The sequence below is a fragment of the Ruditapes philippinarum genome, unplaced genomic scaffold, assembly GCF_026571515.1.
Source record: "Ruditapes philippinarum isolate M1 unplaced genomic scaffold, ASM2657151v2 ctg941_1_1_1_1, whole genome shotgun sequence".
Lineage (NCBI taxonomy): Eukaryota > Metazoa > Mollusca > Bivalvia > Venerida > Veneridae > Ruditapes > Ruditapes philippinarum.
In genome coordinates, this window is record NW_026862330.1 from 453,554 (window position 1) to 525,642 (window position 72,089).

A 72,089-nucleotide genomic window follows, 5' to 3' on the forward strand; every position below is an offset into this window, starting at 1 on the left:
TAAGTTTTTTCTTCGTTAGCAGAATACATTTAGCATTTGTACTGCTATCATTATTAAGTATATTTTCTGCAATGATAAAACCTTATGTCATATGTCCTTCAAATATTCAGACACAAATCTCATTATCACCAGTTAAGCAATAGAACATTATTCATTTCCGGTCATTTCACCTATAAAGACATTATGTTCTGTATGTAAGGATTCGATTTATGTCAATCACAATTTGATACAATGACTAAATGACATTATACCTAAAAAGCTTTCAGACAGTCTTTGCAATGCCGTAATTTATTTCGGTTATGTTGCGTTGTTTTTGGATACTGTATAAAACACTAGAATGTACTTTTTGTCTCTAGCAAACGTATAATTTTACTACTTAAAGTACTAGCAGATTTCGAATGTTACTAGTTTAATGATGATGGCCTAGGAAAGTATCATCTATCGTATAGTTTATATAAAAAGAAAAATATCACCCTAAATATGCAATTACAACAACAAATTAGATGAAATTCTACATTATGTTACTGTCCGACGTAGTTCGGCATCAGACTGCAGGCATGCAAATGACTGTTTGACAGAAAGTTTGGCATCCGACAGCAAATAAGCAAATGACATTTTTTTTATCTGACAGTGTGGGAAATATTCAGTTTTGGTTTAAGTCTTTCGTGTTGATTTGGGCTTTATATTGTACAAAGAAGACCCTCCAAACGCATTGGAATCCAACTAATGGTGTTAAAACGGTTTGCTCCAGAAAGTGGTGTATTTTCCGAAAATTTGTACAATTTATATACAGAAAGATCAAATCGCCGGTCCCAAAAATGACCATGACTTGCGGAAATCTCCTGGACATATTTCTTGGGTTAGGGCTTTATATTGCGAAAAAAGACCCTTCAAACTTGTACAAAATCGAATCCACATTGGAATCATACAAATGGTGTTTTAACGGTTGGTTCAAGAAAATGGTTATTTTATGAACATTTATACAACTTATATGCACCGGTCCAAACAGTGACAATTTTACTGGGACTTTTTGCTTTTACTTTTTTTGCAGAATAGCTCTTAGCCTTATACTTCTGTGAAGAAGATCATCTAAACTGATTTAATCAACTTGATAATTAAATTTATTTATTTATTTATTTATTATTATTATTATTATTATTTTATTATTATTATTATTATTATTATTATTATATATTGGCCGTGTGTGCAATATTCAGTCTTGGTTGAGGTCTTTCGTTGAACCATCAGAAATTAAATTATATCAGAGAATAATGGTTATGAAAATTAAAATTGCGACATTAAAACTCTCTTTATAATAACACTATTTTCTATTACTGTCATATTTGACATTTTCGGTCAAGTTCATTCAAAGATCAAGGTCACATTAGAATTAACCAGCATGTCAGTTTTGTCATAAGTGTTCTTTTGTCCAAATATGCATCAACTCCATAATTGAATTAGTTGTGACAATTAAAGCGAAATCAAAATATTGCCCTTGAAGTCAATGTCAATTTTAGTTAGTCATATCAGAAAAATTTAATGTCGGTTTTGTCAATGTGTCCTTTTGTCCAAATATAGATAACATCTGTAAATAGATAACTAAGTTTTGAGCATTTAAGCAACTTTCAATCATTGTCACGTAAAGATCAAAGTCAAACTATTTTGATATGTCGATTTTGTCATTCGGGCTTTAAAAACAAAAACAAAAAATATAATTAAATTACAAAGTTATGGCAATATTTGACGTTAAAGGTCATGTATCTAATAGGTCAAGGTCAAATTTGAATAACTTAACATTTCAGGTTACTTATTTATGTGTTCCTTTGTCCGTGCATAAACTCAAACCATAAATAAACAAAAATGGTACGGCCAGTTGAAGCAAAATTCACTAATTTGACCTTTGCGCCAAGTTAAATTAATTGTTCTTCTTTTTGTCCCATGGAAAGTTGTGCCGAAGTATAATGACAATCCATACAAGCAGCACAAAAAACGATTTTCAATTTATTTCTAGGTATATTTCTTAATTATCTTTTGCACATTTGTCTGTTTCTTGTAACTCAGCTGTTCTAGATATGAAATTAAAATTTTCAGGCTCTTGGACCTCAGCTGAGTTAAACTAATCTTAAGAATGAAAGAAATTTAGGGCTTTTAAAAGAAATATACTCTTGTATTCAATAACAAAAATGATATGCAAATAAATGATGGAATTTTTACATTTTCAACCTCACTGATCAACCCTAGCTTTAAAAATAACAAATAACATTTAAATAAACCTGGAAAAGTACTTATGACGCAAAAAGATTGTGCTAGATCTCATTATTATAGCTAATAAGATCACTAAAAGATTTTCTCGTAAATGGTTGAAAAATGTGTTATAGCATTCACAGATTCTAGAGATAATATCATATATCAGGACGAGCTCATTTGTAATTTATACTTTTTCATTAAACGACAAAAGTCAAGTTATTCGGGTTGTAAATGATAAAAATAAGAAATAACATACGTATGTTTTTTCTCGGAATGACTTTATATTGCGAAAGAATGGCGCTTCATTAGGAAAGAAATAACGCCGTAGGTAATTTTATTTAACACTGCTTAAATAAGCAAATTTGCTGACAAATTGACGCAATCACATGTTAACTCGTCAATTTTGAATGAAGCAATTTGTATGAAGCAAATTTGGGTTTCCTTTATTTGTTAAACAAAGCTGGCATGATAAGATAAGATGGTATATGTATTAAATATTTACTTATCTTTGTAAAAAGTATCTATGAAAAGGTATCAAATTCTATGACGCTTAATTACTTCAGCAGATTTCTGAACTAGAGAAAATAAGAATCCTTAAAAAAAGTCTAAAACGGCAAAATTGTTGACGTGTTCATACGGCGGTAATCATTGATCCTTCAACGTGACACTTTCGTACCATTCTATGAAAAGCGGCATATGATCCCAAAGTAATAGAAAGCGTTGCCCTAAACGAGAAAACAATAGGCGGCACTTAACAAAATGGAAATTTCTAACTTTTCTTTACCATTCAACCTGCATGGCAAGTATGGAAATTACATATGCTGAAATTATGTTATTAGCTTTCAACAAATAATTAAAATAATATACTCAAAGTTTTAATACAATTTTGTTCATGAAAATATTATAAAAATCAAGCATTTACATGGTGTATAATATAGTTACTACCTATGTAAATACCATGTAAATAGTATATTAGATAACACGTTATTACATGTTTCATGACAATAGTAGGAAATACCATGTAAATAGCATGTTAAAAACATGTGTAGAAAACATATAACACTATTGTCCGTAAGCACCATATAAAGTGCAGTTTGAAACGTCACACCTATACATGAGTACACTAATTTTACAAAAAAATACAGATATATGCATAACTTAAAAATGAATGGATATTCACAATGTTCGTTAACTTATGATTGCATTATGCAAATATGCAAATACATGTATAATCAACTTGAAAATTACATTTTTGGAAAATGGTGAATTTTCCGAAAATTATACAATTTATATACAGAAAGAACAAATCGCCTGTCCACAAAAAAACATGCCATGCGGAAATCTTCCGGACATATTGCTTGTGTTAGAGCTTTGGGCCTTATATCGTGCAAACAAGACCCTCCAAACTTGTACAAAATCGGATCTGCATTGGAATCAGACCAATGGTGTTTAAACTATTGGCTCAGGAATATGGTGTTTTTGTTAATTTAAATACAGAACTAATCGCCGGAACAAAAACGACCATGCCACGCGGAAATGTTTCGGGCATATTGCATGGGTGAGGTCTTTGGGCTTTATATTACGCAAACAAGACCCTCAAAACTTGTATGAAATTAAATTTGCATTGGAATCAAAGAAATAGTTTTTAAACGGTAAGCTCAGGAAAATGGTGTTTTTATACGCTTTATATACAGAAAGAACAAATCGCCGGAATAAAATACGACCATGCCACGCGGAAATCTCCCGGGCATATTGATTGGGTTACGGCTTTGGGCCTTATATCGTGCAAACAAGACCCTGCAAAGTTGCACAAAATTGAATCCGCAATGGAATCATACAAATGGTGTTTAAACTGTTGGCTCTGAAATATGGTGTTTTTGTACACTTTATATACAGAAAAAACAAATCACCGGAATAAAAAACGACCATGCCATGCGGAAATGTCCCGGACATACTGCTTGCATAAGGACTTTGGACTTTTTTGCGCAAACAATACCCTCCAAACTTGTACAAAATCGAATCTGCATTGGAATCAGACAAATGGTGTTTAAACGTTTGGTTCAAGAAAATTGTGTATGTTGTTTTTTGTACGAGCATTTATACAATTTATATACAGAATTAAAAAATCGCCGGTCCAAAAAGCTAAGATTTTACTGGGACTTCTTGCTTTTACTTTTCTTGCGTTAGAGCTCTTAGCCTTATATTGCTGTGAAGATGATCATCTTAACTGATACGTGTATGACAAATCCTTCCACGTTAATAAGGAGTACAAGAATTTTCTTCTTCATACTATTGCGATTTATTTTTTATTCAAGTATATAAATGCGATCTTTTTATAATACACAAGGGCAAACGTGAATGTTTACAAGACATCAATGAATCTCTAAATGACATACTATTCTTTGTTAAAGAGAAACACATAAAATACATTTAATGTTTCATCATACTATTGTAAGAACATGTGCATTACTATGTCTTTTTAAAACATGATTTATTTCTTCACATGTCAGGTTTAAAAGCAAAAAGATGAAGCTTTTTGTTTTTATAAAATTTGTTTTACATTACCATGTCATGTATTTTCTTTATCTCAGGTTTCTTTTAAGCTTATATTGAAAATAAAACATAATGTAAATCTGAGTATAGAAATCAACTCCAGCTAAAATTTAGAAATATATTGTTATTAAAGATATAAAAAAAGTTATGAAATATGGCATGTAGACACCATTGTATGAAAATAAAGTGCAGAAAAATAAAATGTTTGTACCGTTCTAGAAACATCTCGAAAAATGCCTGTTTAATAATAATATTGCCGTCCAATATAATTATGTATAAAAAGTTATATTACTGAGTTTAAAACATACAGGTTATTCCATGTACACTTATATTTAAGCCACAAAAAATAACAAAAGCATTTTCTTCAAGGCCAAAGAAGTATATGTAACTAATTTTACTTATTTTCAAATATTATTCCGAAACTATAGTACCAATTTAGACAAATTTTTATTCTATCAAGGTTTACTTTATTTCTAGATACCAATATATATCAATATGGTTCTTCAAGAGTTTGAGTATGAAAGAAGTCGTATCTCAATGCATCTTATCAATACATTACAGATAAAATACGATGAAAAAAAATTCTCAAAAAATATCTTAATTTAATCTTCTCGTTTCTCCTTAAACATTTGGTAACGGTTTTTATGGGGTTATATATTTACGAACCATTTTCTTTATAATCACTATAATGTGTTTTAGATATAAGTAAATATTAGTGTAGATTAAGAACTTATTCTTAGAATGTTATAACATGTAGTCATTTTTTTTTATCCATCCTTGTACTTACCATTTTAGGTCTTACGTTAACAACTCTAGTTTACGTCGCGATATGGCCTGCAATGTGTCGATGTGCAGTTAAACCCAAACAAACAAACAATTTGAACATCCTTATTGTTTGCATTTTTCTTTTCTCTTAGTTACATCATATTTAAATGTAGATATGCCCGTTTTCTTATTATAACTAGACGTCTGTGAAAAATTAGTTTATTTAAGCATATTATTGCATTTTGGCATTAGTACAAGTTTATCTTTAAACGTCACTAAATACCATCTGCTCTATTTTTTATATTTTTTTTTCTTTCCTGTAATATAAGATTTTTCATATTTAATCAAACATCTATCCAATACAATACTGTCACATTGATTTGTCTTTTAATAATAAAACGTGAAAAGGCAAAGGCTTCCTTTGATTTTGTTTCTGGTCAATAACCCTGGGCATAGAGACTGAATATAAATGACTCAATTAGAAGGAAACATCATATAACATCAGGTATTGTTAGGGATTGTTCAAAAGAGTAATCTCGCAACAGATGTCGGTGAAATGGTGCAATGTTATAAAAAGTCGATAGGTACAAAATGCAACACATGTCGTACAACAATTATAAAGTATTTGTATTTATTCATTGGTCCAGTGCAAAAACAGTATTTAGACAAGAATAATGGCTTTTTGTTATATTGAACTATTGCCATTGAAAGTATGTATGTTGTATAAAAATGACTTAAGTATTTGTTCTTATTCGTTTATTCCAGTATAAAACAGTATTGGCTCAGACTGACTGACGTTCTATAATGTCTTTCTTCATTTATTTTGTGTGGTTTTCTCTCCTTTATTGAAAGCACTTTGAACGTTTTTATTAAAACAATTAATACATCTTTTCCCTATGTTTTTTGACAAATATTTTTCATGGCATTTAATCATTAATATGTTGATAAGATGCATTCAGATACGACTTCTTTCATACTAAAACTCTTGATGAACCATATTGATATGTTGGTATCATTTCTGGTTTGTTTTGAGAACCAATCCTTGTACTTACCATTTTTAGGTAGAACTTTAATAGTCTTACGTTAACAATTATAGTTTACGTCGCGATATGGCCAGTAATGTGTCGATGTGCAGTTAAACCCAAACAAACAAACAATTTGAACATCCTTATTGTTTGCATTTTTCTCAGAAGAATATAAGCCAATGCATTTTCTTTTCTCTAAGTTACATCATAGTTAAATGTAAATATGCCTGTTTTCTTATTATAACTAGACGTCTGTGAAAAAATAGTTTATTTAAGCAAATTATTGCATTTTGGCACTATTGTACTTGTTGGGTACAAGTTATCTTTAAACGTTACTAAATATCATCTGCTCTATTTTTTATAAAAAAAAAATCTTTCCTGTAATATAAGATTTTTCGTATTTAATCAAACATCTATCCAATACAATACTGTCACATTGATTCGTCTTTTAATAATAAAACGTGAAAAGGCAAAGGATTCCTTTGATTTTGTTTCTGGTCAATAACCCTGGGCATAGAGACTGAATATAAATGACTCAATTAGAAATGTGTGTAAGATATAGTGCAATGTTATAAAAAGTCGATAGGTACAAAATGCAACACATGTCGTACAACAATTATGAAGATTTTGTATTTATTCATTTGTTCCAGTACAAAACACTATTTAGACAAGAACAATGACTTTGATGTTATATTGAACCTATTGCTGTTAAAATTATGTTTGTTGACTGTACAAAAATGGCTTTAGTATTTGTACTTTCATTTGGCATAAAGAGTATTGACTCAGACTGAATGACGTTCTATATTTCTTTGTTCACTTATTTACTGTGGTTTCTTCTCCTTTATTGAAAGCACTTCATTACAGCAATCAATGCATCTTTTCCCTATCAGCTTAATTTATAAATATTTAACCAAGCAAAGAGAAACAACTTTAAGCCTTTATCGCTAATTTTTCTTCAATTATTTTTGTCTTAAGTGAACATATAAGTCAGAAAATATTTAGAATTATATTACGTTTAGCATTTACTTGGAATACCACTTTTAAAAATGCATTTCCTAAAATTAATTAATTTTTGCATATATTAATAGCTATAAAATACAATTAAGACTATAACCATTGAAAAGTGAATCAAATAGACAATTTGCATACTTGCCGTTAGGGGAAAGCACTGTGTTAAAATAACAATTTTTAAGCCTGTTTTTGGTAACAAGTCCTAAACAAATCTAAAGCAATGATTGTGACTTTTATTCTGAAAGAGATGACCTAAAAACATCCAGGAGAATTTTTTCTAGGACAGTCAATTTTCAAGTGAGCAATTTAGCTAACAAATTCATTAAACCCTATTTGTGAACCGTCAACATTTAATTCGTTTATCTCTCGCTGATTTGTCACAACCAAGAGAAAGATTAGGTTGACATAAAAACATCTTCATTTTTGAATACCAAATGTGTCATGTAAATAATAAATAGTTATTTTATTAAACTCTTATGCCTATTTCCCTATTAAGATTTTAGAAGAAGAAAAACACGCTTAATTTAAAATCAAATTTTTTTTGAAATCAATCAAAATGAGAACGGAATCAATTAACGAGAAAGAACAATTCAAGATAAATACTTCAAAACTAATACCTTATTAAATCATTATAATGAACATATTTTCGTTAAAAATGTGGCCATTCCAAATATGCCTTATGATCAAAATTAAACAATGTTCATGAAATCTCGATGGTGCTAATTAGGATTTGTTAACATGTTCTGTCATATATGTAACATTCTTAATGAAGTTCTATTGTCATGCATAGGCATACTCAGGCTCCATTCATGTCATCTAAATACCATTCTTACTTAGATGACATTAAACAAAGAAACATTGTTGAAATCACCAACACGTACTTGGGACAAACTACGAAAAAGCATTTGTCAGTGTGCACCATGTATTGATTTATTACTATGATGGAGCTTGTTGCAGAAAGTTCATAACTTGGTGTCTGTCTTTCATCTTTAAGACCACTTTTTGTGTGAGCATATTTTTTTAAATATCATGAAAATGGGTCGCAAAGTGATTTTAAATAGTTCATTTTAATTAATTACAGGGTGGAACATGACCAATTTAAGATAATGAAAATGATTATACATTTCTATTTCGTTACCTTTTTTTAACTTCTCTAATTGTAATTGTTACAATAGCTTGTTCCAGCTACATGTATCCATCAAACATTATTTAGATTTATGTATGTGAAAGAAACATTTGACTTACTTGTAAACTCAGCAGGGTATGGGGGTAATTTTGAGCACTGGTTAAGATTTTTGCTTCTATCGGCGGTATTATCACTAAACTGCCAATTACTTTTTCTTTTAACTACCTGGTGCAGAATGTCTGAGATGAATAACATCGTTATTTTCATCAACCAAATTTAGACTGTCAAGTGTTGACATTAAGTACCAGGTCAGAGATATCTATTAATAAACCAGATAGGTCCATACATTTTATGTGTAAAGGATAACATGTGTTTACTTAATCAAAGTAAAATATCAGCAACATTTTATATTTAAAAATCATACATACCTGTACCCACCAGAGAATATCTAGTAGGTCTAAACACTTTGAAAGCATTTTAACAAGTAGGCTGTAATATAACAACGGCACAAAAACAAATTAGGACAAGAATGATAGCAGGCAGAGATACCTGAAAAAATATCAGGCCACCTGTGAATTTAAAAGCAGTTTAAGAGAAACACTTCATAAAAACAATTAACCTTTTGGAGCACTCTATTAGTATTTCAAATAGAAAAATAAAGATTTTATTAAGATATTTTTTAATAATTCTTTTTTATGGCGTTGTATTATTAATGCCTTGGGTAGCTGCTTTTTTCAAAGCGTTGAAATGTATCTTTCGGAATATATGAATTCTTTCTTCACCAGACATTTATTCTTATTTTAAACGCAGGAATATCTTGAATGCCTGAAATGAATTATCAATTAAAGATGTTATGCATGGGAAAAGAATATTAATAAGATCAGGTCTTTAAAATGTTTGTTATGATTTTCTAGGTCTTCCAGATAAACAATTACATTTGTACTTTACTAAAAATTTAAAAAGATTGATTTTATTACCTACACATACAGCTTGCGTACTTGTAATATTCTCTGCATACGTTATTCATGATTTTTCTATGATGCAAATATACCATTTATAAAACACTCTTCTTGTCTGATATTTGTGTGCTATGTTGCGAATTAATATTGCTTTTTATACATTTTCGAATGAACGTTGGTTTGTTCATATTTGGATTGTGTTTAAACAAACACAGACGTGCAAACAGACTGCTGCGTTGATTCATTTTGGCAATATATAAGACATACTATGATAATCCAATGTCTCCCAGTAGTAACTGAATACATATGACATCTATTTTGCGCACTTAATGTTACTTAATTAGAGAAGGCACGACTCCCGGAGGATTTTAGTTGAAGCTGCTCAAATTATCAATTTAGTTAACAAATTGAATAAATCGGATGTGAACTCGTCCACGCTGAAGACGTACATTCGGTGTTCATTAACCTAAGTTGACATGACACAAAAAAGGAGAAAAGAAAAGTTAGAGGAACTATCTACTTCATCAAAAGTAGGTTAAAAAACTCTTTGTAAAGGATCAAGTTTGCTATGTTAACATTGTCAATTTCTGATACTGTAAAAATCAAATATATCTTATAATTCCTGTTATTGTATTAAAATGACTTGTGTTATTAATATTATGATCCAAATTATTCGGAAAAAAATCATAAAGATTGTAAGATGCTGAACTTTAAAATCAAATTTAATCAAGATAAGAGAAAAACCATCAACAATGAAGAATACTTGTATTTACTTTCCAACTAACAAAACATATACCACATTAAAATCAATGATCCGCCAGAACAGATTGGTACATTAAAAACTGTCTGATTTAGTGTCATCCAAGGAATTTAATTTGAAATAAGATTTTTTATGATAACCGCCGTATGAACACATCTGCGGATGTTCTAAATTCAAAATTTTACCATTTCATGTTTAAATGTTGAATTCTGCTTAAGCAAGGGGGGGGGGGGGTGGACGGTAGTTTGCACTTTACAGTACCGTCCATGAACAGGCTCAATCGAACCGAGCCTGCAACATTTTCAATTATGTTGTTGTGTTGGACTTTCTTTAGGGATTCTTATTATCTCTATTTGACTTTTTTGTACGACTTGACGAATGATCAATTTACAGTATGTGTCATGTGTAGTCATCAATCTTGTGCACTGTCGGGTACCCACGATTGATTAACATGTTTATGGTCCGGCTGTAAGTGGTATTCGACGATGTGATCTATGGTGGTCGTTGATTTTCAACCTTAGCTAGCACCGCATGAAATAAAGCCAAACTCATATTTTCTACGAGCCGTTTGTGTGTCGCCTGGTACGCGCATAACAAGACGAAACTAAATAAATTCGACATGTTTTCGTACTGTTTTGGGTCACGCGACGGGGCGAATTTGGTGTAGCAATAAGACGCCACAACAAGAAAGTGACATGTAACAGACTTTATTTTTCCTAAAATGTAACAGAAAAATAATTGATATTCTCATGTCATAATAATGTGTCATCTTTGAAACATTTATCCATCACTTCCGAGCATTCACTCCGAGAATGACATCAAAATTATTCAAATTGTTCAATTAAATTTCAAAGTTTAATCTTGGCCATTTCTCAACTTAGAAGAAATAGTAAACTATCATGCGTCTGACATATCTAAAGCAGTTCCGTGGACAAAAATTGCAATTGCACGTTTCAAATTAATTGAAAAGGTAACTGGCATCACAAAAATGTGTTCAATAAACATGCTATCTTATGTTATTTACATACTTTAAATCAGTTTAAATCAAATTCAGAGTACTGAGATAGGGGGAAAGGAAACAGTCTAGCAAAATTGTGATACTGACATGGGAAATCATAGAGAAGAGTTTGCCGGATATCCAAATAATTAAAACATATTCTTGTGTCTGATTTTAGAAACGTATGTTTTTGTTTTAAACTCCTACTAACGTTTTGCAAGGGGAAATTTGTTTCAATGACAATATATATACTTCTTTATATCCATATTCGAATAAAAAGATGATTATTTTAAAGCTAATAGAAACTTTAAATGTTGGCAAGGCCCTATAATATATGTAACACTATATACATGTCAAATATTTTTAAATCGCCATTTTGCCAATCCAAGTGTTAACGTTCAGTAAAAAGGTAAAAATAAAATAATAAAATATTTTGCCATAATTGTACACAATTTTGAAATTAACCATGAAAAAAATGATAGAAAATGCACGTGACCAAAGCAAAATTCTAAAAATATCGTTCAAATTGTATATGTACTGGTAACGCTCAATTCTAAAAAAAGAGACGGACAGTCTTTTTTATAATTTAGGTAGTTTTTATATCGTATCATAACCATTGTGTATAATCAAAGTTTGGTCATTTATCATAAAAATTGCCATTTTAAATAGATAACTAATTCAACTCAACTCGACAGTAAAAAAATGAACTTAATGTCACTTTAAACTGTATTTCATTGGTATGTAGCAGTTTTTTTTAAAACCATGCTTACACTTGAAACAAAAAATCGAATGAAATGAATTCTTGATGATTTATTAATCATGTTCAATAATGATTTAAATACTTTAAGTAGCTTATTTCAAAGATTTCATTTGGTTTGTTACCATTTCCTTTTACCATGTTATTCGTATTAACACAGCTGGAATAGTTTACGTAAATAAATAAAACATTTCAGTTTTATGAAACAATAACCTGAAAGTTGACTTCTCAATAATGTAAAAGTAAGACACATTTATTATATTATAAAGCAAATATATACAATGGATTCTTTTGTCTGGATGTCGTGTATGAATAGTGAAATAAATGTGGTTTCTACATCAATACAAATACACTGGCCACCAGCTGGCATTTCTATATCCGCATATTATAGATTGGTCAAGAATTTGTATTAATATAGTGCTGCGTTAAATCTGATAGCGCTGAGAAATGTAGTTCGTTTGTAATTATCAGTATTGAAAGAAAAGTCCGTGTTTGATATTTCCCAGTGAAACGATTTGCCATAGTGATTTAACTGATACGCTAAAAGTTCTCCCCAAAAATCTATGTTCTCTCATAATCATAAGGAGAAAAAATTGATTGCAACACTTCGTTTAATTAATATGCTGAGTCACGGAATATCATGACGTTCAATTCTGTTAACTAAGAATTGGCTTTTTAAATGCACATTAAATCAAAATATATCGTATTTGTATCACGTCGTAATAATCTTTCATACAAATTGTGTAAAATTGTCCAACACGTTACCAGTGATCCGATTCGACTAAAAGTAAATGTGTTAGAGCTATTGCTTAATGTGTAGCGAGGAACGCAGTGATTTTATTAGTAGCAGAACTCTAGCGTGTCCATGTTAGAGATCAGGGAACATTCAAATATCTTTAACATAATAACTTGAACAGATTAATTTGGAATAATTTAGTTTCACATTAAAACATGGCCTGGAATTTGAAATTTTGATATGATTGTAACGAACTAACTAGTGCAAAAATTTTAAGTCATAAGAAGTGTTCAATATTTATGAATACCGTGCGTATCGTTCTATCTCGTTTTCTAAAAGTATGAAATGTATCTAAAAATATTCTGATAATTCGGGAAAAATAACGAAATAAAACATTATAAGAGGTGTTGAGGTAACAACAGATGTGACGGAGGGATAGACAGGAGTATAATAGAGAAATGACGTATGGACAGAGTGGGAAGATAATTGTGGAATTCTTTATTTTCATCACCGTCTTTGGTAAGTTATTTCAACATGTCTTTTACTACTTGCGCTTAATGTAATTTATTAAAATTTTAATTGATTACATGTGAAATGTTTTGTCAAATTGATGATAATAAGAGATTTTAGTAAATAGTTCGAACTGTTTAAAAGTGTCTGTGAGATATGTCAGAAAGATAAAAGGGAAATACTAAAACGGCTGAGCTTTTTTTTTCTTTTATAACGGAAATTCGTGAATTCGTGTTTTATATAATCATAAGCGATATTTACAATATGGAATAATGTTAAATTAAAAGTTTTATAGTTTGTTTTTTTTAGCTTTTTTATAGATTATTCTTTTTTATTATAGATTCATTTGAGATTATATCATATTTGTTGAAGCATTAACATTCTTTCATTTTCACAAGTTACTCGTATTTGTATGAAGGTGTTGGTCGTTCAACAGTTAAAATTTATAAAACTGAAAACTTTCTATTAATGTATTGTAAAATTGTTCCAAATTGTGCTTTTCCCTTATGAAAATATACGATAAGTTTTGTTTTTTTAAATCCTCTTGTAACAAATATGATACAAGTATATAAGCTGGATATATGACTTTTTGCATCAAATACGTAAGTTTTAAAAACTCTTTGAAAATCATTGTCTTTATAATTTTAATTATATCAAAATAAAGGCGTCCATAGTCGAGTGGTTAAGGTCGTTGACTAGGTTCGAATACCGTCGTGGCCTTTGAATTATTTAATGTGAAAGAGCAATCCAGCTCGCTTATGGAACATCGGTGGTTCCACGCAGGTGCCTTGAAAGGGGATATGTGGTCTTCCTCCACATGTAAAGCTAGAAAGTCGCTAAATGACAAGCGAAGTTTAAGTGCGACATACAGTCAAGTACTATAAATGATTGTAATTATATCATATTTGAATATTAATCATATTATATTTTAGCTTCATCAAGAAACTACATTTTATAAACTGAATTGTTTTATATCGTTTTCTTTCATCGTCATAATTGTAGGTTTATTCTTATTTTACAGTCAGTGTCTTAAAATACAATGAAATAAACTTTTTTCATGCTGCAACAGCGTTGTAATAAAGTATTTTAATATTTTAGTTCATTTTTGGTCGACTTTATCATCAAGAAATCATCTAGATTTTTAGAACATCTAGTGGTTCTATCAAGTAATAAAATTGACATCTGAACACCAACGTTTAATTAAAAACGTATTAAAGTGTCTAATAGGGACAACATGGAAATATCTCTTGCAATAAAGCATTCAAATGGCAATCTGATATAAATAACATGGACCCGCAAAGAAGCTGATATAATCCTCTTTAGTAAATTATTCAATATTCATGCACATTAGTAACAATTCATGCAGCGTTAAATATAAAAACAATACAATACAAGTTATTTGATTCCACTAGCTGAATGAAATCTAATCTCTTTACATTAGTGGCATGCTTTATTCAAAGGACACCTGCTGGTTTTATCATTAAAGTTGCATAAAAGGAACAATAATGTCCTGAAATTCATCTCCCAGATATTACAGATAATACTAGATAACGTGACGCGTGCCTCGAATAAATTGTATCCCGGTATTGATACGGCTATCGTTTGATCTCTGTCAGTACTTAAATATATGAACTGACAGTAAATGGCAGAGCAAACATACAAATTAAACATAATATTGATATCCTTTTTATTACGATATACCGTGGTACAATGTGGTATATCATCCTATGTATAACATGTAGAAAATGAAAAAGTGTAACATTTCACACGCCCACTAGCATCGGCTTGAGCGGTACTCAAGTCTTTTGCAATCACCAAAATGTCAGAAACGTTCTTTTCAATTTTTTTATCCATGATTGCTACTAAGGTCGTCGTTTGCTCATTCGTTTGGAATTATCCATTTTGCATTTATCTTCCTCGGCTCAAGATGGGTTTTATTTTCACGATGATACCGTGAACTCCTGTCGTGTCAACTTGCTACGTTTCAAAGGGTCCATAAGAAATGCATTGAAAGTTTTTTCTGTTGCTTCTGAATATCTTTCTTACAAATACGTTTTCGGAAAAACTGAAGGAAACATTAAATGTTATTCATATTGACTCGGGGAGTAAGTTAAAAGGTATAAAACTATATGTTATAAAATATCTTCATAGAATTTAGTACAGAAGTTTTGGTTCCATAATCTTATGGTCGATTTTCAATAGAGCTATAACAAAGAATGTCTCTGTTATTTGATATTGTTTCACCCAAAAAAAGCAACAGAAATTAAAAGAATCTGTTAAATTTCAGAATTGAGATAATATCAAATATTTTAAGAAGTGTTATACAATTGTCTTTGAACAATTTTTATCTGTATTGATGATACTTAGAACGTTCATGTATTTAATTTTGTTTCTTGATGATATTGTTTTATTCGCTGCAGACCAATAAGCTTGCAATCTTAAATAAACCAGTCATATAGCTTTTCTAAAAAATGGGGTTTCAAAATTAACGTCTAAATCAATGAAACAAAAGAAATGTGTTTTCGAAAAGCGTAAACAAGTCAGGAGATATGAGTTTTTTTTTTAATGTAGAAAAAAGTTAAGTAATAGAAAGAGCACCGAAACACGAGGCTATCTGATTTGTACGAGGGGGCGTAGCCCCCGAGTATAAATCAGATTGCCGAGTGTTTTGGTGTTCTTTCTCTTTTGTATCATAGTCAAACATAAAAGCACGTTCCCTGTTGTCACAATATGAAACCCCGGCAAAAATGAACCAATAAACGAACATCTGAATATGACATTTCTGTCGCTTTCCCTTTCTCTGCCGTCACAATATGTAAACCCCAGCAAAAATGAGCCAATCAATGGGCATGCTCTGGAGTGCGGGTAACTGATACCCGCACTCCAGTTACCGCACTGTGCATGTATATGTATACGATTTAACCCTGACACATTTTCAACAGAAAGGTCTCCGAACTATGATACAATATGTTGATAACTTTACTTATTTGGGTGTCCGATTTACATATACGAGTAATTTGTCTGGTGCAGTAAAAGCATTTAACGATCAAGCTATGAGAGCCTACAACAATGTACTGTCTTTAATCGACAAACGCCAATTTTAGCCTAGACTTTAAAACAAAACTATTTGATTTCATAATAGCACCAATTTTACTGTATGGGTCAGAGGTATGGGGTCTGTACAACTTAGAAGATGTTGACAAACTACACTTACGTTTATGTAAATACATTTTTGGTGTTAAAAAACGAACTCCAACATTTGCCGTTTATGGTGAACTTGGTAGACTCCCATTAGCAGTCATTTGTAAAAAGGGGCTATAAAAATTTTGTTAAAACTTCTTAAAACTCAAGAATCCGTAGTATGTATTTACTTATTTAAAACACAAATTAGGCTTCTTAACTTCATATTTAATTCTTACAAGTATTCGCCTATATTACTGTAAAGCAAATTATCAAAATTGTTTAAAAGCAGAATTCGGGACCAGTTAATTCAAAATTGCAATCATACAATTAATATTTTGCCGACATTAAACTATTATTGCAAATTTAAACAATCATCTTTGAATTTGAAGAATATTTAATATTCAAAAGCAATGAGGCTTCAAGAAAATCTCTTACTTTCTTTAGACGTCGACTTAGTTTGCATAATTTGTAAATTTTTCGATAAAACAAAACCTGAGAAAAATATACTAAGATTTTAGGAAAGGTATAAAGATTCAAAATTGTAGTAAAAAATTACATGTTATGTGCAATTAATGACCGAATTTTTCAGTATGTATATCTATATTTCTACTGCGTTACTAACGCAGTAAGGGCAATTTTTGCATATTTTGACCTCTTTATAGTAATTTACATAGGTTGTAAGTGCCATTGATAATGTGTAAATTGCATACTTTTGGTAACTTTACAATATTATACTGTTAAATACATTTTCAAATTTTCATGAAAATTAGCATGAATCTGGAGGTGGTTTGCTTTAAAGATTTATTGTGATTGTAAGCAGGAATATATTATGAAAATTATGTAATCAAAATGTTACTGAATCATTTTTTCCATTTTTTTTTTTTTTTTGCTATGTTGGATTTGAGAATACAATACTTAGGAAATACCACAGAGCCAAATGTTCATAAATATAAGCCGCTAATTTCAACAGAAAGTAAAATTAAGGTTTTCAATAAAGTAAAAATTTATAGACGAGTCGATTAAATGTAGAAAGAATTATTTCGAATTTCTCACAGCTTCTTAACGAATAATTAAATGCTTATCTCTAATGAATAAAAATTGATATTTATAAACGCATTTGTTTGATTTTATAAGTTTAGAATGTTAAAAGTTAAATTGATGTTAAATGTTTTAGCCATATAGTGTAGTTGAGTAAATGTCGAATTGACAATAAACTTGAAACTTGATAATACATTTTAGATGCCTGATTTTATGACCTTTAACATTTTCAATACACGTTATTTTTCAATACAGCATCAACGTCATTTACGTGTTTTGATAAAAAAATAAAGCAACAGCATATATTAGGAATTGTTTGGGTAGTTAATTCAAAATAAGAAGAAGAAAACGTTTTTCGACATGTTTTTCTCAAAATACTTTACTTTATCATTCTTTTTTGTTTAAGTGATCAGTCTTAGAAAGCTTTGTCAATGCTAAGTGGCTACACTTAATTATTGCTCCAGAAAGAAACAGAATGACCAACTGGCAAGAACAATCGTATCATTGAACGATTGTTTTTATACTGTTAAATAAGAAATGATATGAGCCGCGCTGTCTGATCAGGATCCATGCTGTTCGCTATCAGTTTCTCTACTTGTTATAGGGTTTGTAAGCGAACAGCATGGATCCTGATCAGACTGCGCGGATTCGCAGGCTGGTCTGGATCCATGCTGGTCGCAAACGCACTATGTTGGTTTTGTCGAGACGCGGCTCGTATGTTATCTTATTACATTTATACATTATTTATAATAGAAATTCTTGTTCTATATTGGCGATACAGTTTCTTGTAACATAGGCTTTATGGGGTATATCTCAAAATAATTTACCTTAGTTGATTGCTGTTATGAAATGTGAGAAATTAGACTTGCATGTATATATAGTTTAATACTATAATGTTCTTGTTGATATATTCCAGCCGTTTATACTATAAAATCAACCAATTTGTTTATGATAACATATAAACAGAAAGTCATTTAAACCTTCTTCTTTGAATATTTTACATATGTTTTCAGAACTATTATCGCAAGTTGTGAAAAACAATACGTTTTGTTTACCTATTAATTGCATTGAAACGTTCTTTGATTCCGGTTTTATGTAGAGTTATAACTCTGTTTGAACTTTTTGTTTATGTTCAGATGAAACTCATTGTAAACATCTAAAAGAATAAAGGTAAGGAACTGTACATCCTGTTGAGTACACTTGCCGCGATTTTTATGAATAAAGCATTGGTTTTGGAACATCCCTCACATGTTTATTACATTAATTATCAATTTTTCAGGCAAAAACTTCTGGAGAAATGCAACGTAAGTTTTTCGGTTCACTGGAAAAATACTTACGGATATCCGTCTTGCAAATTTGTTCGGAGAAAAAAATAAAGGAAACATATAAATGATATTCATATTTACCCTGGAGAGTTATTCAGATTTACTGAAATAAAAGATAAGTTAAAGCTAATGTAAAAGATGCTAAAATGTTATCCGTATGGGAGCACTAAATGGTTTAAAATGAAAGCAAAATTTGCTCAAGAACAATAGTAATTGTATATACAAAAGTTTAAAGCCTATGCATTATATTGACATGCAAATGTTATTCAGTCTAGGAAACTTATAGGCCATTTCTTACTGATATACGTGTAGTATACATATAAATATGCAAAATACGCAACCAAACTTTTTAAATTTGATTTCTTATCCGTTGAAGAATATTCATTTTTCAGGATCTCCCTGATGCATTAATAATAATAACAATAACTAACTTCTTTTGCGAATGAATCATAGTTATACAAAGGATTTAAATCTCCTTATAAAGTGACCTTCAGTAAATACTCGTATTTGTAAGACTGCAAAATTAAGAAGTATGCATGTTCGTTTATAGTAAATGAACAATTTCTTAAACATCCGAATAATAATAATGATTAACTGTTACATGTAAAATAAAAGACAATGGTACAATTACAGATTTAAACAGACAAAAGAAATAATTATTTCAATTTCATGTTTGACCAACACAACAATTGAGAATGTTTGGGTTATTTATTCTAAACAAGAAAAGGTTTGATATTTTCCGCGAGATACTTTACTTTATCATGTTTATTAAAGTGATCAATCTTAGAAAGCTTGTCAATACAAGGAGGCTTCAATAAACATACAATTGAATTTATTTGGGTTGTTATTTCTAAATAAGAAAAACTTTTATAATGTTTGACTTTCCTGTATCATGTTTGTTTAAGTGATAAAAGCTAAGCTACGCTTATTTTTTTTATTTTTTTGTTCTCTTTACAGCCAATGAAAGTAATTTTTACTGTTACTTTCTATATAGAATTGTAACAATAAAATTGGAATATATTAAACTAAGAGTGGTTTAAACAATAACTTTGGTATGCTATCTCACGTATTAATTTAATTTCAATAATTGAAATTCTTGTTTTATATTGGCATTATTTGTTGTTGCCATGGCTGTATGATGAATCTGTCTAAATAATTTATGTTAGTACGATATTATTATGAAATAAAAGAAATAAGACTGTCATATATTTATACATTTTTGAAGTACTTTATATTTTGTTGATATATTTCAGCCATTTATACTATGAAATTTAATAATTTGTTTATAATAACATAAATAATAAGAAACTTATTCCTATCTCTTCGGATATTTTACATATGTTTTCAGAACTGTTATCACAAGTTGTGAAACATGATATGTTTTGTATAGATATTAATTGCATGTAAACCTTGTTTGATTCACGTTTTATGTATAGATGAAACTCTGAATGAACTTTTTGTTTATGTTAAGATGAAAATAATTGTAAGCATAAAATAAAATAAAGGGGAGGAAATGAACAGGATATTAAAACGGAAATGATTATTTATATTTTAATGAATAAAAACTACTCTTTTAACTTGACCTTAGTGATATATTTAACTAACAGTTAATTGAAAATTTTACATGGTTTAAGTAACCTTAGGTAGCATGATTTATTTATTAATCATATTACTTGATTTGTTTGTATATGTAATGAATAATGTGTGACTTTTGTGGTTGAGGGATTGCCTTGAGGGTTCGAACAATAGCATTGCAACCACCGTTTATCCCTGCATAATCGTAAGATTCGACTTAATTGGTTTGAATAACTGGAGTCTATGCATCTCTTAGCCCCAGAAAGCGAGGTGGTTTTGACCCCTGGTGTTGCTAACACTCAAGGTTAGCCAAATCGTCTTTCCTGTTTCGGCGCCATATGACTGAAATTACGTTGGTGCGCCGTAAAAAATTTTACAACACGCAAATAAACTGTTTGATCTAGTCGATTGCACACGTATTTGTACCACACCTTTGTATAAAAATTGACTTAAGGAATGATTGGACAAACTTTTTCAACATTATGTTTAGAGAAAATGAATGTATTTCGTGTCATTTATTTGAGTTTGAGTATTAGATTGAAAGATATTTTATTAAAATATGATATCGTGGAAGAGACTGTCCTCATACAATGGATAGAAGAAAGAAAACCATGTATTATAAGCTAAAAAGCATGATATTATAATGACCATCATCAAGTGACGCCATCATTTTTGCGACTATTGTTTCAGAAATGTTGCTGTTTGTTGACACAATTGTTTTCGAGGGCGGTTTATTATATCATCATGCCTTACCTTGAAGGCAAAGAACAGACAGAATTGTTCTCCGTTGTTGGTTAGAGGGCAGTTGACTGAATTGGTTTTATCATAATACAGTAATTCTTTTCATCGCTCAAGGGCTATGTTTTGTCCTTAGATTCAACCAAATTTCAGAAGTACCTCAACATCTTTAAATTTGCTGCATCAAATATCTAAAGAAATGCTATTTTTGGAACACTTCAAATTAAGTTGAGAAAGGTTAATATGTGAATTCTGTGATTGTTTTGTATGACAGAACTTGCTATTGGCCATTTTTAAGACTGAACATGAACCAGTCGAAACAGTATCCATTAGAAATGTACATTTATCGAATAATGTAATAATGAAAACTCTTACGTTTTTTCTTTAGGCCATTATAGTTTTTTAGCAAAACTGAGTTTGCTCACATCCAAGGAATAGCTTATTTATATGCTTCTTTACAAAATTCATACAAAAAAGAACAGCTCAAACTGAAAACGTAGCACATTTTGCAGCCGGTCGGAAGCTATTTCGAATAAGGTGTATGAAACTATATCTGATGAAATATTGATGTTTTCATAATTTTACGTTCGTTTCTTGTACAAATTGTTATATTGAATGCCTTTGTAATCTAAGAGAATAAAACATTCTGGAACGAAATATTCTGCCCCTATTTTTATTAGTTTGGCGATGATTTCATGCATGTTCCACTCGCTTTCAATAAAATATACTGACAAATTTCTTTCATTCTAGGTATTCTTTTATCTTCTTAATTACAATATAATAAAATGTTTAATCCATAGACAGCAAGTATATAGCTTTATACACTTTAAAATGATGACTCTGCAACCGACCAAATATTGTTTCATTGGTCTATTCGTTTTACGTTACATTGTAGAAACAGATTGTTGTCTTTGTAAATACAAAAGGTTAATTTTGTTGATCAAAACACGAGCATAATGTGATGTCAATATCAAAATTTACACGAACAAAGTTCTTTTCTCATTTAGATATTTCAAGAAATTTGGATTTTGTTAGAGTACATCTTGTTTGTGAAACAGATTTATGGCTTGATATATATAGATTTCTAGCTTGATATTTGTACACTAAGCACAACTAAAATAGTGTGTTGTTAGATTTATTATTACATTTGCATATGTGCGATCAAAGTTAGAAATAAAATCCTAAATTTGGATATCTGATTTTGTTATTGTTCACAAGGTTTACATGGAAACGCTTTTAGCTCAGGTAGCGTAATAATAAACAGAAATAATTTTTACAGACTCAGTTAAAATATCAATATGCTCATAAGGTGTTCTGCAGTGACAAGTGATAACAATAAGAATGACTACGATAATTACAATTAATCCTTAGAAATAATAACAATAATATTTAATCATAACAATATTGAGATAAGCCGATGCTGACAAATAATTTTTGAGAAATCTTAATTACAAATCTGATTGACCCAATTTCGTAATTGACTTATAACTGATTTCCCGATATCTCAAAAATCAATTTTCCGCAGTTAACATGTCTTTATTTGGAATGCTGCTTAAGCCGGTGCTAGTGAGGGCGTGTACGGTAGCTTACAATTACCACTACCGTCCTCAAGGCTCCATCAAATCGAGTCTGTTTCATTTTCAATTTTACCGTTTTGGGCAGTCTTCAGGGATTCCGGGTTTTCTCTATTCTATAAATGTGCCAATCAGACAACTGGATGAAAAAAATCATTTAAGTTTACATTTAACGAATTTAAATTAATCGTAACTTTGATTCATAGCTATCATCACAGAAAATACCCATCAGAAAAAATGCTTAACCTTTTTAATACGATTACTTTCATATAGTGTGAGCAAATTGTCTAGAAACATTAGACCCCGTTCAATTTATTTTATGAGCAGTTGTCATATCCACGTATGTACTCTCCAATGGCATTTCATTAGTCTGAGAGAGTTTAACAATATCAAAGAGTACCGGAAATCGACCATTTCACTCACCCAAGAGAGCGATGACTTTGTTTACCTGCTATTTATATAACGGAAATGTTTCCAAAAGGAATAAAAAGTTATTTGCCAAAGTATATAGACAGACACTTTGATTTCATTGTAATGTTATCCTAGTTTTTTAGTGTTATTTTAGAATGTTAAAATACGCACCTTTGATTGTATTAACAAAATATTCACAACAGTGCTATTGTAGGTAGAGTTTTCTTTAGCTTTAATCATGTATCATTATTGTTTAATTGTATAATTTAGTTTGCGGTATCAGCTAATAACATTAATTCGCTCTGTGCATCATTAATTAGTATGTGACAACACCGTTATTTATTTCTATGTGTATTTTACATAAAACAAACAAATATATAACATTTAGAAATATCATATGTTTTTTCGCACAATTTAACTTTTGTTGTTTCTGTTGATTAGTTATGTCAAAGTGATAGGATTTTTATTTTCACAACACAAGTTTTATTCATAATAACGCGTAGTTTAATCTCATAAACAGCATGCTAATAAACTGATTTGCGCACGCATAAAAATTTCATAGTCTGTTTAGCTGTCCGGTCTGTCTCATCTTTTTACAGTACTTCCCTGTGAAAATCAGTTTTAAAGAATTTAAACAATATGATATTCGTTAAAATAAATGACGTCACATTTTGAACTGCTTAATTTAAATTCGTATTCGCCATTTGTTCGTTTTTGAACGAAGTAACATCTGGTTAACATTTGTGATTATACAGTTGCAGTTTCGTATCGTACATAAGTTTATAAAGAAGAGATATGCATAAAGGTCAAATAATTGCTTCATAAATATACTTGTAACATTAAAAATGAGAGTAGTAAATACTGAAGTTCCATTAAATTCCGTTTGCAACATGCACTTTGATACAGATTAGCACAAGATAATTAAATAAAAAACCATGGTTGAAATAAATGCTTCTCTAATTGATCGCTGGAATTTCCTGCTACCAATTAATATTTGATTTATTGTTTGAATCACCAACACAATAAGGAATATCTGATACTTCGTCGTATTGTAGCAAAACAGGAAAAACGGATTTCTTATTGATAAGTCTGTAACAAACAGGAAATCAACGGCTTTTAATTGATAAGTCTGGCAGATTATATAGATTATAATTCTTGATAATTGCAATATCATGTTACTTATAGAAACGCCTACGAATTGTAACTGCATCGAGATTATCATTTGCACGTAATAAATAAAGATATTATACGTTAAGCCGAACAAGATATGGAGTTGGTGTATATTACTTTATTTAATCTAATAGGATTAAAAAGTTTATACAATTTCAATGTGAATTCAGTATTATCACCGGAAAACGTTGCAATGTACGCTCAATCAAACCGAGCCTGCAACATTTTCAATTTTGCAGTGTTGAGCTTTCCTTAGAGAGTTTTTTTCTATTTTATGAATAGAAACAAGCTCCATGTAAATTAAGTAGAATTCGCCACATTATTGATAGAGTTAAATTTTAGAAAAAAAAAAGAATAGATCAAAGAGGAAAAAACACATTACAGATACACCCCTTTAAATCATAACTCAAGAATGAAAATTACAAACGGAAATTGAAAATTCGTATCTCTTTAGGAACACAACTATGCCTTTGATGAAAAATAAATATTATGTAAATATTTTTTTAAATTTCATTAGACCAACGTGGCTTCTATAGGATAAAAACAGAATAATCGCAAATAATAAAGGAAATGGAACAAACTGGAATAGATAGACATATTTTTTACAACAATAAGCTGTTGTACAAAAAAAATGGATAGATGATTAAATAAAATGAGTGATAATGTTTTGACCACATTGTATGCCATGCTATATACTGAATATATTGTAAATTTATTGAAATATTTCTATTTCACGCAATAAATTTAAGAATATTGAATGAGTGTAGGTTCAATACTAAATTTATTGAACGAGTTGAATTAATTCAAATTATGCGAGCCTCTGGTGAGCATAAAATTGTTTCATTCCACGAGTTCAATAAACTTAGTATTGAATCTACACGAATATAATATTCCTTTTTATCACATACCCAAAATAAGAACTGTCTACAGTGAAAAACGACACACATTTTCATTGACGCGCCTATAGTGTAACGCTTACATTTAGCCCGTCATTTTAGCATGTTTTCTTCTCCATTTATGTACACCTGCGCGCACAGGTTTTATGCATGAATGATAGTTTTTTGTTGTTGTTGTTTTTTTTTAATTTAGAAACGTCTTTCAACACCCGCAAAGATCGGATAAGAATGAAAAGATACAGTAATTAGATGTCCGTACAAACGTAATTAAGAGAACGATTGGTGAATAAGAGAAAAATATATTAATTTAGATACAGTGTTTTAGAATTAATTCAAATCAAGTTAAAGTTAAGAATCAGATAAAGCGATTGTCTAATTTACAGTTACATTCAACTCATCTTTCACCAACTAGACCTTTCTAAACACACACATACTGTCAGGAATCAAATTATCTGTTAAGCATTAATACCAAGAAAATTGAGATTCAATTATCTCATACATTTTGCTGATAAATTAACACTACATCTGTGGGATACCTTAAAACTGTCTTTGTCTTTTATAAGAAGGCGTAGATAATGTATAGGTCTTAAAAAGAAAATTGAAAAGGACAAACAATGTCATCGAATACTCTCGTTCATTTTATTACTTTAAGCATGTAAAAGATTGTAAATCGTAAAACTATAAGATATCTAACTTGTTCATATCCTTGTACAGTTTTAAAGGGGTACATAGAAGTCTTAAAATATTTTTTCTCAGGCATAATGTAGTAATATAGTAATATAATTTCATTGTCTTTAAATGATATGTATCTCCAAGATAATTTATTCTGGATCAGAATGTAATGTTTTCATCCATTTTTTTTTTAATTTGTAATTTTGAATGTATGCAGATGTTTTCCCTAGAATACTCAAAGGCGAATATGGCATACTCACATGAAAGTTTGAAGTTTTAAGAATGTTCCTAGGATCACAAATATTTTAAGTTGTTTATCCTAATAAAAAGTTTAAATTTTAACAATTTCTCACCCCTTTAACTGTTGGTTGACTGATGTATATTGAAAGTAATTTTTTGTAAATTAGCCTCGCTGAGAAATCACGTGGCCTTTTAATTTCTGATTGCCTGTAGACAATACCACTGGATACTATCATATCTTTATATATTTCACACCCTATAAAATTCAATGTTACCAATGATCTTCCATTGTATGCGCCATGTGATCCAGCAATATTATTCACTATTGGTTTCAGTCTAAAGCCTCTTTTCCGAGTCCAAAGTATCCATATCAAATCACTATTGCATATTGGCCTCGTTTTTATTTTCAAAGTAAAAAAAATGCATACAAAATATTTATTGTAAAAGTAACAGTTAAAGTATGTAAGTAAGTTTTGTCAATTTATAAACAAAGTGATGATATCATTATATATAATTAGATACAATACTGATTTTATTGGACTCCTACAAAGCTGGAAGAAACCCTATATTAAATTCACCTGGCTCCTCTTTGAATTACTGGTTTGACAGCAGTTTATTTATCCAATATTATTCAGTATTGTACATTATCTCAAAGTATCATATACTTGCATCATTACTGCGCGAAATGCACTGTGTGTATTTTATATATGTGATTATGTGTACCTACGATCCCAGTACGAGGTAGTACTCATTAAAAAACTGCACTTGTTTTGAACTATCTACTTACTAGTTTGTTTTGCGGGCTCATCATGAGATTGACCATCGCAATATGACATTACTAGTGTCATTGTCTCTAGTTGGTTTATACTGAATTTATTTTAGTTCGATTGTGTAGGAAACTATAAACTTATAGACACAATTTCGAATCCGTTCCTGATACTAACTAGTTCTGATTGTCTTTCTCAAGCTTAAGAAAACACTGAGTCTTGTCTATAGTTCAAGTGAATTAGTCTTAATCGGACACATTTGTGTTAATTTTAATTATTATTATTTTTTGGGTTTGACGTCACATTGACAAAATTTGGATCACATGGCGACGTTCTGGCTTTACTGGTGAAGGAATACTTCAGTTGCCCTTCCGTGCATTATTTCGGGCACGAGCGGGCACCTTAGTAGAACCAACGCCGTCGGTAAGCTAGCTGGAAGCTTCCTCACGCACGTGAAAGAATCAAAAGTCCCATCGGATCATGTATCTCAACCTTATCAAAACAGTCATATAATCATTTTTCGAAGTTTGTTGTCATGTATGTTACTAAATAATATCAACATACATTTGTAGCTATATGTGATATGGCTGTCCTTCCATTATAGACCAATTCACTTTTTAAAAGATAGTTTGTACAAAGAAACAAAGAGTTTTCATTTCTAATGTGACTTTCATTTCGAACATTTAATGAATGAAACAGCTAAAATTGCCGCATCTGAAATAAGAAATACTCATAAAAAATAAGAATATACATGTTATTAGGAATGCCTTCTTCTTTATTTTTTGATCTTATACATATGCATACAGCATCTATAAATATTGTTTCAAACATATTTAACGAGAGGCGTTTTAAAGATTTATATGTACATATGTTTAATTTATCTCTATTTATTTCAAAATTAATAGGTAATGTGAACTTTATTGTAATCTATAAAGATGGGATCCATTTTGAATCATTATTTAAATATTTGTTTTTAATACCATCATTTTTATATTTAGGATATATTTTTTTTGTACAGCATGCGTCTGTTTTGATTTAATGGGCAATTTAAAAAGATAAAAGTCTAGGCAAACCATAATTTTATTGGAATAAGATTCCTAATGTTTTATTATGTTTTGAATGGCGCACAAACAACATTTTATTAATTGATTTTATAATTGTTATTGTTTGAGTTTGAATAAAATTCTACTTCAACCGCATTTTCTGATATGACAATCATTGTATTATTATGGAGACCAATGTTAAGAACCTTAACAAAAAGGTATTTTTTTTGATCTCGTTTGATTCTTAGAATTGAAGACGATTAAATAATGAGGGTTGAATAGCACTTAAGCCGGTGCTAGGGGGGCCATAAGGGATGTTGCACTTTTGTCTTCATTCCTACCGAGGGAACACCACTTTTCCAAATTGTAAAATATTGAGTTCGTTCTCCGTTTAAATCAAGTTTGATATGAAGTAACTATTTTCCAACAAGGTGTCAACTCTTATCTTCAGCTAATGAAAGAAGCCTCCCAGGGCTCCTGATACGTTACAAACATTTAGGAACAAAAGATGTATTATGACAATAAAAATGTAGAAATGTTGTTACGAGAAGGTTTGTAATTATATGACTATATTTGAGCTAACACTCAGATCTTTGACATTTCAAACATTTGTACAGCTTTAATTTCAATAAAATCTTCCCTGATACAGTGTAGAACTCATCCTGCTAATTTCTGGACAAATTGGTATATAATAGGAACGTATGGTGTAATGTAAAAGGTCAATTTACGCGAAACAAATTAGTGCAAAGGCTAAATAACTTCTTCTATACACTCGTAAATAACTATCTGATCGTAAATATCTTCTCAAACAAAAGACTGCTGAAACTGCAATATTTTTTAATCTAAAACTACTTGCCAGTGTAAGCATAACATATATGCCCTTTATATTACATTAAGAATACTTTGATACTTTAAACAGCTCGCAAATATTCACATAATACAGTTTTGTTTATATCTGTACAGCTTTTTCATAAAGTACTTAATTTCAAATTCCTATAATGATGTTGTCATGGCGGAAAGATATATGTCACCTTATAAAATATAAACACTTAAACTGTTTAAAATAAAATGGCATTCTCTATTCAACAACACAGATCCAGATTCCTTTCAAAAAGAGTAATAAATTTCTTTATTTATTTTGCCAGATAAAGAATATTATTAATATTACTATTGCATATCAATTCCATGAAGTTTATGATGGAAGATCTTTTAAATAGTAATTTATAAAAAAAAATCTAATTTCTATGAAACATGGACTAATAAATATAAAATGGTTCTCGTCCTCAAAATCAACATTATTACAACAGAGTTTATATCTTTCCTTGCGTGGTAATCTATTTAGACCATACATTTCAGTTAGTATGCTAGGTGCATGCGCTGAAATCCGCGATGTATACGATATGGGGCTATGTGAATTTAAGTGTCACTGAGTAAAACAAGCATACTTACATGCAATTAGTACCTTAATTGAATGTTCACAGGAAAGGGAATTTGAGAGCAAAGTGAGAAAATATGCATTGTAATGACAATTATGATTTATAAATTGTTTATTTTACCATTTTTCGTTTCAGTCGTAACGATTCTTGCTGACGTAAACGAATACCGATTAATTAGAGACCTACTTAGAAGTTATGATAAAAGAATACGTCCGTCGTTAAATGCCAGTACATCACTTAACGTTACATTTGGATTTTCATTGTCACAGATTATTGACGTGGTAAGTACTTGCAGTTTTAAATTGCTATAAATTGATAAACATGTATGTAAATACACAATTTTACTCATATTTGTTCTGTGGGTATTATTATATAGGCGTCAATATAGGCGTTTTGGGCGATTTTTACTCTATTTAAGCTTAATCAGAAAATTTGCACAAGACGTTATATTATAAATGTTGTATTGTTACGTAGTAAATCTTTTGACTTTGCGTGTTATTTAATTTTTATGAATTATTTTATTTCAGGATGAGAAGAATCAAATATTGACAACAAATTGTTGGTTGAACCAGGTAATTTGAAGAATTTATTTCAATTAGCTATTGCCACACGCTTAATATTTTAAATGGATGTACTGACTGAATATCGAAAAGTGCAAACAATTATAAGGGGAAAAGAGGAAAACAAAGTCATTGAACTTTGGATAAAATTAAATAGAATCGTTTTATTTATTTCTTTATGTCAGATTTAAAGAATGGACGCATTTCAGAATTCTGGTTTCCGTTAAATTTAGAACGAATTAAGTCAAAGTTATTCAATTTTCTATGACGGTTTCGATGAATCAATACCTAAATCTGTTCATCATTTCTAAAGCATCATTAAATATTTTTTTATTTATTTTATTATTATTAATATTATTATTTAAGTGTATCGTGTCCAACATTCATTTTAAAACACATGTTTGAAAAAAAAGATAAAAACACAAACAGAAACATTAAAAAGAGATTTGTTTAGCATAATGTTTTTAGTAAAATTGACGATTAATGTGCCACAAACAAAATTGAATCTGAATTGAAGAAAAAAAGGTTATACAAAAATTGTAATTGTGAACTATTCTTCTGATTGATTAATCGAGGCTATTTTGACGTTTGCTTGTAGGAAACTAAATCGAAAACGACATCAAAACTATTTCACTGTGTCATATTTAATAACTCTTTGCAAGTATGGTTTTGCTAGAGATAAAGTATGCAATTTAAGCGAAAAAGATATGCACACAATGTCATTCATAAAGTTGTTACGAATTAACTATAGATTTGTTGTAGGTCATGTGGCATAGATTTAAGGACAACAGATTTAATAAAGTTAAAATGTTAACATCCGCTCTCTGTCAGTTTCTTTAAATATAAAATGGTCATTTTGTCGATCATATCTTGCTATTGAGGCTTTAAAAGTTGATTTACATTCTGATCATAGATAATTGTATTCTGTATCTGTCAACTACTCTATTCACCTGGTACATATACATAATTATTATAATAACCTGCTTCAAAACTATAATAACATTATATAAGGGCCAGTCAGAACGTTAAAACAGTACATATATTTTGATTGCCATAGTTACGGCGTTTATTCCGTTATATTGCTATTCCTAATTCGAGATGAACTTAAGATGTTCCGATTAAATATATACTATGCTCATCTTAGAGTAAAATATTTTTATATAAATTAATAAAAATCAAATGTAATTCATTCTAAATATGTCTAGTTTTTTAAAAGAATGTGCAATCTGTGTGTTGGAAGATGCATATCCTATTACAGGTCACGTGAGTTGGTCCTTTCTTAAAAAAACTGCCAGTTTTTTTAATGACACTATATATTCTTTTTGTGTCAACCTATAGTGTATATAGTATAAACATAAGATATCTACTTTGTGTGTAGTAATACATGCTTATTCTATATTTACAAAAAGACTGCAAAGAAATTGTCAATATTCAAAAAATAGAAAATTGAAGCATAGTATATCTTTAAGATCTGTTAATAGATTAGAGAAAAAAAACCAAAATCCCTAAAGAACGTCCAAAACAATAAAATTGAAATTGTTGCTGGTTCGTATGTTTGAATCTGTTCATGGACGGTAGTGGTAATTGCTTGCTACCGCCCACGCCCACCAGCACAGACTTAAGTAGAATTCAACATTATAGAAGTTTCTTTTACACAAAGTCCAAATTGTTCTTTTCTGCTTACGCACTTATTGGATATCAAGGACTTAAGCCGATACAGTTTCAAATTATAAGCTCCATTGATTAGTTGGTGAGCGTGTATTCAATTTGACACAAAATGTCTGTAAATTGACCAAGATGTCTGAAGCACGGTGTCAAAACGTCAGTAGTGTATTAATCAACTTGTCAAATAGACATTTAGCACTGTGGAATCGCGGAAACGACAAACAGTCTAAAGAGAAATTGGCATTTTCTTCATGTCAGATATGAATTATGAAGATATGTTTTTATTTGTACATAACATTTACTGTTATATATGAAAGTTTACACTGTATCTAAACATGTTTGTTCGATTTTATACAACACAAAGTAATTATTGATATAGAGGTATTTGTCTATTTGAATTAAAATATTTCCTCTTTTGTATAGATGTGGATTGACTATGGTTTGCGCTGGAAACCAGAAAAATATGGTGGTCTAAAGGTTGTCAGAATTCCACATGATGCCGTTTGGAAGCCCGATATACTACTCTATAACAAGTAAATATTAATATAACATTTACTACGTCATAAAGACTAACATTTAAATTTGAAAACTTATATTACATAATTAACGCCATATCAAAAAACTTTTAAATATAAAATAAATACTATCATTACATTAGTAACGTTATATATACCAACATTTGAATAAATGCCCACACAAACTATTTATTAATTATTGATATATCCTTTTTTAGTCTTATATCTCATAATTGTTAAACGCAAATAGAAAATTGGTAATTAGAAATATTTTTATATTATATCGTTCGAAAGACTAGACAATTCTGTAGATTAGCATATCAATACACTATTAATGTAGTATTTTATTTTTTGACATTCTCAATCATTTTTTTAAACTTTGTCATGTTTTGTATGTAGTTTATATATTTGAATATAACTGATTGAATTTAATATGACATGATTTCTTGATACATGCATTGTAATAGATATACATGCATATGTATGTTATGATGATTGGTGTTGAGCCCAAGTAAGAAATAAAGTAAATGTTCTGTTCTGATCTCATATGAAGGTCATTAAGTAACAACAAATGTTTTACAAGTCAGATCAAACGCAAATAAATAAAACATACATAGGTAAATCTTACTGAAACTAGATTTCAAAATGTTATGCTTCTGAAAATCAAGTTGATACCTACATATAAGTGTATAAAGCTATGTATCTCTTCAAATGGCCTATATTATAGCAATAAATAAGTATTTTTAATTAAAAGCGGATGATTCATTGCTAAACGGTTAACAACCTGCTTCAGATAGCAACATAATATTTTGAAGAATCAAAACATAAATTATCATTATGTTCTTTACTTTTTCCAGTTACTATAAATAAACAATTGTTTCCTTAACTCTTTTCAGTGCTGATGTATCAACTCATTTCTCTTCTATCAGTTCCAATGTAATAGTGACGTCAGATGGCAATATCACGTGGTTATCTATGGTGATTTTCAAAAGTTCTTGTGCAATAAACGTGCGATATTTCCCATTTGACGTTCAGAACTGCTCAATGCAGTTTGCGTCCTGGACATATGACGGATTCCAAGTTAACCTTGTCATCACAACAAATGAGGGCGATACTTCAAATTATATTCCTAACAGCGAATGGGACCTTATAAAATTGTATGTTGAACGGAACGTCGTGTTTTATTCCTGCTGTGTCGAACCTTATCCGGATATTACGTACAGTATATATATAAAACGCCGGCCCCTATTCTACATTTTCAATATGTTTTTACCGTGTATATTGATAACGTTAGTGGCGTTGCTAGGTTTCTACATACCTAGTGACAGTGGTGAAAAGGTGACTATGGGAATTACAACATTATTGTCAATGACTGTCTTTATGATGCTCGTAGCAGAGAACATGCCGCCAACATCAAACGTTTTACCACTCATAGGTAGGTATTTGATGTCATAATGATGTTCATTTTTCATTTTTTCCGATCAGTTTGTATATTTTTGATTACATCATTATCAAATATTTATGTTTTATACAAAGTATAACCAAATTTCCTTATGTTTTCCTTATTGTTTAACGAATATTTCAAACTTAACCTGTTAAAGACTTTGAATGAATCGAGCTACGATGCGCTGTTCAATCTTACCTGGGACTTAAAATATGTTATCTTTTTGTCCGAGATTCAAACGCAATAGGTGATATTTCTAATGTAGAATTATAGTAAACCAAATGCATTGTATTTATTGTCCTAGATGTAAATATAAATATTTAGCGTAATTAATGCGTTAATTTCTTCTTTTTTTTCGGTATTTGATTCCGTATTTGTTATTTAGATATTCACTTTAACAGGTTGTTTTATCTACCTATATATAAACACTGATTAGGATATGCTCTACTCGTCTAGTCAACTTGAATGAGTGGACCTAATTGCATGTGTTATTTTTCTTACCCCATCTCAAAACATATCTTTATCATTGACAAAACATCGCTACATCAATTGAAACGCCTTGTATGTTCTCTCTTTTTACAGGTATATACTACGGTTTCACGATATTTATCGTTTCCACGGCAACGGGAATGACTGTTATGACGTTAAATATTCACCACAAAGGTCACCGAGGACATCATGTTCCAAAATTGCTTAAATCTATTTGTTTTGGTGTATTTTCAAAATTGTTCTGCATGCAAATGGAAATACCCCACCATCCTGGGGAACGATATTTGAGCACAACGGTAAGAATGCTAAATTACTTTAAAAAAGTATCTGATTGTCTTAATATACAGTATATACAAATATTTAGTTAATAAATTATTCATAAATTAGTATGAAGCTGTTTAATTGAACGCATTTACAGTCAAATTTAATCACAGATTCAAGAAATATACGATTGAACAAAAAAGGTTAACGTTTGCAAAAAGTTCGAATCATAATAAATTTAAATTGACAATTCCAAAAGACTATAACCTCTGATATAAAAGTCCACTAAGTAACTCAGAAATGACGCCATTTTTTACTTTCAGTATACACCGGCTGACCCTTCGGACGGTCAGTATATACGATATAAAATGTCCGATTCTGATAGTAATACAAATACGGACACTTCACATCGAAATCAAACTTTTGTAAGTATAGGACACCTTAGTTCTATCATGTCTCTTATAAAAGCACCTGAGCATACTGTAACAGATTAGATATACATTAAGATAAGCTGTTGACATAATTTCTTAAGGGAACTTTCCTTGAGATTGAAATAACCTGTTGATTTTGGTATGATTTTTTTTCGGGTGGGGTGGCTGGGGGATGTGGTTGCGATACTCTCTTACTTGGGTAGTGTTTATTTAGTAGAACACATACTCGTATGTTAAATATTTGTTTGTATTTGCAATAGGATAATATTAATTATTTTATCTCATTCAAAACGTTCACTAAGTCCTAACTATACATTTGTGTGATTCTGATTCGTCATAATAATTTTTGACATCTGATATTTGTTGTTCAAATAGTTATTCGTTCATTGAACTTTATTCTTTTAATTTCTGCTCTGTCTCTTGACCTGTCTTTGTCATTTTCCGCTCCGTCTTTGTTGTCGAATAAAGCAACTTTGAATAACAAGTTCTGAAAATAGATGTCTTAATGATATAACAAACAAGCAGACTTTCAACATAAGTTTTGATGATTGCAGGTTTTAAATCAGCTTAGCGAACACAATCTTTTTCCTGGTTCAAGAGTGAGGCCTGATTCTAGCCGAGCAACATGCAACGGTTTTGGACCAATGAATGGAATGAATCAACCTCAGTCGCCACATAGTATTTCTCAACCTCCACATATTCCACAAGTTCCAGACAAAGACCATCCCGCGGATGATAATTTTGAACGATTTTTCATACACGTTTTGACTAAATTGAACACAACCATTGAGTTAAACGAAAGGCGTTTAGCTGAGCAAGACGAACGTGAAAAGATCAAGCTTGAGTGGCAACATGTAGCGCGTGTTGTGGATCGAATCCTTCTGACTGTCTTTATGGTTGTAACATTGACAATTACTTGTGCTATAATGTTTCAGTCGGAGGGGTGATCATATCAGCGGCAAACGTTTTGTGCTAAGTATTTCTTCAATGCCATACCTTTTGGCTTCATGCATTAGATGGGCGGAAATTTTAGGGTAACGTGATGCAGACAGTTAGGATAGTTGATTGTTTTCAATGGAATGGAATTTAGGAACATATGTTCTCAATGGAATGGAATTTAAAAATGCAGTATGAAAAATGTGTTGAAGTGTAAAACATTCAGAAGTGTTGTCAATTGTATTAGAATTATCACTTCTCATAATGTATATACATTTGTTTTGAATGCACAATCATCGATTTAATAATTACAAGGTATTTTACAACAATTTACTCCGAGAACAAATATTTAAAATTAAATTGTCATATTATTCAAACATTATGTAATCGACAACTTCAAGAACTTTAAAATGAAATACATAACATCGAGGTCAGCGGTTTGTTTATACTTTACATATTTAGATTTCAGGAGAAAGTTTTTTAGTTTTATAAATCTAGATATTGTGAAAGCACGGTTTTAGTGAGTTCGCATCCGATCCGATGTCAGTTTGGTTTGTCATCAAAACATTAGTATGTAAATGTTACATTTAAACAACAATTTCTTAAATATGAACGTTTATAATTTGCTTTACATATAAACGGCCATTAGTATATATTGAAGTCTGCGAGAAAAACGGTCTGATTTTTAACTATAACAATACCTTCCGATTTAAATGTTCCAACAAGAATTACGTACAAATCTTCAAAAGCTACGGTGTGCAAAACCTAATAATTGGAACTAGCTTAAATTGAAAGATCCATACGCGCAATTTCCAAGCTCAATTTCATATACATCTATTTGGAAAATGTAAATATTTAATACATTTTAAGTCAATATAGATGCGGGCATCTAGTACATAGCAAACAATGCTATACAGAAAAAATATACATATCTGTGGTAATAGTAAATTGATATAATGATATAACACTTTCAATGTAAACAATGTAGTAATAATTGTAAGCGTTTTGTCATTAAAATTTTATTATAGCCATTAATGTGTTTTACTATGCTTGTTATTAACAACTTTCCATCCATAGAAATTCATTACTAGGTACAACATGTACATAAATTTTCATGCAAAAATGATCAGTGAATAAACAGACTTTGAAATATTCAACATTCAGATGATGTCCGACTAACGTACAAAGAATACTACATTAATATAATGTTGTCAGATTGGTCAAACTGTATCATAATCAATTTCCTACAAACATGAAACTCATGTAAGTATTGTAACAGTAACAGTTAGTCGAACATAATCAACGCATCCGAAAGTAAATATGTTTTGCCACCTTTCAATGCTAGTCTGCAGCCTCTTTAACTTTTGTTTTTATAGTTGACAATGGACAGTCCTCAAAAATTGAAGCAGAATTAGGAATAAGCTTCTGATTGTAAATCATTAATATTTAAGAGAACTTTCTGAATACACGATCATTTGATTTCTAACCGTAAGATAATGTAATTCCTTTTCAAGTAGCTGCAAAGTAAATCGTTCAGTTAAGTACATATAATAGACTAGCCACATGGTCTATGGACAGTTAATAATTTACAAAAGGTTTTCAGTATGAATGTGGAATAAATGCACGACTGTAATTGTAAGAGATTTCTATAAGTAAACATAACCTATAGTAATATCCATTATTGTATTTTACGTACCTTTACTAAAAACAAGTGTGTTATACTGTCATCATCTAAAACAAATTCTATATCAGTTTTGGATGTTCTGAAGCACATTTGTTCCTTTGAAGAGAAGAAGAAATAAATTTTGATTTAAAAGGGCTCTATCTATCTTCAGAAGTTTTGCGTTCTAAACATTTAAATCTATTTGGGCTGATACACGACATATTAAGGATGATTTAACCATTATATGCTTGTCTTTAACATAGATTTAAATTCATGCCGAGCGTCGTCATATTGCTAAATGCAAGCGTTACTTGTTATGTAAGGCCAAAGTATATGGAATGATATCTCAAATTTAGTTGTCTTTCGTCAGAATAACATTTTGTGACCTTTATATTTACAAACAACAACTCAACAATCTTAAAGTAATAGAAAGTGCATATAACACGAGGCTATTTGATTTGTACGAGGGGGCGTAGTCCCCCGGCTATTTATCAGATTGCCGAGTCTTTCGATGTTCTTTCTCTTTTGTATCATAGTCAAACATAAAGACACGGTCCCTGTTGTCACAATATGAAACCCCAGAAAAAGTAACCAATGAATGAGCATCTGAATATGATATTGCTATCGCTTTCCCAATCTCTGCCGTCACAATAAGTAAACCCCAGCAAAAATGAGTCAATCAATTGGCATGCTCTGGACTGCGGGTAACTAATACCTGCACTCCAGTTAACGCACTGTGCATGTATATGTATACGATTTAACTCTGACACATATTCAACAGAAAGGCCCCCAAACTATGATACAATAAACTGTTATAGCATATGCGACCGGTTATTCAACATGACACTAATTTTTCACTTAAATTGTTTTTATAGCCGTTAAATACTATGTAATTGTCTAAATGAGTGGTTTTATTCAACATAAAACATAACTAACGTTAAATAATACAATCGTTAAAAACGTAAGTCATTCAAAGAAAATAAAAGAAATTGTTAAACACAGCAGAGATAGAAATACATAAAAATGAGTGTTAGTGAAGGCCAACAGGATTAATATTGTGCATGCATCAAGGCATTTAAAACTTATATTAAAGTGTTTAAAAAATACAATAGTTATAGTTTGTTAAAACCAGACGACATAAAATGATTATTTTTGACGCTTTATCTGCCCATACAGATATCAAATTATTAGACTCGTATGATTTCTTGTTAGAATATTTTCCATTACGAAGTACGAACAAACCATCAAAATTCAGTTTAACATTATTCTGTCTAGATGAAAGAACATCATATTACTTTTTATTTGTGCGTGTATGCGTGAGTGTGAACGTGATTTAATTGCGTTGTATAATTTATTTATTTTTAAGTTACCATAATCACTATTCCCTTCTTTAAGAAAAGAAATATTTGTTATTATCCTTTTTGACATTAACAAAGTCAAATTGTTCTTGTGACTATATGATTGCTTTATTTGGAACATAAGAAAACTGTTTTATTTAGTTTTCAGACGTTTGCATCGACGTGAAGCAATTTGTTTCCGTTCTGTAATTGGCAGAAGATTTTCCTTAGACAGATTGAATAGACGAGAAATGGATCGTTTAATGATTATAAATTACAGGTCTTGGAATGTCACTTGATTGACAAATTTATCTCTGCCTTCGCAGATTCCAGAAATGGCCATACATTAGTTGCATCAATTCAAAACAATGATTATTTAAAAGATCGAAATTAGCAAAGAAAATAGAATTCAACGATCGTGCAGATTTTTTTAGATTTTTTATCAAATGATGAGATTATTTTTGAACTGAGGCGTCTGTGTTGTAAATTGCTTATTTTGTCAACGTGTGTCTTAATATTCAATTTCAAGGTTATGATTTCTATCTACTTGCGTATGGTAACATCAATGTTGTGAAAAGATCATTATTATATTTTAATTATACCTTGCAAAAGCTTTTACGCAATATATTGAATTCTCTTTACAATTAAAAGAATGTAGTTTTTAAAAAAAATTCTATTTTAATATAATTAACTTTAATTAATTAATTCTGAATAAATATTTTTTTATGAACTTGATTGAAAACGTTTAAACACTTTTATGATATAAATTGCCTTATATTTAATATTAATAACTCAAATAACTCATAGGAAATTGGTATATTGACATACATATAGCTGATTGAAAATCTATAACATAATTTATTCAAACTTTGCATTATCTAAGAATATTATAATAGAAAATGAGCATATTTTAATTAGCCAGGTCAGGTGTTTCTAAAAAGGCTGATATCACTGTAGCAATGTGAGGATACATTCAAATTTATTACATAGATAATGCACGTAGAGCTCAGCTCGCAGAGACAAATGAGAACACAGTAACTTTTTGATATCCTTTTAACTCTAAGAAAAATGTCAATTATTAATTGTTGACTGTTTATGTTTTCTAGAAAAAGTAAGCAAAACATTATTTTGTTTCATATGACAGGAATGAATTGCATTAACAATCCTAGGTATTGTTGAAAACTCATTGTTTTACATGCCAGATTAAGTAATTGGACCCCATCCTTGTTTGTACGTGACTGCTGGGGAAAAATAATGTTATGCTTAATTAAAGAGGTGACACTTTCTATATTTTTATCTGATATCGAGTTGTAAGAGCCGATTTGCAGTTATATGGGTAAGAGTTCGATAAGACTCCCTACGGTCGTCTTAATACGAACTCTTACCCATACTTGTTATCGCAAACTAAGTGCATAATTTTCGTTCAAAAAGGCTTTTTTTAACTGTAAGTAGATTTTTCAGATCAATGTGAATTGTCTGTTTCGATACAACTGCTTGCAAATAGGAAGAAGAAAGTGCTTATTTTTCTCGAATTATTGCTAATACTGGTTTGCATTATAAGGCCGGAATCCAAAAACATATTTGTGAAAACTGTTTTTTGCGAGATGAAGAGGGTCCTAAAATACTATTTTGTTATACCCTGTCATGAGGTTGACTGCAACTGGTATTAATCTTAAATAAAAAATCATCTGCCTCGTCTCAAATAAGAACTGTAACTGAATAGAATCTTAATATGTTGCGTAAAATAAGAATATTATAAAATAATTATTAAATAACCTGCCCATTGAATGAATATTGTGAATATTGATTTTCGTCAGGAATATGTATTTTACAATTATCCGTTACAAAGTGTCTATTAAAAGCGCAAAGCTCTGTATATTGGTGTCTTCTATTCGCAAAGCGCAAAAATGCAGAACAATACGTTATAGTATTTTGTTGAGCTTGTACACATTCAAGTATGTCAAAGGATTATATTAATGTGATCGTAAAACGAATATCTCTTGCAGAATAACCACATCATTTTTTAAAAGTACCACTTTTGATCAGATAACAAAGGACCAATATATACCATAAAGTTCTATATTTGCATCTAAACAATGTTACTGTAACAGTAACAGATGAATGAAAATATCACAATAACAATAACTACGTCACTGTCATGAAAGAAAGAATAAAGCTTGAAAATATTAATTCAAAATACACACTGAAAAGAAAACTCTTTAATTATAAAATAAAAGTAAGTTCCTTCAGTATCAAAATATTGTTTTGTGATATGAAAACAATTTTAAGCAATGTAATTGACAAATAATTGCGGAAATGATACATTGTTTTGTCTGGCAATAAATATTTTACTACAATAATTAGATACATGGATAAAGATTATGATTGAATGTCTCCGATTCGCAATATCCTCTTATTTCTGCTTGACATTACAACATTACTAGTACTTTATAACGCAGATATTAAAGATTCTTAAAGACCTTTTATGTCCAGTTTTAAAAAACAAAATAACCCCTTTGGCTGAGGGGTTGTCTTTACGGGTTGAATCATCATAATTTCAGTTGCATGATTGTAAGAGGCGACAAAATTGATTCGAATTAATTGAGTCTATGTGTCTCTTAGTTCCAGCTGGTAAGGTGGTTTGGACCCCTGGTGTTGCTTAAAGTTTGTAAAACCCGAGGTTTGCCAAAATCATATTTCCTGTTTCGGCACCAAATATATATATATATATATATATATATATATATATATATATATATATATATATATATATATATATATATATATATATATATATATATATATATATGCACATTTAATATTTTTATCTTATGTATTCAAGTACGTTCAGTAAAATATTAAAGAAATTTGATATTTTAAAGAAAATATTTAGCACATATTTTCGGTTATTATGTAGATGCTTTCAAAACATCATCTTACTCGTACGTATTCAAACGTTTTAGTGTTTGTTTGTTTGTTGTTGTTGTTGATTGTTTGTTGTTCTTTAATATCTTTAAGAAAATATTAAATATATTTTGAATTGATATGTGATATTATGTGAATGTGATTCTAAAAGTTACCAATTTACGACGTTTTCAACACATCATCTTACTCGTACATATTCAAACGTTTTTGAGTTGTTTTGTTTGTTTGTTGTTGTTGTTTTTTGTGTGTGTTGTTGGGTTTTTTTGTTAACTTTATTATTTTGTTGTTTTTGTATTAAATTTTATTATTAATTTTATTTATTCATTTTATTTTTTTATGTTCTTTTTTCTGTCATGTTATTTTTTCATTTACGCCTGTTGAATATTCATTCGCTGACTTTCTTTGTTTTTATCTTATTCTACCGTGACATTTACAGAATATTCAAGAAGAATATTTATATAAATACCGACGTAGGTTTTCTTGGGTTTAACCTTTTAAAAAATGTCAGGTTATATTTTGCTGATATTTCCAACTATCAGGGGAAATTCTTCTTTAAGATGAACTTAAATTACTAGTATGTAAATCTTTTACCGACTTTGTAATTTCGATTTTCGCCTGTATGTCTTTGTTGTGAGTTTATACAAGTAATTATCTACAAAGCGTATATTAATATACATTTATACTAATGAGTTTTTATAGCTGTGTTGTGTCAAAACTCTAGTTTTAAACAGTTTTCAAGGAATTCAAATTATTTGTTTTTGACCAGTCATGTTTTAATTGTTGTTTGCAATAAACATTCTTCTAGCGCAAGAACATGCCACAAAAATAAACATAACATAAACCATTATATAAATATGAACGTACTTTCCTATAATTCACGACAATTACTCTTAAATTGTTTAGTGTTAAATAGAGTTTTATTTTTTGTTTGTTTGTTTGTTGCTATTGTTTCGTTGTTGTTGTTTTTTTGTTTTTTTTGTTGTTGTTGTTTTTTTTGTTGCATTTTGTTTTTGTTTTTTTTGTTTGTTGTTTGTTGTTGTTGTTTGTTTTCGCTTTTTTTCTATTAAACAAAAAATCCACACTACTCCAGAGTAACATTTTAGATAAAAAGATCTGTCATCTTTAAGGTTGAAATTATATGATTTTCTTTAAAGATTCTTATCAGTCAGCCGTAAAAGTTTTTATCATTTTATCAGCGTATAAATAGCAAAAATATACTCTGTATCATAAACGAATTGAAAGTATCTTGCGTGTAACAATCTTCATAAATTGTTCGCACGAAATCTTTTATAATTGTCTTAATTTTTAGTGAAAAAATATACAATTTACTTTAGGACAATACCAGAGACCAAGAAAATATTTTGGTTAATGCAGAATTTATTTTAGTTCGATGTGTAGAAAGCTATAAGCTTATAGACAAAATTTCGAAACCGACCTGGAACATATGAGTGTAGTTTCTTGCTTAAGGAGACAATGACTTGCCCCTGACGGGGTTCGAACACATGCGGCATGGCCGGGTGGTTAACCCATCGGTCTAGTAGTCTAATAATCGCTATAATGCTTACACTCATGGTTCAAGAGACGGATTCGAAAGTGTGTCTCTAAGCTTATGGTTTCCTACTGTATAAACCAAGAAAACAATTCATTACAACTAGTAAATCAATGCTCTTTGTGTTAAAATATTTTAAACAAAGTCTAAACGAAGTAAGCAAATAGTAAGTTTGTATCAATGTATAAAGCAAATCAATCATTTTTAGTGATTAACTTAGAAATGTGGGGTATTATATCAGCTTCATTGTTCTGCCTGTAAAGGAGCTTTGGAACCAATATATATTTTTACATGTAGCACGATGTAAATATCAAGTATTATTGGTTGATTTCAGAAAAGCTGATTTCATATTTCTGTTATCTTTCCTTTCTGTTAATATATAGATTTGAAACGTAAATGTGCCGTAATAAATCTTACGTACGCCACTTGACACCTGCTGTTATAAAATATAAAAATCTGGAAGAAAGTGGTCCCTCAGAAGCATTAATTACAACAAATTTACATGACAATTGCAGACTTGGTTCGATTATGGTTGTACATGAAGAAAAGATGAAAACATGCAACATCCCACACGCCGCCTAGGACCGGCTTAAGTGGTACTTAACCATTAAAGTGCTGGAATCAACGATCCCGAAGGACCAGAAAAATATTTTTTTTAAAAACACTGAAACGAAGTACGGGGCAACTTCTTACAGCTGCCACACGGCACTTGACACCTGCTGTTATGAAGTATAACAATCTGGAAGAACGGAAGAAAGTGGTCCCTTGGAAGCATTAATTAACACAAATTTACATGAATATTGCAGACTCGATTTGATTGAGTCTGTACATGAGAGATAATGAAAAAGTGCAACCTCCTATAAATTTGCATACAAGTAAGTTTTATATTTTGCTAGAATGCGATACTTATGTCGAATGTAATAAATTAAATCTAGGAATAGCGTCTAGAGAAAAGTTTTATCGATTCAATCTTACTGTGAATATGCATATTTGCACATACAATTCATTCATGGATGACATTATTTATTCTATTCAATTATTCTTGGATGGGTTTTTGTCGATCCAACCCATACAGTAGAGGTCACGTGTGGATAAAGACTTAAAGTGCTCATTCCCACGAATGAACCCTGAGTAGAGACAGCGACGTTCTGTAAGTTGGATGGATAACTCCCTCACATGAAAGTCTCCAAAGGCATATTTCAAAGAATCTACACCGGTTGGAAGTCAACGACCATAAAGAAACATCACGCAACATATATCAATTCCTGCAACTCAATTTATAAACATACTATTATTAATGAAGTGAAGTGCGAATGAAAGTCTAATACGCCAATTTTAAGCAAGTTTTTTGCACAATATCAAACTTCATGTACATTATCTAACGACAAACTGTTTTCCTTATACTCTTTTAATTTGATTTCAGGACAATTAACAACATATGGATGTATTAAACATTACATAAAGATAACACATCATATCTCTCTTGGCAGTAGAAAATATTTTTGTTTTGCTCATTTGGGGGAAACGATAAAATACATTAGGATTGACATGTTATTTTTATAAAATCACTCTGGGCGGGTTGTGTAAGAACGTTAAAAGAAAGGAGAACATACCATCAATTTTCGATGTATTGGTACAAAATTTATATTAATGAATATGATGTATAAACATTTCTATTTTATCGCTTTATTGAAGCAAATTACAATTAAAATAAATACAGAGTAATAATTTTGATACAAGTTGACAATGACATGTGATAGGCAAATAATCAAATGAATGACCAGATCACTAAATAACTTTATAAGACTTTTTGTGCAATCTATCAGAATGTACAAATGATAATACTTAAAATAGGTAACGCATGTGCTTGTGGCGTCCTTAAAAATCATTCTTGAATTTTTCACGTTCTTCAGATTTATATGTTTAGTTTTCAGACGATTGCTACGGCGTGATGTTATCGACATAACAATTTGTTTCGATTCTGTAATTGGCACAAAATTATCCTTAGACAGATTCCAATTGACGAGAAATTAATTTTAATGAGAACAAATTACATGCCTTGGAATGTCGGTTGACTGACAATTTTATCTCTGCCTTCTATTAAAATCATTTTCAGATGTAAAAAGAAACAAATATTAAAAGCTAAAGATATGAAAAAATATACTAAAAGAGCACATATATTAATATCATTGATTAAGAACACATGTACAGGCGTCTGCTTTGACTTTTTTCTTTTTCTTTTTCTTTACGTTTTGTCAATAATGGTTGTGGTATAATAGTTCAAATTTGTGTTTTTAACTCCTAGGAATTCTCAACATGTATGATATTGAACAACCTAGTTTTTAGTTAAATCCTGCCTTTCATTTTACTGTTTGTGCTCGGCGACATAGTTTAATTCTTTACCTTAAAAATGCTTGGAAGGTATGGTTTTGCTACATATATGACAAATCATTACATCTTCAGCTCTTCTTTCTTCAGGTAATCAGCATTTCACATGTATGTTTTTAATCCGACATTATCTCTTTCTTTAGAATGAAATGTTTATTCTAAGGAGGCTGAATTTGTCTTTCATATTTATTAGTCTAAGAGCAAGATTTTTGTTTTTGGGGATGGGGTGGGGGTAAACTAACGTTTTTGTACCTTAAAAACTAAAAACTATTAACATGCAATAATTTTTTTCTGTAAGATGAATGTAGACTTCTTATGATAGTCTCATGGCTGGTTAAAATCTAACTTGTTTCCATTTTTAAAACTGGCTATATACTGATGGCAAAAGTTAACTACATTATGTTCCAGCATGTTAAATATTAATTATTAATGTTGTCGTGCAAATTTATAACTGAACATTATAAATGTAACATGATTAGTAAAGGCCAGATGACAGGTAGTAGTATGTTCCAATTATCGGCTGCCTGTTCTAAATAATTTCTCAAGTGAAACAGTTAAATAGGACGCGAATTTAGATTTCAAATGCCGGTATGCTTCAAGATACATATGACGATCAAATAAAAGATCATCATCAGAGTTTAATTTTACAAAAAGAAACAAAAACAGGCATGGACAGACATTTGGTATTAAATATATTTGATATAAAAAGTCTGGTTCTTCTAAAATCACAAATGGTATCGACAGAGTGAATGTGTGAGGTTTTGATAATAAATCGTGCAATATATTCAAGAAACTTGCAATATCTTCCAAATAAATCATTGAATAAATTTGTTGTATCATTTACATCTGACGGATGTTTATTTGCTGACATTAGACGCGCTTGTTGCATTGCAAAGCCAACAGAATATTGACGGAAAAATAATTTCTAATATTGGTCATATGAACATTGGTGTACGAGTTTAATGTGATGCAACTTCTTTTTACAAATTAAAGGTTATTAATACGAGGAAATTATTTCATTTCAAATCATCCCCTTACTTGTGTTTGCTTAATATTTCATTTTGTGTTCGTCCCACTTGACTTGTGTGATTGTGTGATTGTGAATACAAAAGTGAATTTATTAGGTGAATATGCGATAATGATAATAAAATTCGTAATAGAATATTGCTAAATCTCTACAAGCACATGTTTGCAGATCTTTAAACACGACACTACCTTAAAATTGATTTGTGCCTCGCAGTATTTGTGAAAAAATCGTCAACTGTTGTGAAAAAAGAGTACAATGTGCTGAAATTAGAATAATGTTATTCGGGCTTGTTTTAGTGCAATGTGTGTACAGAAATCATATCTTTCCAAGAGCATAACAGTGAACAAGATATTTTTAGAATCGTTAGTTTTAATGTACTCATTGGCATTCCTTACAATGTATTGTTTTCCCTTAAAAGGCAGCTGTAAAAAGTGGTGTTATATTTTTCTTGTCCTTCGGGATCATTGATGCCAGCACTATTAAGTGTTGAAAATTGAGTACCGCTCAAGTATGTGCTAAGGGGCGTGAGGGATGTTGCACTTATTCATTATCCCAGTGTACTGACTCAATCAAACCGAGTCTGCAATCTTCATGTTATGTTGTTGTGATTAATGCTTCCGAGGGATCTCTTTGTTTCCAGATTTTTAGAATAAACAGAAAATAAACGACACAATAGTGTCTTTTCGAACTTCATATTATATACATCTTTATTGCCTCCGAATGTTCGAAGATATAAATATTACATAAAACAGTCAATGAAAAGAAACAACATTAAGCAAAGTAAAGTAACATAATTATACAAAAGGAACAATTTCAAAGATGTAAAATTATATATATTACATAAGACAATATTTGAAGAGAAGTGACGTTAATCATATCAGCACATCATATTAGTGCAAGAAGATACAAAACTACATGTAACATCTTACGCAAAAATAGCACATTCAGCTGCAAACATACATGTATTCAACATTTATATTATATAATATTTATATTATTATTTCGTCAGCAATCATATAAATAATGTAAAAAGTCATTGTTTCAAATTTTGAATGCATTTTACTTGTATTAGCTAGGTTTTATAGTTTGAATAATTGTGTTATATGATATGTATCTTTTCTAGACAATGATCGCCTATCTGTCTGTATTTATGGTAATATTTTATCAAGTATCATTTATTTTAAAATATGGCAAAAAACTGTGCTTTTAAATATTCATATCTCGTCGATTGAATAAAATAAACGTGATTTTAAAATAATACTGTTTGTAAAACTTGAAGCCAATAACAATAAATGTTATTTATAACTTTAATTCATTCATTAGACAAATACCCAAACCTTTAATTTCGTTTCCTGTTATTTTTGTAGACAAAAGATACATTTATCAAGTCATCGTTGCCCACTTTAACATACGAGTATGATCGATAAATGACTATCGTAAAAGCTTTTCAGACAGTCTTGCAAGTCTTAAATGCAGAATGTAAATATTATATTAAGTGTATTGAATACAGTATCATTCCTTTAAACATTTTTTATTGGGATCTTAACGAGGTCGCAGTGTTTAGATATGCATTTCTGTTTATAAAATTGAATGAGTAACGGAAGTTCTGAGAAAGAAAACATACGAAAGACCTATATTAAAGATGGGATTTTTTGTGACGTTAATGTCAGAGCTATGTGTAGTAACGGGTTTACTCCTATTTTTAAACAAAAGATGATCATTCATAAACTTATTATTTATGCATATAAATTGGTCAAGAATCACTATTGAATAATTTCTATCAAAACAACCGTTGAATAAATAAATGAAAGAAATAAGTGTTTCAACAACAGCAGGTGTCAAGTGCTGTGTGGCAGCTGTAAAAAGTTGCCCCGTACTTCACTTCAGTCTTGTTATATTTTTCTGGTCCTTCGGGATCATTGATGCCAGCACTATTGAGTGTTTCAATTGAGAATTGAGTACCGCTCAAGCCGGTGCTAGGGGGCGAAACGGATGTTGCACTTATTCATTATCCCTCATGAACAGACTCAATCAAACCGAGTCTGCAATTATCTTGTAATTTTGTTGGGATTAATGCTTCCAAGGGATCACTTTGTTTCCAGATTTTTTTTTACTATTTCTATTGTCATTAAAAATATTCCGTTCTCCTGATTCAACACAACGTTGAAGTTTTGCACAATTCAAGACAAAGCAAGCAAACAGCCGTAAATGATAACTTTTTCAACTAAAAGTTCAAAGATTCGAACTCGTTTTGCTCTCTGTCCAGCAATATATGCAAATAATATTCTGCTTTATATTTCTATTTATATTTGACATTGCTTTTTCTTTCGACATTTTTTAAGTTCGGACATTGTTTACTCTACTAATTTACTTACTTTTTGTGAAAATACTTGCATTTTGATATTACCAAATTGCTCTTATAAAGAAATATATCTTGTTTGTAGTTATACCAATAAACTGATTTTCGTCCAGTAAATTTACTGTTAATGTAAGTATCCGTATTATGTTAAAAACGGTACGGTCAATAAACAAATTGCATACTTATTGAATATATAAATATATATAAACATGTCGAGCAAAATATCTCATTGCAATTGTAATATATTGAACACATTATTGGAAGTGATTGGTCAACAGAAATGTTTGTTTAACAACTGTGAGTTTTATGAAATAAAAACAAAAACAAAAAAAGAGATTAGCGTTCATACTATTAGTAACACTAATAAAAACAATTTATAACCTCCCGCAAGCAACCTATATTTCTCAGCATTTGATGTTGTTATTGCTGATTATAGCCGAAATACCGAAATATGTACAAGGCATATGTACAAATATAGTTTTTTAACTTCCATTGAAATTAAACGAATTATTTCATTTTTTTATTTGCATTCGTTGCGATAAAGAATCGTTTTTACTTTCGTTGAAAAGATATTTTAATTAATCTATAACTGTTTAAAAACACACTCAATGTTAGGTATATTTGTCAAACTTGGTCGCAATATATATCATTTAATATTTAGGGCAATAGTGAGGAAAAATGAGTAAGTTATGGCCACTGAATTTTGATGGTATAAGGTACATAAGTAATCTTGATCGTTCAATGTCGACAATAAGCAAACTTTATCCTTATATTATTTTCCAAATTACCGTTTATTGTAAATGTTTCTTTTTCCGTTTCAAACCAGGCAATATGTCAAGTGTGTATTTTATTTGAACAAAATCTGTATCTCATCTGAGTATATAGTTTTAACTAAATTAAAACTTAACTATTCCCATATTCAAACCATTCCGAACAAAATGCAAAAGCTTTTGCCAATAAAGTCATCATTCTCTTGCGTTTACAAGCTTTTGGCATAAAACAAAACATGACATGCAGCTTGTTTCTCATTCTTAAATTTCATTTTATATCAGCAGTAACTGATCGATAGACAGACAGTGACCCTCTAACGGGCTCTTTAACATTTTTCATATGCATTTCATTTGAGCATAATTAATTTCTCTCACTTCCTTCATATAACATTCCTTTTTTAGCCACTGAAAATTATATAGATTGAATTTCATTTAGATATGTTATTTCGGTGTCAGATTTTATCCCATGGCATTCAAAACCAGCAAGAGTCTCAATAATTCAATAATAATGTTATAATAGTATCTATAGATAGCTAACGTGATGTCCTTGCTTCGTACAATTTCTGAATATCAGATTTAAAAACATCAGTAATAATTAGTTCCATATTTGGTATTACTTGAAATATCAGGAGACTAGACTAACTGTTAATGTTCCGAATTAGATTTGAATTAAATATATTTGCAATTAAGCTCTTAATGGTGTGTCAAATTAATACCTTTAAAACATCACCGTGACAAAGGCTGTGCATGTCAATATCTAAAACACTAAAACACGATATCCGCACATCATAAAAACAGAAACGTTTGCAGATTTTGTTGATCAATGTATTAAATGTTTTTTTGGTTTTCTTTTTGTTAAATATTGCAAAATAAAAATCAGAGCAATTTATTCAAACATTTAAAGATTACGATCTTTTCTCAATTCAATTAATGCACATCTTTCAATAACTGCAATTATCTGGAGAATATGCATCAGTGTGTCTCCAAAGAAATACAATATGCATTTTTAAACATTTTTTTTAATATGTTTACATTTATTACACAAGAATGATGTTATAGATTTAAATTTCTCGTATTTATAGTCAATGAGTCGGTAAACTTATTAAAATGAATTTAAATGATGAAGTTCTTTTCGGACATTTAAATGACAAGAGAGAGTATGTTGGTTAAGATGACATTATGCTCATTTTGGAGCTTAGTTATTTATATGTTTCTTAAGATTGGCAATTATAATAGTCATTAAACAAATATTGAAATCGAAATATTTTTAGAATAAAGTAAAAAAAACTGCCTGAAATATTAACTGCCCCACAAGTTAAATAAAAACGAACTGCTAAATTCCAAAGGAATTTTTATTAAATTGTTCGTGAATTATGTAGATAATTGATTATTCATGTGAAACAGAATAAAAAGAATAAAAACAATCATGGCGAAAGGTAAAGTTATATTGACTTTTACCTTAACACTCACCATTTAAACTTGAATGAGCAAACATACCTGATGGCAATGTGGTTTTGGGGTGAAGTATCTTGGAACAAAAACGCGTTCATACACCATTCCTCTACTATATGATGGGTATTCTTTAGTGGATGAAAGTGTTTTGATATAAAATGAAAATATATTTTAAAGTAATAATTTCGGCGAAACTTTTAAATGCTTCTAGTCACCACCTTGGTATACCTTAAACAAGTCATGGTTTTGCAGGAAAAGTATGAATGCCTCAATTGACCCGATAGAAGTTGAAGCCAAAGGCTAGTTCTACATGCAAGGCAGCTTACAAATGTCAAAGTAATGGGTCAGATAGTTAAGTTTCTTTAAGGCCAAGTTACCAAATATGCATTTTATCTGATTAATATTGGCTCAATTAACCTCAACTAAAATACAAAAGCAGTGGTATATGCAAAATGTTTAGATGCATACTACTCTAGATGTGTAAATTAAATCGGTAAATATATATGTCAGGAAGAAAATCAGTGGATATTTGCTTCTTTGGGTCGATATTGATTAATAAATTTAATGATAATAATTAATAAATTAATTAATTAATTAATTTATTTATTTATTTATTTATTTATTTATTTATTTATTTATTTATTTATTTATTTATTTATTCTTGATAAACTTACATACATAAATAGTGTAAACGAAATTAATATAGAGAAATAATAAGGCACTAATATACGTAAATAACTACCATAGTCAACAATGTTGACTCTCTACCGAGAACACTACAAACCCCCTTGTTGCAACAAAGAAGGACAGCATTATCCTAGTATCGTCGTCAAGTTTTAATTACGACACATCATATACAGTCAAAATCTAAATGTAATGACATCCTGAACAATATAATGGTTGTTGTTGTTGTTGGTGGTGGTGGTGGTGGTGTTTAGTTTTGCTTATTTTATTTTTTTATTCTTTTTTACAATTTATGTATTCTCGAAGACTCATTTCATCCAACTGTTAACATATTTTTTATTCTTATGGAAGGAATCTCCTACCCTTTCAAATCATTAACTGTTTAATTTATTAGATTTTAGGCATCATATAATCGGGAAATGCTTCTTACAGAGATTCAGAAGCAAATTAGAAAAGTTCTTAAGTCACTTAAGAGAAACGGAAATCGTCTGATATGTGAAAAGTGAAATTGAATTTCTATCTGGAGGCCAGATAGTCTTAACAACGTCAAATGAAAATTTAAACTGGATCATACTGAATTTCATCAACTAACAAGGAATTGGCTTATTTATCAAGTAAAATGAGCTAACTTTATCACATAAAACAAAACAAAAACCAGAAAGAACGCTTTCTATAAACATCGCAAATTGAATAAACACAATTGTGCATTATCACATTGACATTGATTGAAAGTCAGTTCTTTACTAAACCTTGTCTAAATTTGACTGATTAAGTTTTTTTGATGTAAATTTCAATAAACATTTTCACATTTGTTTTAGTGGAAAGATCTATCTTTTTTGAATAAAGCACTTACTTTTAAATTCCTTGCACCTGGGAACATCTTTTTTAACATATGATTAAAACCTTCGGGTAATAATGTAAGTTAAATTTTTAAATGCGTATAAGCGAGCTCGACGAGCTGGCTCGAAGGGCCTGCTCGCAAGGGACTTTAAGGTAAACGAGTCCCTGCTAGATATGTGAAGTTTTGAAACTTCGTCCGAAGTACCGAATTGACAGTATCGAACTTTTCGAATTAAAAAGGGATAACGATAAAATGAGTTTACTCTGATTGAAAACGGAACAAAAAGACGGTTTCCTCATTAAGGAACATAAAGAAAGCGCAAAGAATAAACACAATTGTGTATCACATGAAATTGAAGTCGTACAAACTTTCTAGAACTGAAATATGTAAATTTTAAAAAATTTTCACGATTTGTTTTAAAGACTATTTTTAAATAAAACTTAAAATTCGAGCTGTCTTTGTAACATTGATCCTTTCTATAGTTAATAAATTTTAAATTAAATGATATCTCGGCATGGCGGTCTAGAAGCAGCTAATGTTTCTGTAAAAAGACGATGGTTTCAAGCCCTACTTTGGTCGCGACCATTTTTCCTTATATGACATCAGCACTGGCTTGTTCCAGGAAAGGGACTCTTGAGTGGTTCATATAGGTTTCATGCTGTTTACACAATCGCGTAATTGGGGATAGAATAAACATAACAAACGATGGCTGATTCGATTTTTTTATAAATATTGTAAATTGCATTTTCAGCACAAATTCCATTTCTAAAACTGTAACGATTATTTGATCCTTTAACACAATATTTGCAAGATAAAACTATGAATTCGATTTTCAAAAAAAGACAATTAAAACAAAATTTTAAGATTTAAATTTATTTTATTATTATTATAAATATCTATAGTCTTAACGCAAAACTGCCAATGATTAAATGCCAATGTGTTGCTACAATTACTTATAAAAAGAAGTCAGTGGTTTTGGTATGAAATATATTTAATATAAGATCTGTTATTTTTTGTGTTTTTTTCTGAAATCACAAATGGTATCGACAAAATGAATGTGTGTGAATTTGTTAAATCGTCTAATATATTCAAGGAACTTGCAATATCTTCCAATAAATCATTGAATAAATCTGTTATATTAGTTACATCTGACGGATGTTTATTTGCTGACATTAGACGCGTCTGTGGTATTGCAATGTTAACAGAATATTCACGAAAAATTGATTTGCAATTCTTTCAAATGAACATTGGTGTATGTTAGGTGGATGCGCAACTTTGACAAATTTATTAGTTATTTATACGGGACAAGATTCAAGGTCACATGGTTTTAAGCATGCGTGGTTTGTCACTTTTTAAATTGGACTGTGTTGTGTTTGTTTCGGTTACTTGTCCTCTTGTATTTCTATGTGTTCTGATAGCACAGGCAGCGTTTTATAAAAAAAAAATACAAACACTTGACAGGTCAAAATGGTCACTTGATGCAAAGATTAATCACAATTAGCTGACATATTAGCAATGGCTGGTCATGTTCGCTTAACACATTTGAGATATTGTAAGAACATGAGTAGGGGGATTTGAAGTTGTCGCTAAAGACAAAAGTCTCTTAATAAAACGTGGTTGCTTGTAAAATTAGACAGTATTTGTTTCAGTTCTTTATCATACTTGATTTCTGTGTGCTATAAAATTAATTACTGAATTAATTAGTTGAATATGCGATCATATCAATTGTTTTAATAAAGAGAAACAATAATACCACCATGTACAAAATTTGCAGACCTTAAAAATGACACTGCTTTTAAATTGAGCTATGTGTCTTAGTATCTGTAGGATCGAAACAAAATGAGTGGTCAACTGTTTTGGAGACTTTACAATTAATATAATGAGATATTGGCTTCTTGTTTTGCTGAAATGTTTGAACATAAATTATATCTACAAGATAACATTAGTGATCAATTGTTTTTTCTTATATTTGTTATTTTTTTAATGATTTCATTGGCATTTCGTACAAAAATGACTTTGTTTCTATATAAATTGCTTGATCGGATAAAAGGAATAGCAACAAGTCTCAGTTTCGAGTTTCATTTTAATTGGCAAATTGACAATGAACATTGCCTTTGGCTATTTATTAATATCTTATGCTTCATAAAAATGGTTGGTATTCAGATTCATAACAATCTGATTTAATAATTTCAAAAGTTTACATAATCTATTTTGTCTTTCAATTCCATCAAATCTTCTTTGTTCAATAATAAAATAGAGAATATGTGGACTTGATGATGTTTGTTTATTCTAGTGAACCACATTCTTTTTCTAAATGAAACAATCACTTTCAAATCTGTTCAAGATTGGGTGTGTTGCATATAAATGAATACTTCATTTCACCAGAAATCACATAAATAATAAAAAGAGCATGTTTGAAGTTTTAAATGCATTTTGCTTGTATTAGCTGGATTTATGATTTGAATAATTGTGTAATATGTATCTTGCCTTGACAAGGATCGCCTAGCTGTTTGTATTCATGGTTATATTGCAAATGTATCACTTAATTTTATAATTAAGCACAGCAAATGCGTTATATGAATATTCATATCTCATTGACTCAGTAAGATAAATTTTGAAAAATGCTGCCTGTAAAACTCGAAGCCGACAAAAATATTATCAATAAGTTCATAAGTTTATTTATATTGAATCCATCACGAACAAAAACCTGGACCTTTAATGTTTTTTTTCTGTTCATTTGCAGTCAATAGATACATAAACAGACAGTTGTGCATGTAGGATCTATATACGTGTATGATATTTAGTATATATACAGTTACATTTAATACACATATTTCAAGGAAATATTTTAAACGTAATTATTTTAATCAAAACCAGATAACAGTATTCCATATTGAATTTCATTTCTTTCCCTATATGAAAATGAGCGACGAAAGGTAACAGGTAACTCCTATTTCGAAACGATAGCTGTATGATACGTTACTGCACAAACATGATGATATATGAAGTAATAATTCATACATATAGGCTGAAAAAGAATATCTATTGAAATAAAGTGTGTCAATGTCTTTACATTCAGCATGTTGTGCTCTCTTGATTCTACACGACTTTTGCGCTTCTCAAGACAAAGAGGCAAACAGCTGTTACTTTTTCAACTAAAAATTTAAAGATCTTGGTCGCTGACCAACAATAAAAAAAACAAGAAACACATTCTTCAAGGGAACCACTTTTTGTTATATTTTACCTTATATATCCTTCAAGAACTTTTTTTAATTAAAAAAAGACTTTGTTCAGTTACGGAATATAACGAAATAAAATATACATGTAACTCTTTAATAAAAAACTGGAAACAATGTGATCCCTCGGAAGCGATATACTGTATTTGTTGTTAAGCTCTTAATGGTGCGTCAAATTAATAATTTTAAAACATCGCTGTGACAAATGCTATACATATTGATATTTAAAATACGATATTCCAACATCATTAAAACAGAAACGTTTGCAGATTTTGTTAATCAATTTATCAATTTTTTGTTGAATATTGCGATGGAATTTACAGCAATGTATTCAAACATTTCAAGATTCAGATTCAGGTTTTGTCTCAATTCAATTTATGCACATCTTTAAATAACTGCAATTATTTAGAGAAGAGGCATCAGAGTGACTCTAAAGTAATATGTATTCTTAAACATTAATTGAAAAAATGAATTCTTAAACATAATTTGAAATATATTTACATTCATAACCCAAGATTGCTTTGATAGATTTTAAGTTTCAGTATTTATAGTCAATGAGAATATTATTAATTGATTTAAATGATGAAGTATTTTTTGGTCATTTAAATGACATTTAGTGAGTTAGTTCATGTTGGTTTAAAGTGACATTACGTTTATTTTTTCGATGTAAAATTGAGAAGAGTTTCCAATACAAATTTTTAAGATCGGCTATTATAATAGTCATTAGATAAAAATTGACATCGAAAACTGTTAAGAATAAAGTATAAAAACTGCCTAAAATATGAAAAGACTGTCCCACGAGTTTTATAACGTTAATGCTACATTCCAAAGGAAATTTATTTAACTTTTCGGGAAATGATAATGATAATGATATCTTGGCGCGGCGGCCTGGTAGCTAATTTATCTTCTGGATTATGGTTTCTATACCTACTTAGGTCACGGTCATGTTTACTAATAGACAATTATTAAATATTTTTTGCTACAACTCCTTATTAAATAGATAATATTTTGTTACAAGACTGTTGCACATCATTTTAACTATCCATACTTTATGTCAGATTTTGACATAACATTGCTTTAATATATATTTTATATCACAAGATTCTCTGTCCTTATGTTCCTTATCCTAAATTGGTATCTCAAACTATTGCTGAATATTCATTTCCCGTTGATATCATTCGTTGACCTTTTGACTTTTTATAGTCCTGATCTTTAACAGGAAATCAATCAACGTTTATTCCTTGAGGAAAACTTTTTAGATGTTGGCATTATTTGTAAACAAAAATACATTACTAACATGCAAATGTTCACTTTGCTTAAGGAATATTGTTTCACTGATTTATACAGTCTGTCTTATGAACCTGACCAATTCTAATTTGCAACTAAAACTAGATTCAAAATTATCTTCATCAGACATTTATAACATTTCGCCACCACAAGTGCTCAATGATTTATCAAACTGAATTGCCAATAAGGTTAAAATATGTTTTATATTATTATAATCTAGTTTAAGCGCCAAAATGAGCAGTGTTTTATTCATATACCGTACGAGCGTTCCTAGATTCCTTACAATATTAAACACTGTTAGAAAATATTGAAAAAGAATTAAACATAATGTCGTCTAAGAAATAGTCTCCGAATGATTTTTAATTCAAAGTTTCTCTATTTTCATTTTTAAATAGTGAACTCGGTTTATGTCGGTGCTGAAACCGAAACCTGATTTTTTCCATTATATAAACAGGCTCGCTAATCAAACCAAAACTGCAACATGTTCAATTATTTGATGGATAGACTCAATCATGATAACAAAAACACATCTTTCCCAAATATTCTATCGAGATTTTTACTATTATACTAAAACAGTGCAACCCGTCTATAGAAAAAGGAAACCGAATGAAATGCTAATGTTGCAGTTATTACCAACATTAATTGGAAATATCGTTTAGTCAAACGCTAAATATCTGACAAAAGCTCCTTCGGGAATCGGAATCGTAAATGAGATTTTTGTCTTCCCGTAAATTGATCTTTTTAATACAGACAACGAAAATGTACCAAACATAATGCCATTCATGTAATTCCAAGGTCAGCAATAATATGTAACAAAAGTAAACCTAAATGCACGTCTGAGATAGTATTTCAGATTATTTTAATAATCTTCTTAAACTAGTTCTGATCAAAATTTAGTTGAAAAAGAAAGGAATTATTGAGAATTAACATTCGAATTCCAATGCTATTGACACCATTGCCTAAGAAATCTGCACAAAAGTAGAAGTAACATCTTAAATGCACTTGTCCATCATTCTATCTGGGCAAAACTGTTGATCATTTTAAGGAAAACTAGTACACAGTGCACGTCGTGATAAGCCGACTGCACTGGCCTCATTGGCAGAGTATGTTGCTCCAATCAGGCTACAGGATAAGCCATTTATTACGGGTTGGGTTTCATCATACAATGCCGAATATTAAGATATCTTTAATTGATTCATTCAGATACAGTAATTTGATGTAGATAATGAATGCCGAGAAATATTTTATTACACTGGATCTTTCTTTATGAAGGAACATATAGTTTGACTTGTAATTTTCAATACACAACAATTGTATCTCATTCTGTCCTTTCAGAATCCGAGTTAACTTGTATAAATACGAATTAAAGTAATCTAGGATTAAACGTATTGCGCAAGCGATAAAATGTTATTTTGTAAAAGTCTTCAATTTGTGAACAATATTTGGTTTATTCCAAGACGCTTGACATTGAATACATCTTTACAGCCTTAATTTTGCTAAAATTCTCTCTTTTACTTCAAATGAAACTGAATTTCTCCACGTAATTTCTGAACAAATGGATGTATAATTTGTGTTTATTCTGTTAGGTAAGAAAGGTCAATTTACGCCAGACAAATTAGTGTAGGAGCCAAATCACATCTTTGGATTTTTTAAACAAAATGTCTTTAATAATTTCCTCTTTTATCTCTCGCCTTCCTAGATACAAATGATTTTCGACAGTGTAACATTTGTATATTTTCCAGAGGATGTTTGGGAGTCAGTTGTGTATATTAAAGTTTTTTTTAAACATTTTTATTTTTATTGTTAAACAATGCTTCTTGAAATTACCACAATTCTATTTTAGGAACAGAATAAAGTGCATGATTATATGGATACAAACTAAAACTATAATTCTTCTTTCATTTCATTTGGTAACATTATTTATCAGCAAATTAAAAATTTGCTGTCTGACTACTGTAGACATATAGCTAGTTTTTTGAACATGTGTTTTAAATCTTTTCTTCCTTTTTTCAATCGATGCTTCAATCGCGTTACACATTTAGATATCATTATCTTCATCATTTGATAGTGAAAATATAACAAATGGGTCTTCATAAAATGGATCAATTTGAGAATATTGTTCAAAAATATATGTTTGTTATTGTATGTGTAAAAAATATATTAATATATCATTGCAAATTATAGGCATCATTTGAGGATGTCTGAATTTACTATCGACCCTACATTTTACAGACGTTTTGCTTATTAAGAAAAAAAATGTATTAAATGTATTAATCAAATATGCTTACTGTAAGCACTAGATACCTATAATGATATATAATTATGTTAGGATTGCTACTCTACCGACTACTTCAATATAATAATAAAGAAAATTGTTTTATAACGTTAAGTCAAAGTGCTTTATCGCATTGCTTACAATGTTAGTAATTTCATAAAGTGTTATAGTTATGTGTAACAGCTATGTGTTCAAAGTACTAAGGAGTTTTTCATGACATGCGACCTACTTCTATTTCTTGGATGGTAAGCATGAAATGGGGAATCGTTCGTTAATACACTGTTTAATTCAAGAAGATGCTTGTATAAAAATGACATAATAATTATTTCTTGTAGCTAAGAAAATACCCATTGTAATAAACATTGAAATTAAATTATAGCATATTTATATTGATGATTTTTCAAAGAAGGACAACTTCTATTCTTGATGTCCCTTTAACTTTTTTACGTTTGACTTTATAAATTTTTGTAGCCATATACAAATTAACCTAAAGGTAAACTATCTTCATTCCTGTACATTTTATTTTAGCATTATTCTTTACATTTACTAGTGGAAAAAACTATCCCTTACATTTTATTTTAGGGCTATCCTTAAAAAAAATTATAAGAATGATAAGAAATATCCTTTACATTTTATTTTAGAATGGTCAGAACTATTCTCTATATTATATTTTAGAACGACCAATGAATATTCTTCTAATATTCAGTCCTTCCCTGGTTAAACAAATTATAAATATGAATATATGGTTATGTTGTTCTTTTGTCCTTCAGTAACTTTGATTATTGGTACAATAATTCATTTTCGTTTTAGCGAAATTAAATAATGGAAAGTTCTTTTTTTATTTCCTCAAGGGTTTTGTAATGTGTTGCTATATTCTGCGACCACATTAATACGACTTTCTCTGCATAAAAATGTAAATCTAATCATTTCTGTAATTGAAGGCTTTCATTTTAAGAGAGGAACAATAATTTCTCCATTGCTTATCATACTTATTGATTAAGAATTTAAAAAAAAGATTGAGTTCTATTGATGAATGAAATCAAAATATTAAGATGAAATTTCACTTCATTAACAATTTGATTTATTAAATAAAATATGCATGATAGAACTATTTAGATTAGACGAGTTTTGAATTAATCATATTGTCATTGTATAAATTCAATGTGTACACATGCTAATTTTCTGTTCCATTTTTATATTTAGATTTGATATCAATATTTTACATGCTAAAAATGAAAAATGTTAAAACTTAACATCTTTTATCTAAGAAAATTTTAAGTATTCCATTATGATGCCATTTTTCATTTGAATTTATTCAGATTTAAAACATCAGTTTTCCTTAGATTGATCCAAATAGAGAAATCTTCCATCGAAATAAACTTTCATGCAAATATATTTTTTTCTAAAATAAGATAATCATTTTACGATAAAACATTTTGTGTATTAAAAGTTTTCAAATATTAAGACACTTTTCGTATATGTATTTGTAAAATCATATCATTGATAATAGTATATATGTATCATCATTCACTTATTCATATAACCAGTCTCCTTCAATTGTTTGTTATGATACTTTTGTAAATCACTTTCTACACTGTAAAATCACAGTTTTCTTTTGAATATCAAACAAACAGTTCAAAACCAAAAATATCAGAAGATTTTTTCACGACATGTAGTGAAATACTTGTTAAAATATTTTGAGTAATTCCAGACAAAATGGTAGTGTAATTGTTCTTTATTTGTATCATAAAAAGTAAATAAACGAGATATTTGACTTTGATATGACTACGAATTGTGTTCCCTTCTCTTTTTCCTGGTGAAACAACGGATGTTTCTTATTTTGTATTGATAATGTTTTGTTGCCATCGTTTCGTAATGTTTACCTAATTTTGAAGAATAGCTGCGAACATAAAAAGATATAGAAGTATCTCAAACAGTTTCGTCCTGTTATAAAGTATTATTACACAGAATAAAACTGCTTAATGGAATAAAATTCTTCACTTTAATTGTACTTTTGCTTCAAACTCTTACATATTTGTTTTATTATTCTATACATTTAATATATTTTTTACATATTTGTTTGATTTTTTACACACTGTTTTATTATTTAAAACAAACAATTGTTTAAGATATTTCACATTTCATTATTTGTAGGTAGGTAGTATCCAAATACAATAATCCATTTGTCAATTGCAAGTCGTTTCTTTATGGTGCATCATATTTGATACACATTGTTAAAGAATAAAATAGAATTTGTTGAATAAATCATTTATTGAGGACACGTGATGTTCTTTGATTTCATTAACAAAATGCCACAATTGCGTACAGCTAATTTCTCAACGCACACTTTGTCTGGATGTATTATTAATATTAAAAAATCCATACTCCTTGTACATAATCTGACTAATGTAAAGAAATTACAGAACAAATCTTATGTTATTATAGTTAAAATTGCATGTGTTCAATGCTTTTAAGATATATATTTTTTATGAATTTTTATACATAGTACCAGCTTAAAAGTTAACTAGTATCAATATCTGCTAGAACCTCAGGAATAACCGCTTCGGACACTTCAGTGAGTTTCAGTTATAAGTGTCTAAAAAGGTCAACAATTAACTTAACTATAAGAATCAGTCCATCCCGTATTGATTTCCTATACTAAAAGTAGATGTGATGTTGTTTCAAAGTAAAGTAAACTATGTCTAAAATTAATTTTCTCGACAGTATAATAGCTTCATTTAAGTGTTAATGGCATTTAGCACTTAAGGTAATTGAAAACTTATTAGTTTGACATTGTTTTCAGTACACATTATGTTTTGTAATTATTTCGACAGTGTTTAACATATTTACAATGTTTTGTGTCTCATATCAGAAATTAGATTGAAATATACAAAACAATCAAACGTGTGGAATTGTAACAAGATGATACTATACATGTAGTAAATATGTAAGTATATTTATACTCAAGGAAACAGTTATGTTAATGTTCTGCAAGTAAAAATGACAGGATGGGCAAAGTGATTTTGACACGCCAGAAATTGTGCAAACGCTTAAAAATTGCCAGAGCCTAAAAATCGCCTAACGATAACTGAAAATGAACTTTAGGCTTATGGATGATCGAAGATCACGGACATATTTGAAAATATTTGTTGTTTATGTTTGAACTTCTAGACGATGTGAAGCCTGCGGTCACACTGTATAGAAGATTTGTGTACTCGTATAGTTATGATATCATCCCGAAAATGTTCCCAAATATGATGAAGTTTTTGAGACACAAAACAATACGAATCTTTTTTCTTTAAATATCATAATAACAAACTACAAGAACACCACAAAGTGTTTATACCTTCATATTTAGAGATATGTACGTTCGTTAAAAAGACATCCTGATGTTTTCTCATGCCTTTAAAAAATAAGTTCATACTTGCTTGGGTCGTATGCTTGAGGACAAAGAACAAAACAGCAAACAAAAAGAACAAGGAAACAATGACTTTCAGTAAGCAAAGACGCTTGGCTTCGAAGGGCTGCTCTTCATATTATTTTTGGGCGCACAAAAAATCCTTTCTTCCATTTTCAAGTTTCGTCCTATTTTTATAAGCTCATGATTGACAGAGTAATGTGCTCAATTTCTGTGATTTTATATGTCCTTTTTGTTCCTATTAACAGACCAGAATATATGACTCGATGGTAAGAATTTAGAGCGATAATGAGGCTCTGTCAATTAATTGTTTTTGTCTTTTTCGTAGTAAGTAAAACAGAGACACATAACACCTTGCTGACACATTCATTGTTATATGTTAACGTTTCAAAAACAATTAAATCATTAAAATAAAAGTTACACTTATTGATACCAAAACAATTTAGCAGATAATATATTTAAAGTGTTGTAGAAGAGAATCAAATCAATCAGTCTAAACAAAAAGTCGTTCAAATTGGATTCTTTGAAACAAGATTCGATATATTCGTAAGTGTATGTGTAGGAAAAATGTTTAGATTGCTGGCTTAACACCCAACATGTGTTCACTCGAGTTTTTACGATATACTTTACATTTTTTTCAATTTTCCCAACGTTAATTCTCGGAAAAGATTCATACAACAAGTTAATGTTATATGTTTTCTATTATCAACAACAGAAACTAACTCAATTACTTCTTTAAAAAGGAAGATCTTTCAACATCTGCTGTCCGATTTCTTTTATTACGTGCTATTAAGTCAAACAACTAAGATTTATGGCATTTCTTCATTTGCAAAGTTTACCTAATTATAGTGACGTAAGAGGAAATAAGACAGATCGACGAGAAGAAATAATAACACGTGAAGTAAGATTTAGTTCTAACAGGAACGGTCTGACAAACGTATTCAGACGGATAGAAGATTTATGCAAGTTATAAAATATAAATTTTCTTAAATTGTTCACAGTTAAGAACTTTTTCTTTGATGATATTATTTTCAGCCTTATTTTTCTGTAAAAGTAAACTAGTGATAGAAGAATAATTTATTGTAAATATAAACATTAAGGAAAGAAGGTATTTTTAAGAGTTTATGTATATCTTATGCTGTTTAATGAATTAATAAGCGTTAACGATTTTATATAAAAAATAAAATACGATGAAAACCAACATGGAGACTGGCTATAAAATTAAGAAAATATGAATTGGGATAATTATTTGTTAGATTTGTGGATATAGATATATATACATATGTTGTTTTCCCTAACAACATACATATTTAGAGGAATATGACCGGTGACCAGATTCTTGTAAAACATCTACATAAAGTTTCTAATTAGTCGTATGTAATAATTGATTATGTAAGAGGGAAAACACCCTACAAACGCCCAAAAGGGCAAAATTAAAAAAAAAGTTGCTGACTCGGTTGTATTGAGCTTACTCAAGATTGCAAGCTACCGTCCATGCGCTCTTACGCCTTAGGCATAGAAAATTTGTAAACCGAATCATAGTTGCTCCTTTGATACAATGCGATATTAGTAAAATTAAGAACTTCTGATAATATTCTAGCTAGCAATTAAGCATGTCTATTATTCATAACAACAAAAAAACGAATCGAAAAAAGTCAAATATTAAGAGCAAGTCAATAATCTAAGTTATTCTGTTTGAAACCTCTGCCAATATGATGGGTATTAAATGGCAATAAAAATATATAATTATGTGCTTCCTGACATATAGATAACCACATTTCAACAATGCTGGAACTAGCAATATTGTTTTAAAGACATTCTTCCTGGAAAAGGACAATTATACAAGAGACCTTTCTCGTAACAATATTTAGAGTCACATACAGCTATTATGTCAATAGTATTTTTATTATTGAAAGAAGAAGATAAACTAACAGCATATTTAGATTTATAGTACAATTATTGTGGGGATTACAGTATTATGAAAAATAACGTCGACATTGCGGCTATAACTTTGAATCAAAAGAAACTTGTACACACACTTTGTATTTTGAAATTATTAGTATCCTTTCCCAAATTAAAGTTAAAGTTATCATTATTTAAAATAAACCATTTATGGATCCGTAAAACATGTTATTCTGTAACAGTATTGAAGTATCAGAAAGACGACAAAAATAAACGAGTATTAAGATAAACATAAACCAATGTGTTATATGAAAACTAATGTGCTTTTCTGATTTCCCGAGTGCATCATTTTGTGCAAGTGTTCTTTTCATGAAAACGTTTACATTATCACACAAGCATTTGTCACAATAATTATCAAACATCACATTAAGGAAATTTGCTAATTTTCTCAGCAATATTTCTAAAGCTTTACATTATCGTTTTCAATTATAGCGCGTGTAACGAGAACACAATTATTGTAACAACATAGATGTCATTTCCTCTTCCGACACATCCACTCATTAGCTGTATTTAAGAAGCAATCATGTCATTTCCTTCGAAATATGAGAACAAAATTCAACAAAGAAAGACGATATTCCATAAACGCATCCCCTGTACGTAACCCAGCCGAACAAACGCAAGAGGGTTACATGTAAAATGCACAGCAAGGACAATTCACCACTACAGCTAACAATAAAATTGGGGGAAACTTTACGAAACACAAAAAAAAACAAAGAAATTTCTATCAAAAAGCCGACAGGGACAAAAGCCCAAAGGCCCAGGAAGGGCGGAGGTTTAAAATTGAAATCCAGTGGTAAAGGGAAATCTACTGTAGACGAAAAAACTGGGACACAACAAGTGTCACCTCAAAACACCACACTACATATATCTTTACGAACACAAAGAGACGCAGCTTCGAAACGATCAGCAGAGTAAAATCACTACTTGGGAAGCTTTAAGGCTTATTTTCTGAAAATATGTATTGAAGTAAATTAGTTTCAATTTGACATCGTCGCTACATTTATATTTTTCTAGATAGCTTTCTGAGTAAGAATGATATCGATAATTGAACAAAACATTTATAATTGTGACTGCGATATGTAAATACTGCCATTTAATTACTTTATTTTAATAAATATCATAAATAAGTACAAGAGTATAATTTTGATAAATGTTAGCAAAGACATGTGAAAGATAAAGAATCAGAACATATCCTTGTTTTTAAAATACTTGATCTCTTTTAGTGTTTGTGCAAGCAAACTGTTAGAATTTATAATACTTACATGAAGAAAAAAGCTTTCGTTTAGGCGTCTTTAACCAATCTTCCTAAATTTTTCACTTTTCTCGGAGTTATATTTTTATGTTTTGTATTTAGACGTTTACTGCGACCTGATGATATCGACATAACAATTTGTTTCCATTCTGTAATTGGCAAGAGATTATCCTTCAGACAGATTGAATAGACGAGAAATTAATTTTAATGATAACAAATTACATGTCATGGAATGTCAGTTGTTTGACAAATTTATCTCTGTCTACCATATTTTCAGATATACAAGGAACAACTATTAAAAACTTAAGATACAAAACAGATTACGACAGCACATATTTTTATATTATTGATTAACCACACATGAATTAGTCCCAAAGTGTCTGACTTTGCTGTTTATCATTTTCCCAAGAGTAGTTGTTGCCTTATAGTTCAAATTATTGTCATTAACTCCAAGAAACTCTAAACATGTTGAACACACAAGCTCATCATTTAATTCTTCATCTTATTATAATATGTCTGTTTGGCAATGCCGTCAAAGTCTTTTTGTTTTATAAATGCTGAAAAAGTTGGATATATTTTTGTCTATTTTTTAGAAATTTGTGGGGATGTCAAAATACCATTTTCTTTTTAGATTGTGTAATCTTTATGACAAATTATTCGCCATACAACGCTATTTTCTTCAGATGATCAGCATCTCTTCCGTTATCCCAATTTCTATTGTAGCAACAATGTGATATAGCCATTTTCTATTTAATGAAAGGTTTATCCATTTCTGAGACTTAATTTTGTCGTTAATATTCATCAATCGAAAAGCAAGATTAATATCCTAGCGTCATTTGTTCGGCTTAACTAACCTTTATAATATTTTATAACATAAGAGTAAACTTTTAACTTGGACATACGTAGGCAGGAACTGATAGTTACGTGATGTTAAAAATATCGATCACCAAAAGTAATTTAAAGTGCTCGCTATAAACAAAAGTCGTGAAATGCAAGTGGCTGCTTGTGAAATAATACCTATTCGTTTCAGTTCCTTATCCTACTAGATTTGTGTGTACTTTTTAAATTTGTCTTTTGACGTCTTATCTGTGATACGCAGGAGCAGGCTTCATAACCTTTGATCCCCTTTCAAAATTCTATTTTATTTAGTTCCGCCCATTGTTTTCTCGTTTAGGGCACACGCTTTTTATTACTTGGGGACCATACGCCGCTTTTCATGGAATGGCACGGAAGTGTCACATTGAAGGTTCCATGATAACCGCCGTATGAACATATCTGCGGATGTTTCTAAATTCAAAATTCTACCATTTCATGTTTAAATGTTGAATTCTGCTTAAGCCGGTGCTAGGGGGCGTGGACGGTAACTTGCACTTTCCAGTACCGTCCATGAACAGGCTCAATCAAACCGAGCCTGCAACATTTTCAATATTGCCGTGTTGGGCTTTCTTTAGGGATTCTTTATTTATCTATTTTGAATATATAAGTGAAGTTTTTAGGTGAATATCAAATTTATCAATAAAAATGTTTAATATATACCATAATGTACAAGTTTGCAGACCGTTAAAATGACACTTCTTTTAAGTTTATCTATGCGTCTTTATATTTGTAGGATAATGCATTCATTGGTATTCCTTACAATGTACGGAGAAATAAATTACTTTCTTCTTAGATAAATAGCTTACTTAGATAAAAAGAATAGCAACAAGTTTCAAGTTTTATTTTATTGGCATATTGCCAATGAACATATCTATCATTGGCTATTTACTCATATTAAATGTATGATAGAAATGGTTTTAATTCAGATTCATAACAATCTGATTAAATAATTCAAAAATTTATATAATTTACTTTGCCTTTCAATTCCATCAAATCTTCTTTGTTCAATGATAAAATACAGAATATGTGGACTTGATGATGTATGTTTATTCTAGTGAACCACACACTTTATCTAAATGATACAAACATTTGTTGAAGATTGGGTGTGTTGCAATTTAATGAATACTTCATTTCACCAGAAATCAAATGAATAATAAAAAAAGAGCATCGTTTGAAGTTTTACATGCATTTTGCTTGTATAAGCTGGATTTATGATTTGAATAATTGTGTAATATGGATCGCCTATCTGTCTGTATATTCCTAATGTATCACTTTGTTTTATAATAAAGCACAACAAATGCGTTATATGAATTTTTATATCTTATTGATAAATTTTGAAGAATGATGCCTGTAAAACACGAAGCGAACAAAAATTATTATCAATAAAAATCTGGAAACAAAGTGATCCCTCGGAAGCATTAATCACAACAAAATTACAAGAAATTGCAGACAGGCTCGGTTTGATTGAGTCTGTACATGAGGGATAATGTATACGTGCAACATCCCTCACGCCCCTTAGCACCGGCATGAGCGGTACTCAATTCTCAACACTTAATAGTGCTGGCATCAATGATCCCGAAGGACCAGAAAAATATAACAACACTGAAGTGAAGAACGGGACAACTTTTTACAGCTGCCACACAGCACTTGACACCTGCTGTTGTGAAGTATAAAAATCTGGAAACAAAGAGATCCCTCGGAAGCATTAATCACAACAAAATTACAAGAGAATTGCAGACTCGGTTTGATTAGGTCTGTACATGAGGGATAATGAATACGTGCAACATCCCTCACGCCCCCTAGAATAATAAGTTTATAAGTTTATTGATATTGAATCCATCACGGACAAACACCTGAACCTTAATTGTTTTTCTTCTTTTCATTTGCTGTAAATAGATACATAAATATACAGTCTAGCATGTCTTAAATGTAAGATTTCAATATGATATTTGGTATATACAGTTACATTTAATTCACATATTTTCTGGAAAAATTTAACCGTCGAAATTTTGCATGGTTTTTTATTTAAATCAAAACGGGATAACATTATTCCATATTCATTTTTTCATATATGAAAATGAGCAACGAAAGGTAACAGGTTAACTTCTATTTCGAAACGATAGCTGTTAACAAATTACTGCGCAAACATGATGCAAGAACTAATAATTCATACATATACGTCATATAGACTGGTAAAGAATAACATTTGAAATATATTGTGTCTATTTTTATTTCATTCAACATGTTGCGTTCTGTTGGATCATCTCAACTTGTGCACAATTCATGACAAAGCAGGCAAACAGCTGTTACTGATAATTTTTTAAACTAAATAATTCAAAGATTCGAACTCTTTTTGCTTGCTGTCCAACAATGTAGAACTCATTGATATATTGATATCCATAACAAGATATCCACACACCACAAAAACAGAACGGTCTGCAGATTTTGTTAATCAATTTATCAAAATATTTTTATTCATTTTGTTGAATATTTTAGTGAAACTCACCGCAATTTATTCAAACATTTTAAGATTCAGGTTTTGTCTCAATTCAATTAATGCACATCTTTAAATAACTGCAATTATTTGGAAAAAAGGCATCAGAGTGGCTCTAAAGAAATTCAATATTTATTCTTAAACATTATTTGAAATAGATCTCCATTCATAACACAAGATTGCTGTAATATATTTTAGTTTTTCGTATTTATAGTAGGTGAATGTTGAAGTATTTTTGGTCATTTAAATGACATTAGAGAGTTGGTTTATCATGGTTTAAAGCGACATTGTGCTCCTGTTTTCTATGTAAAATTGAGAGGTGTTGCCCATACACATTTTAAGATTGGCTATAATAAAAATTGACATCGAAAACTTATAAAATCTGCCTAAATATTAAAAGACTGTCCCACAAGTTTTATAAAACGAACGTTAATGCTACATTCCAAAGGAAATTTGTTTATTTTTTCGGGAATTGATAATGTCTTCAATTTGTGAACACATTTTGGTTTATTCCAAAACGCTTGACACTTAATGCATCTTTACAGCCTTAATTTTGCCGAAATTCTCCCTTTCACTTTCAATGAAACAGAATTTCACCACGTAATTCCTGAACAAATGGATGTATAATTTGTGTTTATGCTGTTAGGTAAGAAAGGTCAATTTACACCAGACAAATTAGTGTAGGAGCCAAATCACATCTTTGGATTTTTTAAACGAATTGTCTTTAATAATTAACTATTTTATCATTCGCCTTCCTAGATATAAATGATTTTCGACAGTGTAACATTTGTTTATTTTCCAGAGGATGTTTGGAAGTCAGTTGTGTATATTAGTATGTAGTTTTTTTTAAACATTTTGTTTTTTGAAAGGAAGCTTTTTTGTTAAACAATGTTTCTCAAAACTACCACAATTCTATTTTAAAAACAGAATAAAGTGCATGTTTATAGGGAATCAAACTAAAACTAGAATTCTTCTTTTATTTCATTTGGTAACATTATTAATCAGTAAATTAAAAAAATTGCTGACTACTGTAGATATATAGCTAGGTTTTGAACATGTGTTTTAAATCTTTTCTTCCTTTTTTTCAATCGATGCTTCAGCCGCGTTATACATTTGGATATCATTATCTTTATCATTTGATAGTAAAATTTTAACAAATGGGTCTTAAAAAATGGATCAATTTGAGGAAATTGTTTAAAAATATATGTTTGTAATTGTATGTGTAATAAATATAATTATATATCATTATAAAATATAGGCATCATTTGAGGATGTCTGAATTTACTACCGATCCTAAATTTTTACAGAAGTTTGGCTTATTAAGAAGAAAAATGTATTAAATGTATTAATCAAATATGGTTACTGTAAGCAGAAAGATACATATAATGATATATGAGCCGCGTCATGACAAAACCAACGTAATGCGTTTGCTTATAACCAGCATGGATCCAGACCAGCCTGCGCATCCGCGCAGTCTGATCAGCATCCATGCTGTACGCTTACAAACGGTATAACAAGTAGAGAAACTGATAGCGAACAGCATGGATCCTGATCAGGCTGCGCGGATGCATTATGTTGGTTTTGTCATGACGCTGCTCGTATAATTATGTTAGGATTGCTACTCTACCGATTAATTCAAAATAATTATTAAGAAAATTGTTTTATCACGTTAATTCAAGTTTTTGAGTTCAAATTGTTGCACTTTATCGCATTACTTACAATGTTAGTAATTTCATAAAGTTTTATATATTACAGATATTTGTTCAAAGTAATAAGTAGATCTTCATGACATGCGGCCTACCTCTATTTCTTTGATGGTAAGCATGAAATGGGGAATCGTTCGTTAATGCACTTTTAAATTCAAGAAGATGATTGTATAACAATGACATAATAATTATTTCTTGTAGCTAAGAAAATACCAAATGTGTAAACATAGAAATTAAATTATAGCATATTTATATTGATGATTTTGCAAAGAAGGACAACTTCTATTCTGGATGTCCCTTTAACTTGTTTTACGTTTGACTTTATAAATGTTTGTAGTCATATACAAATTAACCTCAAGGTTAACTACTTTCATTCCTGTACATTTCATTTTAGCCTTATCCTTTACATTTACTAGTGGAAAAAAACCATAATAATTATTTCTTGTAGCTAAGAAAATACCAAATGTGTAAACATTGAAATTAAATTATAGCATATTTATATTGATGATTTTTCAAAGACGGACAACTTTTATTTTGGATGTCCCTTTAACTTGTTTTACGTTTGACTTTATAAATGTTTGTAGTCATATACATATTAACCTCAAGGTTAACTACTTTCATTCCTGTACATTTCATTTTAGCATTATCCTTTACATTAACTAGTGGACGAAAACTATGCCTTACATTTAATTTTAGAGCTATCCTTAAAAGAAAATGTATTAGAATGATAAGAAATATCCTTAACATTTTATTTTAGAATGATTAGAACTATT

At 29.9% G+C, this 72,089-nt stretch overlaps 1 protein-coding gene across 1 annotated transcript; it reads left to right on the top strand.

Moving 5' to 3' along the window:
- Nucleotides 1–12,710: 12,710 nt before the first annotated feature.
- Nucleotides 12,711–36,837, top strand: LOC132718697 (neuronal acetylcholine receptor subunit alpha-10-like). Its single transcript, XM_060702412.1, has 8 exons — nt 12,711–13,455; nt 29,650–29,795; nt 30,042–30,086; nt 32,163–32,272; nt 33,151–33,689; nt 34,281–34,483; nt 34,772–34,873; nt 35,434–36,837. The coding sequence occupies exons 1-8, from the start codon at nt 13,395–13,397 to the stop codon at nt 35,824–35,826; spliced, it is 1,599 nt and encodes a 532-aa protein (XP_060558395.1). The 5' UTR covers nt 12,711–13,394; the 3' UTR covers nt 35,827–36,837.
- The last annotated feature ends 35,252 nt before the right edge of the window (nt 36,838–72,089 follow it).

Coding starts and splice junctions, on each gene's coding strand:
- LOC132718697 (XM_060702412.1), top strand. CDS start 13,395: ATGACGTATGGACAGAGTGGGAAGATAATTGTGGAATTCTTTATTTTC. Junction 29,796..30,041: donor TGTCACAGATTATTGACGTG/GTAAGTACTTGC, acceptor ATTTTATTTCAG/GATGAGAAGAATCAAATATT. Junction 33,690..34,280: donor AAACGTTTTACCACTCATAG/GTAGGTATTTGA, acceptor CTCTTTTTACAG/GTATATACTACGGTTTCACG.